The sequence below is a fragment of the Ruditapes philippinarum genome, unplaced genomic scaffold (genome assembly GCF_026571515.1).
Source record: "Ruditapes philippinarum isolate M1 unplaced genomic scaffold, ASM2657151v2 ctg1155_1_1_1_1, whole genome shotgun sequence".
NCBI lineage: Eukaryota > Metazoa > Mollusca > Bivalvia > Venerida > Veneridae > Ruditapes > Ruditapes philippinarum.
In genome coordinates this window covers 135,753-207,841 of record NW_026855202.1, presented here as the reverse complement: position 1 = coordinate 207,841, position 72,089 = coordinate 135,753, and the positions used below count along the sequence as shown (strand labels likewise).

Below are 72,089 nucleotides of genomic sequence, written 5' to 3'. Positions count from 1 at the left end.
ATCAATTTCTCTACTTGTTATAGGGTTTCTAAGCGAACAGCATGGATCCTAATCAGACAGCGCGGATGCGCAGGCTGGTCTGGGTCCATGCTGGTCGCAAACCCATTGTGTTGGTTTTGTCATGGCGCGGCTCATTTTTTATTGTCTTTGCAAAAAGGTCCACCGAAAGGCAGATACAGGCGTTCAGATTAATTCTCGACGTCAATATTAGTCAGACATGTATATATTATATGTATGTACATGTATATGTATTACCAAACTATAACCTGTTAAAGGTCGAAGGAACATTTCATAGTTCCATCTTATATCTTTTGAAAAAGTATTACATGTATACATGTAGGACATTCTATAACTGTAGTTAACTGTGATGCTTGTTTGTTGTCGTGTGCTTAGTTCGTCGAAAGTTTATTATCATTTAAAATGCCCCAAGTGATGACTTGGATATTATTCATTTCAATGGAAATTTTAATTTTAAGTCTTTAATTATCTTCTAAATTAATAATTACTAATCGAAATATGTGCAGATGTTTTATCTGAAAAGAAGTTTTAAAATAATCTGCTGTAAAATGTACTTTTTTGGTGGCTGATTTGTGCCATTCGTGTTTTCGACCCGTGACCCCGCCAAGCGAAAAGTCGAAAATTAACAAGTTGAAATGGCGGGGGCGCGGACAAGACACTAATTATAGCGAGGGCGGGGGCGCGGAGCGAGATTAAAAAAATAAAACGGCGGGGTCGCGTGACGAAAACACGCGCCCCGCTATTTAGCGTGTTTTCGTCCCGTGACTCCGCCAAGCGAAAAGTCGAGGATGAACAAGTTAAAATGGCGGGGGCGCGGAGCGAAAACACGATAATTAGCGTGGGCACTAATTAGCGTGTTTTTGCTCCGCGCCCCGTCGTTATTTTTTAAAACTTCGCCCCGCGCCCTCGCTAATTAATGAGCGTGTTTTCGCTCCGCACCTCCGCCATTTTAACTTCCTAATTCTCGACTTTTCACTTGGCGGGGTCGCGGGCCGAAAACACGAATGGCACAAATCAGCCACCATATACTTTTTGGTACCTGTGTACCGGTATAACACCGCGTGTACAATGCATATTGAACTTAAAAAAAGAAATACACTTTATAGAAGAAACCGAACGATTTTAGGTTCTATATAGTATAATTAAGAACAGTAAATTCTAAAGTTTTGTAGACAAATACATGGACGGACATATATACCCATCTTGTTGAAATCGAAAGGAATTGTCCCTGGCAAATAAGCAAATGAGTTTTAGAAGACTCTACTATGAATAAGCAAATGTGTTTTATAAGACTAGATACTATGGAATACCACTCTCTACAATATTTCTATTTGTTTGTCAATTGTATGTCTTGAAAGGATTCTAATTAATTCTGACTTCTTAAAAAAGAAATAAATCTACCTATATGTCGTTGTATGAACGCATGTTTTCATTGTATGAAATACACTTTATTGTAGGGAAAAAAACGAACTTTAAAGTAGGTTGGAATGTGGTCGCCGTTAAAAAGTTCGGCCTTATTGCAGAGCGAATATAGGCGTAACCTTTCGGTGCCCCTTAAAAGCAAGGGAAGATAAAAAGTCGTACATGCGGACATTTTCGGATAAATGTAAAAGTATTCCGAGTATTAGGGACGATTTGTACTTCCGTGTCCAGGAATTGGGAGTATTTCAATTGATTTTGCTATAATGTGATAAATCGACTTAAAAAGGTAGACATTTTCACATTTATTTAAATCTACACTGTTATACTTTTATACTGCACTTCTTTAAACCTTTAAAACACATGTAAGTTAAAAGGTTAAACTCGAATCAACATTCTTGTTTCGGTTTAGATTTGTTTTAGCTGTGTGGGGTTCTTTGAAGGGAAGAAGCTTAGTGAAAGGGATTCAATGCTTCCATTTGTTTAAGAAAACATAAAGTAAGTGTGTTGTTACTTATTTGGACATATCATGTTTTTCTATGCCTGATGTCGACTTATGTTGGTGTGTATTTACTGAGATATTAAAACTAGTACATATCTGTATTTAAAACATGAATGGGCATGCGCGTAGATAACATTTGTGGGTCGGTAAAAAAGTAGCGGTATTTGCAAGATGTCGCGTTTTAAATGTGTAGTGCATCATAAATGCAACAGAATGCTATTTATATATACTAGCATATTTTCGTAACATGTCTAAAGCTAAGATAATCATAAATTTGAGAAAAGAGCGCGATTGTATACATTTTATGTTCCGTCACTTCGAGATTTGACATAGCCCCCGGCCTGATCCGTTCCTGTTTAAGTGTCAATAAAAAAAAACTACCCGTCATAATTTTAAAGCCTTTTCAGGACGCATAAAAACCCCCACTTAATGGATTTTTTTGTTGATTCGCGTGAAAATTGAATCAAACTAAGTTTATGACTGAGACATATATGCCCCGCTCGTGTAACTCACCTCCAGATGAGCCAAAATATTTGAAGAAATTCAATCTTTAAAAAATGTATAAAATCTTATGAAAAGTATAACGATTCAATACTTGATTATTTATTTACATGTTATGTGTGATCAGTGACTGATTTTGCCGTATAAATCACGATATTTCTACTGCGTTACTAACGCAGTTTACTAAGCGATATTTATGTATATTTTGATCTCTTTTTGGTTATTTACGTGGATTGTAAGTGACGTTTGCAATGTGTAAATTACTAACTTTGTTCACTTCACTATATGTTACATTGAAATAAATGTTCGAAGTTTTCATGAAATTAGGTAAGCTGTGGAATTCTAGTTCGTTTTATTGATGTTAATGAAACGACGAAACGACGATTTCCGGTGTTCCACATTGGCAATTGTTTATATACTAGTAGTAGGCTTTTCACCGTAATTTATCGGTGGTTTTGTTAGTAAGCCTTAGACTGCATGGCTTAGAGTGTTGAATTATTTTTTTAGGGCTGAAGCAAGGGTCCTGGGGTAGACAGGGGTGGGGTGTCCAAATACTGATACTGCCACTTTTTGTCAAGAACAAAAATATCTCAGAATATCGGGTCAGTGATTTCAGACGTTAAAATAATTTGACTTGGTTGCACTTGATCTGACTGAATAAGATATACACTTCCATAACATGAATTGTTCTTTCCTTCAACTTGGCATTTAGTACATATCTGAACGAGTATCCGCTCTCGTTTGTATATATCAATGACTGTATAGTGTAAGTAATAGAAAGAGCATCGAAACACGAGACTATCTGATATATACGAGGGGGCATAGCCCCCCCCCCCCCCCGAGTATAAATCAGATTGCCGAGTGTTTTGATGTTCTTTCTCTTTTGTATCATAGTCAAACATAAAAACACGGTCCCTGTTGTCATAATATGAAACCCCGGAGAAAAGTAACTCATGAAAGAGCATTTAAATATGACATTTCTGTCGCTTTCCCTTTCTCTGCCGTCACAATAAGTAAAGTCCAGCAAAAATGAGCCACTCAATGAGCATGCTCTTGAGTGCGAGTAACTAATACCTGCACTCCAGTTAACGCACGGTGCATGTATATGTATACGTTTTAACTCGGACACATTTTCAACAAAAAGGCCCCCAAACTATGATACAATAAAACGGTATTGCTAGGGTGCAATTCAAAAAATCGAACGTTTGACTTCTACCGTTAATAAATGTTTCTAAGCAGGTGCGTGCCACGTGATCGTTCTTGTCAACTTTCATATTCTTCAAAAAGTTATATAATCAATATGCGGAACAGTGACAATATTAGGTAGTGCATGGGACTCATTTCTGACACATTTAGTTTAGTAGATCACCTTTTTTTTAGGTAGCGTTCATTTAACCATGACTGGCTGTGCATCACGTGATTTCCTATAACCACGTGCTTTAACGCATGCGTTTATGTCAGTCACTTCTTAATCACGTTTTCATGAAGCTGAAACGCCACTATCTAGTGGCAATTCGGAATTATAGACTTCATTTTAAGTTTGTGCTGACACAGACGTTTCGGGATTAGATCCTCTCATCCCCCAACGTAATACGCCCCTGTAAACACTATTAAAAACCAAATGCCTGGCGAATTTCATGACCTTATTGGCAGCTAAGAATGATACCAGAAATTAACCGGTCTAACTATGTTTACATGCATAGACTGAAGATCTTAACTTAAGACAAATAAAGATCTTAACTTAAGTCAGATTGGAAATTAACAATACTTTGTTTCTTTTGTATGAGGCATAATCTTATCGACCACTGTTTTGTATGCAGAATTAATACTGGCAATGCGGTATTTGTTTTTGTTTTGTTTGTTTTAACTTTTCTTTTGTTTAAAGAAAAATATGCTCTTAAAAATATTATTTGGTGATCAATAGTTACATTATAACATATTATAACTTTGTTAACGTACATGTATATACCACTAGCATAATTGGTCTGGGAGTCACTCTGCGGTTGCTTTGTTAACACTTTGCTGGTATAAATGGTGCTTAGTTTAGTTTAATACTATTTTATTGCTTTTTGAATACAATTTAATACGTATCAACTTATAACATAGAGCAATAGGGTTGAACAATAAGATGCTCGGAAATGCCACAAATGTCAATGTCATATTCATTGCAGCATCGCTTAAGTTTGATACGCTTTTTATTAAAAAGATGTGGCTTCCGTAAGGAAGTTATGTAAAAGTATAAAAAAAGAAAGAGGAACGAAAAAAAAGAAACACATAAAATTGAGCCCAGACATGTAAGAGCGGTTTAATATATGAGCCTTTCATTAAAATATTTTTTTTTACTTAAACTTACTTTGAAACTTGATTTCATTTCACAAGTTATCTTTATTCATTTTTGTTCAGTCGTTGTATTATATGCGGGGAAGTTTTGAAGGATCAAAAGCCCCACGCAAAAAGCCCCCCCATCCTTTGTCTCCTAAAATGTCAGTAATAGAACACAGCTAATATGTTTAAATCGACGCTATAATGTTATGTGGCTAAGAGTTTTATGATAAATGTTTGTTGCGATCGCATCAAGAATTGAGTTTAGTTTTAACTCCGTCCGATTCTTTTACCTGATTGCAAAAAGTTCCTATGTCTGTAGGCCATAAATTATTACATACCTTTTGTTTCAAAAATACATGGCAAGAATTTTTGGGCCACCACTCTTCTTGTCATCCGCTTTGTATATAAAGTTTTGCCCTTTTTTACATTTTGAGCCACGTCACGACAAAACCAGCAGAATGGGTTTGCGACCAGCATGGATCCAGACCAGCGCAGTCTGATCAGGATCCATGCCGTTCGCTTACAAACCCTATTACAAGTACAGAAACTGCTGGCGAACAGCATGGATCCTTATCAGACTGCACGGATGCGCAGGGTGGTCTGGATCCATGCTGGTAGCAAACGCACTTGGTTTTGTCGTGACGCGGCTCAAATAGTTTTATTCTTCGAGTTTATAATTGATAAGTTTGATAACACGTCAGAGAAAAATGCCACAATTGGATATAGATTTTCAACATGTGAATGCGGTTTTCATTTTGTACATTGGAAATGCAGTATGACTGTATCTGTAAACGAGTTCCATGGGTTCCGTGCGTGTTGCTGGGTTGTTTTGGGGGCTGCTTTCATTGAATACAGCGCTTCCTTATTGATCTTTGTTATCATACTTTATAGAACAATCGTATACTAGTATAAGTTTACTGGATGTGACTCTTTTTGTATTTGGTGAAAATACATTTGTATTTGATAAATTGTTTTGAAAAACGTACCCATTATAAGTTTTATTAAGGATCATTTAATTGAAATGTCCTGTAGCTATTGCATGATCTTTAATTGCAACACACGTTATCTATTTTTTTTATCACAGATGAGCCAGTATCAGTATCAAGTTTCCGGTGCAACCGGTGGCGGGGGATCGTCGTCAGCCGGAACGGTTCTTGGCAGTGATAAAAAAGACAAGTTATTGGTGGCTGCCATAGATTTTGGAACTACTTTTAGTGGCTATGCGTTTTCATTTAAACATGACTATCAAGCAGACCCGTCAAAGGTGTCGACCAATCAAAACTGGGTTGCAGGATCTATGGCCCTTGTGTCATTGAAAGCTCCGACTGTTGTTTTATTTGACGAGAATAAAAAATTCCACAGCTTTGGTTACGAGGCAGAGAATACATATTCAGAATTAGCTTTAGATGGTGAACATCACAAATGGTATTTCTTCAAACGCTTCAAAATGAGACTTCATGAGAAGAAAGTAAGTTCATATTGATTTGTATATCGTTTGGAATCGCCAGTAAATGCAGTCAGTGAATACACCGTCTTTATCCGTGAAGGTTAATACATGTATATACAATACTGGAAATACTGGAAGAATTATGTAAAAGTAACATGAAATCTGCAATATTCATGTATATGGTTCAATATGCCCGAAACAAGAAACGCTATAAGGTACTATTTTATCTGTTCCTTCGAGTGTTTTATGACATCAGCAGATCGCAAATGTCTCGGATATCCCGAAAAATTAAACAACAATAAACTAAGTTAAATATGAGTTTTTTTTTTAATAAATAACGAGTGTCACAAAAGTCGCATTCAATGCGGTAGTCAAGTTTCGACTATATATTTTGGGCTTGAAGTACATTGAACAAAATTAAGATGCTGACAGAGTCATCGAGTAGTTTAAAACAAGTCATGTAACTGGAAAAAAAACTCTGGAAATTACAATAACAGATATTGTGGATATTGTTAGATTAAGTCATTCATTTGACAGACACTTTAACGTTTTCATAATGTCATAGTTCTCTATAACAATCATTGTGAACTCTAAATGCTCTAACCTGACCCACGTGGGAAACCACCATTTTATTCTTCATAGGGAGAGAAGTTAAGGTCCGGTGACTACTTAGTTTATTCATTTCAAGGACATTTATAGAATATTGAAAGAAAAATTCAAATCAAAGAAATGATTATTTTGCCTGTGTCTCCCTTAATTAAGGATCTTTAAAAGTAAACACTTTCCTGGAAATCTTTACTTACCGCGTTGCTCGTTACGGTTATATATAGCACATGTTTTATGTTGGTCATTTATTGGCAATTGCACAGATTCTATGTTAATATTGCACCATTCATGCGTTATTTTCATATTACTTAGCTTGTGGAAAGCTTCTATTTTCTATCACCTGACTGCTTGAATATAATAAGAAAGTGAACCTTGTATATTTACAAGCGAAAACCAAACAAGCTCAGTGCCTTCAGCTCTTCGATTACCTAGTCAAGACTGGCTGTCTCTATATTAGTTGTTGAGACGTTTTACATTTGAAAACTTATAGAACTATGATTATATATAGATGTTATTGATCTTATATGCTCAATCTGGAAACAGTTAATTAATAATTATCTACTACACAAACTTTTGTGTAGTAGATAATTATTGATCTTATATAGAAATAAAAGTGTATGTGCAACTTAAAATGTTTGCTAAAAGGCATCGCTTGTATCAGGTCTAGGTTTTTCCACTGGATAACTACACTCGTAAAGCATAACTTTTTAGTGATGGTACAATAAATACAATGAAAGCTATAAACAGTATAGATCCTAGTCAGACTGCACGGATGTGCCAGCTGGACTAACTTTATTCGGGTGGCAAAGTTTGGGCTAAAAGTCTTTTACAAGAAGCGACCTCTGTGTGCATGCATTTAATTTTTCTTCTGTCTGTAAACAGATAACACGGGGCATAGAGATTGATGATGACAAAGGTAGGAAGATGAAAGCTATTGATGTGTTTGGTGCTGTCATTAGATATCTGAAAGATCATTTGCTTGACCTGTTGAAAACAAGAGGAACGGAGGTACAGAACAAAGACATACACTGGGTTTTGACCGTACCGGCTATATGGACAGACTCCGCCAAACAATTTATGAGGGAAGCCGCATATAAGGTATTGTCTAAGTTAAAATATAGATTCAGAGTAGGAATAATGATTAAAATACTAAAGATACTCTAGTATTATATATAGTACCTGTAATTTTTACACCTGTAATTTTATAAGTTTTGCGACACTAATGTAACTGTGTCACAAAATGTCTTGGTTATTTTTTTTTTCACTTTACAGGCGGATATAGATGGCTCTCAACTATCAATAGCTTTAGAACCAGAAGCAGCTAGTTTATATTGCCAAATGATTCCTACGGACAAGATACATGGGTCAGAGGGCGCTAAATTCGCTGTAGCTAGTCCAGGAACAAAGTACATGGTTATTGATTTAGGAGGTATTAATCATTTTAATATTGAAATAAAGAAAAGAGATCTAATCAAAATTTGGGCTTAATCAGAATAAAACATCCACATTGTATGTATATTGTGAAATTTAGATTAACGAGTACTTGTACTTACATTCGATAAGTGTAATTATCTTTCAGACTATCACCATTATTGTTTTCTTTTTGCTTTCCAGGCGGTACGGCAGACATTACAGTACACGAGCGGCAAGCAGATGGTGGTCTTAAAGAATTACACAAAGCAAGTGGTGGTGCGTGGGGCGGAACTAAAGTTGACGAGGAGTTCTATGGCACCCTTCTGAGAATTATCGGAGGTCCTGTCTTTCAAAAATTCAAAGACGACTGTAAAGCTGATTATTTAGATTTGCAACGTGAACTTGAAACGAAAAAACGGACAATTAAGCCTGACTCGAGTGGTAAAATAACAATTAAAGTGCCAGTTGCTATTTCGACCACTTACAGTGAAGAGATGGCCGAAAATGTTACAGAAGCTATAGAAGGGTCACCTTATAGAGGTAAAATAACATGGCTTTCAGATAAAATGAGAATAGATGCACAAATATTTCAAAATCTGTTTAAACCGTGTACAGATAAGATAGTGGCTCACATTAAAGATTTACTGAAAGAACCTGATGTTCAAGGTACAAACATATTTCTGATGGTTGGTGGATTTTCAGAATCAGTAATGCTTCAGGATGCAATCACGAAAGCTCTCCCGAAAAGCAAGGTGATCATTCCAGCTGAAGCCGGACTTACAGTTCTAAAAGGCGCTGTTATATTTGGCCATCGACCCGTGGCAATCACCTCCCGCGTGTCTAAATACACATATGGGATCAATATATCACCACCATTTGACCCATCCATCCACCCAGAAGATCACAGGGTGTCTGTGGGCGGTATAGATCGTTGTCGGGATGTCTTCAAGAAGTATATCCATGAAGGCGAGACGGTCAAAGTTGGAGAAGCACGGTCCGGGAAACATGTCACACTGAAATCTAACCAGAAAGAAATGCTGCTAAAAATATTTGCCTCGCCAAAGAGGGACCCCAAGTTTGTTGACGAGGATGACACGGAATACCTAGGTAAAGTTGTAGTGAATCTTCCCGACAGCGAAGACAAAATCAGAGTGGAAGTCAAAATGATGTTCGGGGAAACTGAACTAACTGTTGAAGCTATAGAACTTTCTCAACATACCAAATATAGAGCATATTTCGATTTCCTATAAGTAAACATAAATATGAATTGAAACCTGTTCTGGTTTATGAACTAATTCTTACATATTTATATACACTTTATATAATTTGAAACAATCTAAGGATATGAAATTCTTGGAAGTGTTAACATTGTATTATTAGGCGGAAGTTAAATTATGTATAATTTCAATTTGCTAATTTTGAGGAGATGTTTGATTATATGTGGGGGTCATACAAAAATCTGATGTTATTGTGATACACTTTTATATGATGAATTATACATGTATATGATATATAAAATGAAGCATGTTTGAAAGGTATGAATGCTGATAACAATTAAATTTAACAAACCTATGTTGATAATGTTGTTTTATCTGTTATAAGTTCGATAAACATTATGAATTTATAATTAAATATGTTTTTTTTGGAACAGACGTTGACTTTTTTATTTATACATGTAGTTTATTTTTATACGCCCGTTTGAAAAACGGGACGTATTATGGGAACGCCCCTGGCGGTCGGGCGGGCGGGCGGCGTCCAATTTTGTCCGGAGCATATCTCCTACATGTATGGAGGGATTTTAATGAAACTTCATAGAAATGTTCACCACTATGAGGAGCAGTGTCGCGCACATGAACCAGGTCTCTAGGTTAAAGGTCAAGGTCACACTTAGAGCTCATTGAAAAATGCTTGTCCGGAGCAAAACTTCCACATGTATAGAGGGATTTCAATATTACTTGGCACAAATGTTCACCATTGTGAGGCGGAGTGTCGCGCGCAAGATTCAGGTCCTTGCGGCCAAGGTCAAGGTCACACATAGAGGTCAAAGTTCAGATAAAAATATGAAGATGTGTATATGGACCATATAGTTATCATTTATTGAGGGATTGTAACACAAATGGTCATTATCAAGACTATGGCTGTGATACATATAATTTAGGTCAATATATACAAGGTCAAGGTCACTAAAGATGATGAAATATCCAGATTTTGTCCGGAGCATATCTCCTACACGCATGGAGGGATTTTAATGAAATTTCATAGAAATGTTCACCATTATGAGAAGCCATGTCACGCACATGAACTAGGTCTCTAGGTCAAAGGTCAAGGTCACACTTAGAGCTCATTGAAAAACACTTGTCCGGAGCAAAACTTCCACATGCATAGAGGGATTTCAATATAACTTGGCACAAATGTTCACCATTGTGAGGCGGAGTGTCGCGCACAAAATTCAGGTCCCTGCAGCCAAGGTCAAGGTCACACATAGAGGTCAAAGTTTAGATAAAAATATGAAGATGTGTATAGGGACGATTTAATCATCATTTATTGAGGGATTGTAACACAAATGGTCATTATCATGACTACGGCTGTGACACATGTACTTTAGGTCAATATATGCAAGGTCAAGGTCACTAAAGATGGTGAAATATCCAGATTTTGTCTGGACCATATCTCCTACATGTATGGAAGAATTTTTATAATACTTAATGGAATTGTTCACCACCATGATATGTATTGCTCCATGCATGATCCAGGTCAAAGGTCAAGGTCACACTTAGAGCTCATTGAAAAACGCTTGTCCGAAGCAAAACTTCTACATTCATTGGGGGATTTCAATATAACTTGGCACAAATGTTCACCATTGTGAGGCTGAGTGTCGCACGCAAAATTCAGATCCCTGCGACCAAAGTCAAGGTGACACAGAGGTCAAAGTTCAGATAAAAAATTGAAGATGTGTATAGGGACCATTTAGTCATCATTTATTGATGGATTGTAGCACAAATGGTAACTATCATGACTACAGGTGTGACACATTTAATTTAGGTTAATATTTGCAAGGTCAAGGTCACTGGAGATGATTAAATATCCAGAAGTTGTCCGGAGCATATTTTCTACATGCATGGAGGAATTTTAATGTTACTTTATAGAATTGTTCACCACCATGAGACGTAGTGCCCTGCACATGAACCAAGTCTCTAGGTCAAAGGTGAAGGTCACAGTTAGAGCTCATAGAAAAACGCTTGTCTGGAGCAAAACTTCTACATGCATATAGGAATTTCAATACAATTTGGCACAAATGTTCATCATTGTGAGGCTGAGTGCCGTGCCAAAAATTCAGGTCCCTGCGACCAAGGTCAAGGTCACACATCCTGTGCATATCTTCCCTACTGATTTGTTTTACGGTTCATTTAACAACACAGTGCCAAGAGTAAAAACTTGCTTGCTAGATAACACTTATCCATAATGCCCCCATCTCCATCTAAAGCTTTCGTAAACGGGCGTATTTTGTGACTATGGCACCCTTGTTTAATTTTATAGACTGGACTCTCAACTAGATTTATATTTATTTTAAATTAAAACATCTTATTTAAGCGCACATTTCTTCATAGCAGTCTAGAGATAAGTGGATGTTTCTAAATTCAAAATTTTGCCACTTCATGTTAAAATGTTAAATTCCGCTAAAGCCGGTGCTATGGGGCGTGGACGGTAGTTTGCACTTCTCAGTACCGTCCGTGAACAGGCTCAATCAAACTTTCAATTTTGCCGTGTTGTGCTTTCTTTAGGGTTTCTTTTTTTCTTTATTTTGTTAACATTAATCCACATCTCTGCAACAGAGTGTGATTAGCCGACTTCAAATCAACTTCCTCTTACCGCTGTGTGTACGAATCCCGCCAGGTACTTTGGATACTTTCATGTGAGAAAACTTTCCAGCTAGCTTACAGAAGGTTGGTGATTCTACTTGGGGTTACATGCTTGCGCACGACGGGACACATGCCTTCCTCCACCGGGAAGCTGGAAAGTCGCCATATGACCATGTCGCGTTGGTTCGATTTATAATCAAACGAAAAGAACTTGTTATGCGGTCTGTAAACACGACACGATTGTATGAAACTTCGATAATCTTTTTTAACTCCGTGCATTATACAATAAATTATCAGAAGTGGGATACGAATAAGTGTAAGTGTACGGATTGTTAGAGCGAGAGATGTCATTTATCGGGCTGGGGATCGAAACCACACATACATATTTCTTTGCTTTAAACAATATTTCTAGTACTTACATGCATAATAGATATTCGACTATCACTTGATTTTTCTGTTTTATGTGTATCGCTATGGTCTTCACTTTCCAGACTTAAAATAATTTAGCGTGCCATGATATTCTTTCGGATTTATGGTAATATTTTGTATTTAGATATTAAACTTGGGAATCTGCTGAAATACAAATTCAACATTTGTATTGCTTTTGTAAAATATAATTCAAAATAAGAAGAAAAAAAACCCCAAAAACAACAGAATATTTCCACCGATCTTTCGGGCTGAAATCGAGGACACCATGTTTCAAATTACCTTATACATTTGGATCAATGGGGTTATAGAAAAATAGTGTAATTATTTGAAACAATAAACATATGTTTCTTTTTTTTTTCTTCTCGGTATTACTATATGTCTCATTGAGAAAGAGACCATATACTCAGTTGTGTATACTCTTTGGGGGCAAAAAGTGGCAAATTTGTAGCAAAAGTTGCAGATGTGTATAGACTTAACAATGTATCCCTTTGTATTGAAATTTGATATTTCAGCTATTTACCTAATAATAATTGTTTAAAAACTGCACAGCGCTGATTGGAAAAGCGTGCATCATATCATAAAGAACTATTGGCGTTTCTACAATTACGTCATTTGACCAATAAGTTACAAATATCATGTCACGGCTCATATATATTCTTTAAACTTGGTATGATATTAGAATATGATAAAAGAATTTTTTGAGCGAACACAAATAAAAGGTCACCGATCCAATTTTCTGCACGTGAATTTCATTTTCTTGTTATTTCAGGGGCAGATAATTTATACATACGTCATACATTTCTCCTTTTAATTGTTATGTTTTTCAGTTTATTTATTGCACATTTTCTAAAGAAAATTAAATTCCATAAAATATTTCTGTTACTTTTTTTGAAAAAAAAAACCATAAAGAGATACTTTAAAAAATAAATGCCCTTTAAATCCATTTATTCTTTGATAAATGAAACGAAGAAAAAAGCTAAATCACGGGGCAGGTGTTCACAAAAAGTAATAGATAGAAAATGTTTCGTTAAATAACACTTCCGCTGTAAAGATATATGTGTTCTTAACTTCTTAGTATAACACAGTGACATTCAAAACTGAGATTGTTCTTAGCATATTCAAGAAGCAACGAAGAGCAGCCAGGTTCTGCACAGGTGATTATCGTACACCAGCAGCGTTACTGCAATGATGGAAGCTCTAAGCTGGGACACTCTAGAAGCCCGCCGTCAGCAAACCAAAGCAGTGATGATGTACAGAGTCATTAACAGCCTGGTGGATATCCGAGCCCATCACATACTGATCCCTGCTGGAGTACACACCCGAGGCCATGCCAACAGATACCTACAACCCTTTACCAGTGTCAACTCATACAAGTTTTCGTTCTTTCCTTCTGGGATCCGACTTTGGAACAACCTACCAGAAGTCGTGATGACAGCCCCGTCCCTAGAGGTCTTCAAGACGAGGATGGGTGCGCTGCACGAGTAACTCTGGAGCATGGTGTTCTTAACCTGTTTTAGCTGCACTTGATGTTCCCTTCACTCATGTAAATAGTCACAATTGTGCGACGATGCTCCAGAGGGGCCCAGCACATTACCCGGAAGAAGGAGAAGCATGTTCTGTTAATCTTTATGAGTATTCTGTGATAATACCGGTCAAAGGAATTTTCAATGGAAGGAAATTGGAAGCGGAACTAGGACATCTATTTGTATTTAAACACGAAATAAACCCCTTCTGGGTCACCAACATTAAAAGTTTCCCTTCGCTCATGAACACATCAAGCGTTTCAGATAAGCTCCAATCTATACTTCTCAACTTTTGCTAATCACCATAAGTTAATTGTTATTTTATCACAAGTATAAAACAGATTTCTTTCCAATTTTTTGAAAATTCTGATTCAGCAATGTTTTGAGATAGTCCCTTGACATGACTTCGTGTTGACTTATCCTTTACAACTCGTCTAGGTCACAGGGGTCTAAGTAGTATGGAAAGAATGCACTCCAATATTTTCATGTTTTTGATGGGGTGTACATATACATGTCTTTTGTTAAACGGCGGCATAACCGGCTTATTGTCATTCAGTGGCTTACATCTGTCACTTCAATATAGCGAATGCTTACACAAGACGGCATTTTAGAGAAGCATAGTTATGGAAAGGCGCGCTAGAGTCTGGAAAGGACGAGTTAAACGGTTTCAGCTTGCAAATATTGCTGAGCATGTCCGCTACAGAGGTGGGTCAGTAATGGTGTGTGGAGGCATCAGCTGTTATGGACGAACCGATACATAGACGACATCTTAAAGAACCAGGTTAGGTTGTATGCTGAAGCAGTCGGCGTCAGTTCATTCTAATGGAGATAATGCTCGCCCCCATATGGACAGGGTGGTCCAGGTCTATTGAGTGCATGGACTTGCCAGCTCGCTCACCACACTTAAATCCACTATAGTGGAATGGGCTGCAGGTTAGAATTTAAGCTCGTCAGCTGCAACCCAGAACCATCCAGGAGCTTGGAGCCATGTTGGTCAAAGAATGGGCAGCCATACCCGTTAGAACGATCAGAAACCTAAGAGGGAGTATGAGAAGGCGCTGCCAAGCTGTCACGATAGTTACGGGTCACACACACGGTATTTAGTCGAAAACTGTAAACAAAACAAGAGGGCCACGATGGCCCTGAAATCGCTCACGTGAATATAGAAACTCTCTATGACAAGGAACATAGTACATTGTAATATTGTAAACAATTGTTCATATTTATATCTGAATAGTGCATGTGGTAAAACATTACTGATTGCTATTGATAAAGTTCCAAAAGATATTCATATATACTTATAAGGAAAACCAATGACCCTCTAGGGGACAATTTTAACCCCATGGCTTTAATTTGAACATACTTGTTAGACACTCACTAGAAGATGTTTTATGCTATATATATAAGCTCTAGCTCTTTGGGTTTCTTTAAAGAAGACTTTTAAGTTTTTACAATACATACAAAGGAAAATCACTGAACGCCCGGGACAGGGCCAATTTTGGCCCCAGAGCTTTTAAGAGGGCCCTGGGTCGCTCACCTGATGCATAGGTGTATGCATGTAAGTTTGAGAAGACAAACATTCTAGTTTCATTTGGGATAAATGTGATGTCAGCTTTACAAAGGTTTCCCCGAGATCTGAACGGGTGACTTAGTTTCTTAAACTATATGACTTAGTTTCAAATCTGCACTAGGTCTTGTTGAGATATATACATGTTGACAAATATCTTTTGGAATCGGGTTAAAAGAGTCAATTACATCGCAAAAATGTATGTCACAATAGTTTGTGGCCAATGTGTAAAACTGTAAGAGAATTACAAAGACTGCAAGTAAATGAACATTTTTTTATTTATACGGAAACTTAAATTACACTAGTCTGAGTGACAAAGATATCTGAAAGATGAATCTGTTTAAAAGAAAACAACATGGAGCTATTATGATTGACAAGAGTCATCGCAACGCCACGAAACCAGGTTTTCAATTATCACCATTGTTAGGTTGTCCTTGGAAACTGAATACAAGTAACTTACAATATAACTTTATGCACTGAAACAGTAAAACAGACGACAGGCAACAGACAACACGGTCATAATTTGAACAATCTTTGTAGGGGACCACTAAATGATGTAACATACCAAATATCAAAGCTTTAGACCTTCTGGTTTTTGAGAAGATTATTAATATTCATACCCCCGCACAACAAATTTGTAAGGGGGGTATACTGGAATCAGCTTGTCCGTCCGCCCGTCGGTTTTTTCTTGTCCGCCCAATAACTTAAGATTCCTTTGACCTACAGTCTTCATATTTGGCATGGAGGTTAGTCATGATTAGTTGATGACCCCTATTGATTTTGAAGTCACCAGGTCAAAGGTCAAGGTCACAGGGGCATTGACTTCAAAAAGCTTGTCCGCCCAATAACTTAAGTTCCTTTGACCCACAGTCTTCATATTTGGCATGGAGGTTAGTCATGATTAGTAGATGACCCCTATTGACTTTGAGGTCACCAGGTCAAAGTAACAGGGGCCTTGACTTTAAAAAGCTTGTCCGCCCTATAACTTAAGATTCCTTTGACCCACAGTCTTCATATTTGGCATGGAGGTTAGTCATGATTAGTAAATGACCCCTATTGATTTTGAGGTCACTGGATCAAAGGTCAAGGTCATAGGGACTTTGACTTAAAAAGTTTATCCACCCATTAACTTAAGATTCCTTTGACCGACAGTCTTCTTATTTGGCATGTATGTTGATCATAACTATAAGGTGACCCCTATTGATTTTGAGGTCACTGGGTCAAAGGTCAAGGTCACAGGGACTTTGACAAAAGCTTTTCTTCTCAATTGCTTAAGGATGTCCTGTCCGCAATGTATTGATTTTGACAATTTCACATTTGAAGCATGTAGAATACATAACTTAGCAATGCACTGGCTTAGTAACCTCATATTTGGCAAGGAGGTTTTCCTTGAGCTCTTAATGGCCACTGTTGATTATGACAAAGTGGTATGCGGGGGTATTCACGCCATGATAGTGGCAGTTCTAGTTTTTTCCTCTTTTAAATCGATAAGCATGATTGCATGTTCTGCAATCTTTAAAGTGGGAGTCATCCTCTTGTCTAGCACAAAATGTGTAAAACTCATTTATAGGGTTAAATTTGTCTTTCAGCTGAATTGATAAAAAACAGTAAATTAACATTTAAAACCTTTTGCACGGCGTTATTAAAATAATCCGAAAAAAAAAAAATATTGACACTCAAACATATGGTGCTTAGCAAAAGTTGAGTAGTATATCATACCAATCGAGGTAATATAAAGTCATAATATGTTTAAAAATAAATATTGTTATACATCATGTATTGATCAAATAATTATAGGCTATACACCAGATCAATTGTTGTAGAGCTCTTATATATTTTACTTCCTATTACTGTTAACAAATCAATACAAAATGTTTTACAGTCTGGTTATGTAAAACTTAATTGGTGCGACATACTTTACTTGTTAATACTGAAAAAAATACCGTTATATTTTATATTACAATAGATCGTGACATAGAACAAAGCTTTCATATTACCACAAATTGCAAGAACGCATTTTACTATTTTGTATATTCGTTCAGTGTCCGCCTATTTACAGTCGGAAGCTAAGACTGCAATATATATTCACTCAATAAATTCTAAAGGCTTAAGTCTTCTTCGGAACTGATCGGCTATTCCGTTTTTACCTCCATACAATATTAACGTCATAAAAACACAGTAGCAAAAATAATATCACAATTTATTTATCTTTTCCACAACGATCAAGACCGAAGACCTGAGTCATAAAAACAAAAATGAAAGTAATGGAAAAACAATTTAAAGATTTTACACTAAAACTATTCTCACACAAAATAAATAATTCTCCAGACAATTCGTCATATTAATGGTTCCTATCATACAAACATGTAATCATGTATTTTAATTTTTCCAGCTTGGTTGAATGGCACAACTCTGTTGAAAAATGGAGTCCCAGCCTTGAAGAAACTTCGACATGGCACGTGACAATCAAAATATCAGTATATAGCATGAGATACAATAACAAACAGACTTTGGTATCCGCCATATGATACAAATAAAAAAAAGATTTTCATATTCGATACATGTATCAAAGTCGTCATTTTATTAGAAGCTTAGCAGAAATCAAAATAAGCTGTAAAAACTTCATGATTTAACTGTTCTTCTGCTTCTACCATTAGTTCTGTCTCACCAAACTTCATTCTAACCTCTACTCTTATCTTATCTGGTGTGTCTGGTAACTTAACTATCAGTGGACCAATGTATTCTACTTCACACTCGTCAACGAATTGCGGGTTCGATTTTTCAGAAGCAAATATTTTCAGCAGCATTTCCTTTTGGTGTGCCTTCAGTGTCACGTGCTTGCCTGTTCGAGGTTCATGTACAAGAACTGTTTCACCTTCTTGAATGTATTTTTTAAAGACATCCCTACAGCGATCAACTCCTCCAACTGTCACACGGTGATCTTCTGGGTGGATTGATGGATCAAACGGTGGAGATATATTAATGCCGTACGTATACTTTGCCTTTCGGGCTGTGATTCTATTTGTAATAGGCTTATGTCCAAATATGACTGCGCCTTTTACAATCGTGAGACCAGCATCCTCTGGAACAACTACTGAAACTTTTGGGAAGGCATCAGTAACGGCAGTCTGCATTATATCTGATTCAGAAAATCCACCAACCATTAGGAATATACTGGTTCCTTGCACGTCTGGTTTCTTCATCAAATAATTCAAATGAGCAATCAGCTTCTCTGTACATGGCTTGAAGAAACTTTTGAAAATGCCTGGATCGATCCTCATCTTGTCTGCATTCCATTTGATTTTGCCTTTGTATCTTGATGCATCTAAAGCATCAGTTACTTCTTCCTTCATCATTTTGCGATATATCTCTGAGATACTTACAGGAACTCTCATTGTTATTTTATCGTCAGTTGTAGGTTTTACTAAACGTTTTGCTGTTTCAAGTTCTCTTTGCAGATCTAGAAAGTCTGCAATTTTATCGTCGCAAAATTTTTGATAAACTGGCCCTCCAATTATTCTAATTAACATTTGGGAAAATTCATCATCTACTTTGGTACCACCCCAAGCTCCTCCAGTAGCTTTATGTATCTCTTTGAGACCTCCATCGGATTGTTTCTCATGTACTGTAATGTCAGCTGTTCCACCTATGTATGAGTAAATTGAATTATATAATAACTTATCAAGAACACTCGAGATCACGAGAATCTTTTTTTCAAATAAGTTTAGACAACGGCAAAACCAAACACATCGTTTTTATACAAAAAGGTACGTTTAAAACCTAGCCCCTGTCGAATATCATAATCAATACATGACACAACAGTAATGTACCTAACCCAACAAAAACAATTCACAGGTACAAGAGACTTACAAATGTTCACAGGTAGCTTGTCAACTTTTACATTTGTATATGCTTATCAAAAAGGGTAGCTATGTGTATATTAGCAAATGCATTTAAATGGACATTTTAAGTGCCTTTACAATGTTTTAATAAATGTTAAGATGACTCACGACAAAGCAGTGATGTTTGCTTACTTTGAAGTCAGCTATCAGGTATAAACACTTACCTCCCAAATCTATCACCATATATTTAGTTCCTGGCTGAACAAGAGCAAATTTTGCTCTCTCGGTGACTCCTATAATACTTTGATCCGAGGGCGGTATCTGACAGAAAAGGGACGCAGCCTCTGGTTCTAGCGCTATTGACAGAAGCGCACCATCGATACCGGCCTGTTATGAATTGTTAAACTTTTGGTTATTAAGTTACTTAAATTTATTTCAACATTCAGATTACTGAATATAAAATGTTATACATCATAATACAATAAAGTTGTGGTAAGATCTATAACTTTAATACTAGTAAAAATTCAAAGACGGTTAGCTGATGAGCTATATATTCCATAATTGAAGCTTTAGACTTTTAAAATTGTTTTCGTGATAAAAGCACATAAAATCATGTTATTACCTCATATGCGGACTCTCGCATAAATTGTTTTGCAGAATCTGTCCATATTGCCGGTACAGTTATCACCCAATGAATGACTTTATCATCAACCTGGGTTTTTCTAGTCTTCAACAAATTAAGAAGATGATCTTTCAGATACTTTATAGCAGCTCCAAAAACAATCATTGCCTTCATTTCTCGTCCTTTGTCGTCAGGAATGACAATATCTCGGGTTACCTTTAAATGAGACAAACAAAATGTTACTAATTTGTGCATCAACGCTGTCAAAATCACGAATAAGTTTTAAGCACTTATCTGGTCTTACACTGAAACATTTGTCCTATAGAAACTTTGAACTAGCAACTGTTTACAAGAAGTTTGAGTTTCGGTATCAAACTACTAAAATTGAGCAGTCAGCAGTTAAGAGTCGGCCTGGCCTGAAACAGGACTCTGCAAATCAAAATCGTGTCTCCCATAAACTAAGTCTAGTTTGTTCACGAGAGGTAATAGAAAGTGCATTATCTCCTTCTTCCGCAAGCGCGTTGAATATAAGCATCGGGCATATTTATTAATTACATAATTATACTGTTAAATATACTTTGCATTTATTTGATAAAATAGTTTAGTTTGTAAAAGTGGTTGCGACTTAATTGACAATTGGAGACGGTAAATTATGAAGATGTACATCACGGCTTGGAATTTGAACCAGTATTTTTTGTATACAGTATTAACATGCTCCTTATTTTATGTGTTATCTGTAGTTTGAATGTCAATTTTAAAAACAAGAATTACAGCGAACCGGATACGACGACGTTGTATTTGATTAATTCAGCATTTTTATAAGCACATACCAGACACAAATTTCCATTTAACGTAAACAATTATTTGAAACTATCGCGAAAACACTAGCTTTTTTTAAAAAATGCGACGACGCAGTTTGACAAACATATGGTTAGACGCATGGGAGATAATTCTGGGTGCCAATATGTGTGCTAGGTTTATGCATGAGCCTTATCGCATTTATAATGAAAGTGATAATAGATAGCATACATTTGGAGTACAGAAAAATAATGAAGTATTGTAAAAACGTTTTATACCAGAAAAGAGGTCGGAGTCTGTACATAGGACAATCTTCTATAGACGTTTTTCAGACGAAGTTAAATGACTTTACAAGCTTTGTCGTGATCTATCATCCTATGAAGTTTCAAGTCTATAGTTTTTATAATTTATGAGAAATGGCCTGGACAAAATAAAGTATGAAAATTAACAAAGGGCAATAACTCAAACAAGAGCTGTCACAGGAGACAGCAAAGCTCGACTAATAAAATACTGGACGCAGTAAGGAGGACAAAACTATGAAAGAAAAATCAATTATGTATACTTATGTATTAAGTTATATTAAAAAATAATATTTGTTAACATGAATTCCAAGATCAAGGGGAATAATTCTAGAAATAGTCATGCTAGAGTTATGGACCTTGTCACACAACATTTGTGTAATGATAAGAAATATATATTTGAAGTTTGAAGTAGATACCTTAAAAAGTAAAGAAGTTATCATATTTCTTAAAGAAAATCCTAAGTTCAAAGAGAGATAAATCTGTAAATATTGCTTCAAGAGTTATGAACATTGTCACATAAAATGTAATTGATGATAAGGAATAAGTATTTGAAGTTTGAGGTAGATACCTTTAAAAATAAAAAAAGTTATAATAAAAAATAACATTTTTCTAGTAAAAAAATTAAGTTTATGGGGAAATAATTCTTGCAATATTGGTGCTAGAGTTATGAACCTTGTCACACAAGATGTGGATGATGATAACGTAAATATATTTGAAGTATGAAGTTGATCCCTTTAGAAATAAATAAGTAACAGTAAAAAATATTATTTTTTATGGAAAATTCTAAGTTCAAAGGGAGATAAATCTGAAAATATTGGTGCTAGAGTTATGAACCTTGTCACATAAGATGGGGATGATGATAACGTAAAAATATTTGAAGTATGAGGTTGATCCCTTAATAAATAAAGAAGAAACAGTAAGAAATAGTACTTTTTGAGGAAAATTCTAAGTTCAAGGGGAGATAAATCTGAAAATATTGGTGCTAGAGTTATGAACCTTGTCACATAAGATGGGGATGATGATAAGGTACATATATTTGAATTATGAGGTTGATCCCTTAAGAAATAAAGAAGTAACAGTAAAAAATAGTATTTTTTAAGGAAAATTCTAAGTTCAAGGGAGGATAAATCTGAAAATATTGGCGCTAGAGTTATGAACCTTGTCACATAAGATGTGGTTGATGATAAGGAACATATATTTGAAGTTTGAAGTTGATACCTTAAGAAATGACAAAGTTATAGTGAAAAATATTTTACTGCACCAAAACTTTAATCTAAAATCTGGACGCGGACGCCGACGCCGGGGCGAGTAGGACAGCTCTCCATATACTTCGTATAGTCGAGCTAAAAATAAGAAATGCAGATTACCGGCTCTTGTGCACTGCCCTTGGTCATTATAAGAATCATGCATACCAAGTTTGAAGTCGATCCGACTTATAATGGCTCACTTATGCTTCGGACAAGCTTAAGGGGACGCCGACAACGACGCCGCCGACACCGACGTCAACACCGCCGACAAAAGTAACCCATATATGTCGCCTTTTTCAAGGCGACACAAAAATGAGCCTTTCTTGTTCATAAAAGTACAAGCTCGATGAAAAAAAAATGTCAACACTTGAAAAATTGCATTGGATGTCGTTTTTATGCCCCAACAACTAATGGGTAGGGGGAGTCATGTAGAATACCCTTTGCCCGCAGTCATACTGTTCTGCTGTTCGTCAGTATACCTTGACATTGAAGGTCAAATTATTGTTATTTCAAAGTATTTTGCTATAATTGGCTATAACTTTGTAATTGATAAATACTTGTGCACAACTATCCTAGGGACCCAAGAAGACACCAAAGAAGATACCAAAGAATATACCAAAGAAGATGTTGTTGAACGTGACTTTGACCTTGATTTAACCTTGACATTTACGGTCAAATAACAGAATTTTACTTTAATTTGCCAAAACCTTTTTTATGGAATTGATTAATACTTTCACAACAGAATCCTTATGACAAACCCGTTTAATTATTTCAAATTTGACCTTGACAATTATTTGACCTTGATGATCAATGTCAATATTTTAAATTTGCTTGAAAGGCGTAACTTTGTTATTTTATTTACAGGTTTGTACTTTGTACTTTCATACTTTGGCAAAAGAACTGGTATGACAAAACAGACATGTTAAATTATTTTGATATGACCTTGATCTCTAATTGTCATTGACCGTCAAGGTCAAACTATTGAAATTTGCTTAAATTGCCATAACTTTGATTACGTACTAACGGATTTTTATTTATACTTGCAAAAAAAGAACAATTATGACTAAACCAACATGTTAAATCATTCTGATATGACATTGACCTTTAATTGACATTGAACGTCAAGGTCAAATTCTTGTTATTTGCTTAAATTGTCAACTCTGGTCGAATTTATGCATCCACCTCGAAACAGTTACATAAGTTACTTCAATGTTTTCAGTGAGGAAGATCTCAGGTGCCCTTCCGTACACACGCCCGTTTAACTCACAACGAGTGAAAAATGTCCATCGGTAAAAATGTTGTGAGCAACTTCCGTTCCTCGTTGTGAGCACCCATCTATGACGTGTGACACCATAAACAAGGTAAGTTTTTCATAAGTTTTGAAGATTACAGACATTTATGTAAAAATATCGGAATGCAGTTAGCTAGCGATGTGTTTTCTGAGTATGCACATGTAAAGATATTGCCTGTTGGTGGACAATTTGATGGAAATACCGTGCGACGCAGTCACTCGGGGTAGCTGGAAAACTGGAGACAACTTCTCTTTGGACCTAATTTAACATTGAAAACGTCGATTCTGGTGACGTTTTGTGCATTCTAACCTAAAATAGATGCCCACAAGTCTTCAGCGTAAAGTATTATCTGAAAGTCTTCATAGAAACGAAGTTATACTCTTTTTGCTTTAATTATCGTTGTGAGCACCATGACCTCGTTGTGAGCAAAACAAGCGCAGTGCTTGTCTGGTTTTAATATTGTAATTCAAATGGCAAGAATACAATTTTCAATCTACCAAAAGCAATCAAAACGTTTTTGTACAATAGTTTTTCGTTGCAATAGTTCTTCTTTTTCTTTTTTTTTGAAAATTATTCTTCATATTCATGTGCACAAGTCATCAGATTAACAGAAGAACTAATCAGTGGAGGTAAATCAGGTATTTTATTTCGTATACTCTAGTGTGGCACGAGTGAACATCACGGGGTGTTTATGAATATTTCAACAATTTCACAATCTGTGTGATACACACATACATGTGTTTATCCTGGGCTGAAGACTGACCAAGTTAGGTAAAACAAGAACTATCACGGTAAGTTGACTATGCCCCTGAAGTGGTGCTTTGTCCTTTGATTTATGGACCAGATAGATTATTTGTTTTTGGACAATAAGATCTTCAATGTGAAGGTAATTCAAGCTCAAAGAGAAATAAATATAGGTCAGTTGGAAGGTCTTGTCCAAAGGGGCATTGTGTCCAAATATGAATTAATTCCACTTACTTATAAAGAAGTTATGACCAATGTTAAAGTTTCTTGATGTTCTAGAAGGTCATTCAGGGTACAAGGTAAACAAAATACAGATCAGTTTGAAGGTCTTGCCTAAAGGGGTGTTGTTTCTACATATGAGTAGAATCCGTATACTAATAAGGAAGTTATGACCAATTTTTAAGTTTTTGGACAATTTGACCTTCAAGTTGAAGATCATTCAGGGGTCAAGGTCAAAATAATATAGGATAGTTGAAAGGCCTTGTCCAAAGATGTGTTGTGCCTAAACATTATGCCAGGACATAATGGCCAATCTTAAATGTTTTTGGGCAATTTGACCTTCAAGGTAAAGGCCATTCAGGGGTCAAGGTAAAAATACAGGTCCGTAGGAAGGTCTTGTGCTAAGGGATGACGTGTTCAAATATGAATCAAATCCGTTTACTAATAAGGAAGTTATGGCCAATGTTAAAGTTTTCGGACAGATTGACGGTATGACAGACGGACAGTTCAAAACTAATATATGCCTCCCTTTGGGGTATGCACAACGTCTTGCAAAGAAATGCTGCTGTGCAAAAACGTTTTAATTGCTGTGGTAGATTGAAAATTATATTTTCACCATCTGAATTACATATTAAAACCATACACGCACTGCGCTTGTCTTGCTCACAACGAGGTTATGGTGCTCACAACGAGGATTAAAGCAAAAAAGGGTATATCTTCGTTTCTATGCAGACTTTCAGATAATAATTTACGCTGAAGACTTGTGGGCATCTGTTTTAGGTTAGAATGCACAAAACGTCACCAGAATCGACGTTTTCAATGTTAAATTAGGTCCAAAGAGAAGTTGTCTCCAGTTTTCCAGCTATCCCGAGTGACTGCGTCGCACGGTATTTCCATCAAATTGTCCACAAACAGGCAAAATCTATACATGTGCATACTCGGAAAACACATCGCTAGCTAACTGCATTTCGATATTTTTACATAAATGTCTGTAATCTTCAAAAATTATTAAAAACTCACCTTGTTTTTCGTGTCACACGTCAAAGAAGGGTGCTCACAACGAGGAACGGAAGTTGCTCACAACATTTTTACCGATGGACATTTTTCACTCGTTGTGAGTTAAACGGGCGTGGTACATTATTTCAGGCACGAACGGGAACCTGAATAGAACCACCGACGTTCGGTAAGCTAGCTGGATAGCTTCCTTACATATAATAATCCAAAGTCTCTATCGGGATTCGAACCCACTGCGATGAGGGGCAAGTGGTTTGAAGTCAACGACCTTTATCACTCGGCCACGGACGCCCCATATTATCTTTTGTAGTAAATAAGTGTGAAAAATAGGACCAAAGGTTATAATTGTTGAAGCAGCTTTTTTGTTCTGCTTATACTTTTCTTTGAATGGCCAGCAGCAAAATGTATGTTTACTTGTGATGGATTTGGAAGTTTCTTTGGCACAAAACATGTCGACCTCACATATTAAGGTAAATTTTCAAGTTTAATATTTCATTTATCGTAATTGGAGACAGATGGCTCAATATTTTAATGGATACTGAAAGATGTCTTAACTTTTATGTGCTATGTTTGTACGTGTAGAAAATGTGTCTTATTTTCAAAAATTGAAAGATTAAAATGTTGATCGTTTCAGTAAATACGCTATGGCGAGTTATATACCTTGTATATATTTTACATATGAAACGGGTGTTGGAATTGATGATCCAGGGGAGATTATTTTATAATTTTACATTTATTGGCAAGACAATTGAGCCGAACGCCGGTGCCCAACCACTCATGATCAAAATGGACCATTTATGTTAATTCATTTTATATTGATAGATAAATACAATGGTTTCAAATGTTCGTAATCAAAGGTTGTTAAATGTATTATATAGATAAGAATTGGTAAGGTTACATACCTTCTTTCCGTGAAGTTTCATTTTAAACTTTTTGAAGAAGTACCAGTCACGATGTTCTTCATCTTCTGCTAAATTAGAGTACTTGTTTTCCGCTTCAAACCCAAAACTATGAAACTTTTTGTTCTTGTCAAATAGGACAACTGTCGATGTTTTTAATGAAAGAAGGGATGATGTTCCTGCCACCCATTTTTGGTTTACCTTTACAGCAGTCGGTTCCCTTTCGTAATCATGTTTAAAAGAGAAGGCATAGCCACTATATGTTGTTCCAATATCAATAGACGCCACGAACGTTTTATCCCTTTTACCTGTTGCCATTTCTACGACTTACCTAAAACGAGAGTAGAAGTTTAGAATTATGGATAGATCTATACAAATTATAACGAGATTGCATGGGTGTCAAATCGATGGTTCGGAACTTGGGAGTGGGTTATGTTATAATAAACAATACATAACTCTGATCTTTTAACTGAATCCCTATTTCTTAAATTCCGTCAAAGATGTTGTTTTATAATGCATTTATATGTTTGTGTGCTCGCCGCTTGCTCGTAATAATTAATAAGTTAACATGCACTGTACGTGGTTATTCAAATTTCAAAAATGTCATTCATTAATATTTTACATGTGCAATTATACATTTTATATGCATGTACATGTATGTTAAATCACAGGGACCCAACACAGTGTTGGGATAGTGTAAAAAGTAATTATAAAATTTTTTTATACTGCATATATAATATATAGTCTATATATTAATCAAAAACAGTATATTTTTTTCTATAATTACTTTTTACACTATCCCATGACTGTGCTGGGTCCCTGTGTGTTAAATGGGAAAAAGTTTACACAAATATTAATTAAAGGCACATTATGCCTCAGAAATCCATTTTTTAAAAAAAAAATCTTTACACATGTCAAACACGTGTTTTACAATGTTTTAATTATGATTAAGACCATAATACATGTTTAACAACTGGCGGAAGTAGACTTAAATGTGCAGCAATGTGTCGTAAAGGTAGCAAAATGTAAACAAAGTAGTATTTTGACTTCCATACAAAATACTTATTCATTATAATATTACCAATTATTAACAAAACAAAAGATAGTCCATGTATATAGAAAGAAAAACTGTAACAAGATACCAAAACTAAAAAGTGTTTGATTAGAAATAAAAATGATGCATTTCTAATGCATAGTGGGCCTTAAACCTAACGAGATACTATGTCGTGGCCACGAGTTACAAAGTCGTGGCCACGAGTTACTAAGTCGTGGCCACGAGTTACTAAGTCGTGGCCACGAGATAGCTAAGTCGGGGCCACGAGATAATTAACCAATCAGATTTCACCATTTATATGAATTTCCACATGCGCTATAGTACAAGGTTGCCCCTACTTCACCAGCCTGTAAAAGTGCCATTTATACTACTTATTGACTGGTTAATAATTTTACTTTTAGCGTCACTGGGACCCTTATTTTTGACCCAATGACCTCGACATTATTAAATGTCATCTACTGATCAGGTGCAATGATATTTCTGGGTTATATAAACCATGGCTTATCCATTTTTCATTATTCATCAGACAAGGGCTACCTACTGTCCATGGGCAATGTCCCTACCAAATAAACTTTCCTTCTCATGTTATCGTATAAACAAGGTTAACAGGCCATAGTACGTACAAACTGACAAATTCTGTCACAAAATTGTCCCAACAAAGAGCTATAGTAAAAATAAACGTCTGATGGACCTTGGAAGGTGACTTTCTAATATGATCCTAAAGACAAGTTCAAAGTGAATATCTTCAGTATTTTCAAAGATTAATGTTAGCTATCTCGTAGCCACGACATAGTATCGATATACTATGTCGTGGCCACGAGTTAAGTCGAGGCCACGGGTTACTAAATCGTGGCCACGAGATAGCTAAGTCATGGCCACGAGATACTATGTCGTGGCCACGAGTAACTAAGTCGTGGCCACGAGATAGCTAACTCGTGGCAACGAGATACTATGTCGTGGCCACGAGTTACTAAGTCGTGGCCACGAGATAGGTAAGTCGTGGCCACGAGATAGCTAAGTCGTGGCCACGAGATACTATATCGTGGCCACGAGTTACTAAGTCGTGGCCACGAGTTACTATAACCAATCAGATGACACCATTTATATGAATCTCCCTAATTAACTAGACATGTGCTATAGTTCAAGGATTCCCCTACTTCAGCAGCCTGTAATAGTGCCATTTATCCAACTTATTGACTTGTCAAAGTATTACATCTAGCGTCACTGTGACCCTGAATTTTGACCCAATGACTTCAAAATTATTAGATGATATTTACTGATCAGGTGCAATGATCTTTCTGGGTTATATAAACCATGTAGTACGTACAAACTGACCAATTCGATCACAAAATTGTCCCAACAAAAAGAGCTTTATGCAAAATTAATGTCTGATGGGCCTTGGGAGTTGACTTTCTAATATGATCCAAAAGACAATTTCCAAGTGAATATCTTCATTATTTTAAAAGATTAATGTTGCATGTAAAAGTAAGTTGTTAAGTTTTAAAATTTCATAATATATATAGTGTATTCTGATTGGTTAATTATCTCGTGGCCACGGCTTATCTATCTCTTGGCCACGACTTAGTAACTCGTTGCCACGACTTAGTAACTTTTGGCCACGACATAGTATCTCGTGGCCAAGAGTTAGCTATCTCATGGCTACGACTTAGTTACTCGTGGTCACGACATAGTATCTCGTGGCCACGACATACCCAATTCGTGGCCACGACTTAGTAACTCGTGGCCACGAGATAAATAAATAAAAACACACACACATGTCACCTTTATTTTTTATGCCACCGTATTTGTGCCACCGTAGATATAACTGCATTATCATATGAATTTCTGTTAAGTTTAAAATTTCATAATATATATAGTGTATTCTGAGTGGTTAATTATCTCGTGGCCACAGCTTAGCTATCTCGTGGCCACGACTTAGTAACTCGTGGCCACGACATAGTATTTCGTGGCCACGAGTTATAGCTATCTCGTGGCCACGACTTTAGAAACTCGTGGCAACGACTTAGTAACTCGTGGCCACGACATAGTATCTCGTGGCCACGACTAAGCTTTCTCATGGCCACGACTTAGTAACTCGTGGCCACGTAAAAGCACACACATGTCACCTTTGTGCCACCGTATTTGTGCCACCGTAGATAACTGCATTATCATATGAATTTCTTTTTCTCGTATTGATTAAAGACGATGCACGATTTTAATAATACGCACTACTATATTAGTTGCCATTGTATGATCCGTGTTTCCATATTATATTGTGTTTATATATTGTTTAATAAATATCTTAAATATTTCAGGTTAGTAATCTCTGGAAGTTATTATTTAAATTATTAAATTATTACAAAATGTCATTTTTGGTAAATATATAAAGGTTTTTAATAAATAACAAAAAAATATATTTACAATGCTTACCTGGAATATTTACAATACTTACCTGAAACTGTACATGCAGTTATTATGTACAGACCTGTATAACTCATTCAACCTTATCTTATATAAATAATTGTTAATGGCACTTCATATCTTACCATTACATAGGTGTGTAATATACATTGTGTTTATATATTGTTTAATAAATATCTTGAATATTTCAAATTTGCTTTTGTTGTGTCTGTCTATTACCAAATAACTGCCAACTGGGCTACGTCAACAATAGTAAAATTCTTATTTCAATTAGAAATCTATAACAATATCAATTATAATTAATTTACCGACTAAGCATATCCTTAGCATATCATTACTATTTATTAATTATTATTATTTTATTTTAAATTATAACATTTAATGTCTACATCCCATATTATAGTAATTTAACTTATCTTTTACCATTTGTCTTTCAAAGTTTAATATCTTAATGTGCTTCTTTTATTAGTTTTATGTTTATATCATTATGCATGTATGTCGGTCAAAAGCTATACATAGCTTATGTTTTGTAAAATGTTATATATATACCGACAATAAATAAATTTTGATTTGATTTGATTTGATTTGATCAACCACATAAACAATAAAGTTCAAGAGCTGCAAATACAGTTGAGTTCACACTAAAGGTTACACAAAGTGCACTAGGAGTGCACTAGATGTGCACTACTAGTGCACTACAAAGTGCACTAGTAGTGCACTACTAGTGCACTTCATAAGTGCACTTTGTAGTGCACCAGACCTATTATATGTAAGCAGTTATCTACTATTTCAAAGAATAGCAATTTGACTTTTACAAAAAGATAGAAAAATATAGATATCTGTATAATAGTTTTCCATAATAAATTTGAAGTTGTGAATATTGGATTTTGTAAAATATGGCATAAAATATTAGAACAATAATTGTTCAAAGTCATTAATTTTACTGATTTTGTACTTTATAACTTAATTGTTAGAATAAGTAAATATAAATAATTATAACTTTAATGTTAATAAGTTAGTGCATAAATAAACAAAAGTAATAGATATTTATTTATTAATATTTGATTCTATTTTATTATAATCTGGTAATGAAATAATTATGAAACGTTGAAATGTTAAGAAAAAATTCAGTCATATTTTTTTTTTTTTTTTTTTTTTTTTTGGGGGGGGGGGCAGGGGGGGGGGCAAATTATACAAATTATTTTTTTTTCTTATCTTATAATTGTTGTAGTTAAAGGTTATGATTTTAAGCATTAGTAGCCTTTAATCTAATATGTTTATAATTGGCCTAAATTTTGTCAATTTTATGTAATTTAAAATCTCTCTTACCGTCTCAAACCAAGATTTACCTAGGATTAATATAAATGATATATATTATTCTGAAAATAAAAATATTAACATATAATGGTGGTATGTATGAATTGTGGATTAAGTGGATATGTACCTGTTGGACACTAGTATATTTTAACTGACATGGATATTAACAAAAAGATTAGAAAATCTTTCATTTCCATTTTTTGAGACAGCACCAATCTTTTATCTTTTTTTATGCATTGTAACATAATTATGCAATATGATTACTTTATGAGTTCATTATAAAATGCTAAAATATTTCAGTTTTCTTTTTTCTTCTTGTACTACTTGTAATGAAATTTATTTGCACATACAGAATTTACATTGCCTACTTATATTTATCATCTGCCTTTTGTTTATTTACCCTAAGGGGCTCTCTTATCAGCAGGGTACTATAATAAAATACCAATACACAGCATGACTTTTGACACTTTAATCTTCTGTAACTGTCTTCTGCTCATGTATGATATTTTATTTAAAAAAAAAAACAACAAACAAAAACAAACAAAAAAACAACAGATTTGCATTAAAGATAAAAAGGAGGTTGCAAAGGTTTTATAATCATGTATTTAAATATTTAAATTTTCTTAAAAATATGTTATCTTCTTAATGTGTTAAAACTGACAAGGCAAATTTGTCAAATCTATAATAGAAAAAATTAACATTTCCGAGTTCAGAAACTAAAAGATGCTCAAAATTTTAATGCAGAATTGCAAAAAATGTGGATAAATATTGATATGAGGTCTTTCTAGAATAGTTAACACTGATATTGATTTTAAACCAGTTTTTTTTATGATAAGATTAGAAAATTCCACTTCAAAGACAATAATGACAATAATATCTAACATGCGTTTATGCCATTGTGATTATTTTTTACATTTGATTATACAAACATTATAGTCATTTATCTATGTCTTACATTTATTTTGGGAAAAAAACAGGAAATTTTAAATAAATATTGCATACATCTGCATTTATGTTATTTACCCTGAGGCCCTCTTATCAGCAGAGGAGACCAGTGTAATGAAAAGTCGCTCTCAGAAAAATACCAATACACAGCATGACTTGAGACTTTTCCTCTTGTATAAAAGCATTCCCATTATACATTAAATCCTTAATATAGAAATCTTGAATAAAGTTATCAATTTTATTTATTTCATGGAAATTTTTTAATTATTTATATCTTTAAAAAGAATGCAAGCATATCATGGTTGAAAAACATAATATCGCAGTGTATGGATTGTTTTAAAATTAATGAATTAATATTCTCTTTCAATCTTGAACATCAGGAATGTCCTCTTAAGTTATTTATTATTATGCAGAATGGCAAGAAATGTGGATAAATGGATAAATATAGAAATTTTCGCTTTAGAGACAATAGTATATCTTATACGCATTCTGCCATTTTGATTTTTTTTTGTATATATTTGATCATACAAAAATTATGGTAATTTATCTTTATGACTAACTAGCTTGGGATCCAACGCCTGATGAATCCCAGGCCTGGTGTACGGACATAATCCCCTTCGGACAAAATCCCCTTCATGTATTTTTGTATGTCCGGACATAATCCCCTTCATGGGTGGACATAATCCCCTTCATGTGTGAGATTTTGAAGTGGACAAAATCCCCTTCATAAAATTGCTACCTAGGACAAAATCCCCCTCAGAGGAATTTTCAGTTTTCAAAGTGGGTATGAGAGCGACATACTGCATTATGCTGTGTAGTAAATATCTTAATGTATAAATAAGAAGAAAATATTTCAGCAGAAAAGCACATTCAATTAGCAACATTTAAATCATATTAAAATTGCTTTGTTAAAGCATTCATAATAATCAATCAAGTAGTGCAGTGATCTTGGTTTGATTAAATTATCACTCTTTCATCAATAGAAATTGTAACAATGGATAGTATTTATCAATTAGAATTATCAACTTATACAGTCAATGAAACAATTATTGGCTTATAAAAATGTTTTTCATACTAATCAATTTAAAACTATTAAAGAAATTGCCTAATCAAATATGTGTTATGCAGTTGATAATTTTAATGAAAACTTCTAAACTAAAAATAGGTTAACTATTGATTGAAAAAACAAAAGTTCATTATTCATCAATTTTTAGGGAGTATAATAATACATTATTCATCAATTTTTATGGAGCATAATAATACATTAGAAACCTATGAAAAAAGGGGATTTTGTCTGGGTAGTGAAGGGGATTTTGTCCAGCCTTGCAAAAAAATGAAGGGGATTATGTCCACCCATGAAGGGGATTTTGTCCGGGTAGGTGAAGGGGATTTTGTCCGAAGGGGATTATGTCTGACATTCCCCAGGCCTATGTCTAACATGCATTTTGAGAAAACAAGGGAATTTCAATGCATACTTATAATCTGCTAAATTGACTGTTCTTTGTTATTTACCCTGAGGCTCTCCTATCAGCAGGAGAGTGGTATAATGAAAATAGTCCCTCAATACACAGGATGACTTGAGATTTTCCTCTTCAATAAAAGTAATTCCCCTTATACATTAAATTTTTAATATTGAAATCATGTATTAGTTACCAAATGTATTTATTTTTTGATAATATTTTAATTATTTATATCTTTAAAACATATGCAAGCATTACACAGTTGAATACTAAATAATCACAGTATATTGATTTTTTTTTAAATATTCTCTTTCAATATTCAACATGAGGAATTATCTCTAAGTTATATATTATAGAAATAATATTTTAGCTTAAATATAAACCTTTCCTTGATTTGTTTGAGCTTATAAGAAAAAGTTTATGTTGTTACAAACTAAATTAATTAGGCCAGAATTATCAGTTGAAATGCATGGCCATTAAAAAAGTAAGCTTTAAAAACACTTATTTAAATATCCATTAAGGAGCATATTTATTATTTACAAATAACCTTATTAATTCTATAAATTTGATTTTAAGGGGTATTATTTTACACTTACAATTAAATACGGGCTACGAAAAATATGATTACAATAAATATATTTGTTTTTAATTTAAGCTTTAATTAACATGATATCACTTAAAATGTTAAAACTGCTGATTTTAAAATTTACTTATTAATATTCATGAATAGGCCATATTTATATTCCAAAATTTTGTTTTTCTTACAGAAGCTTAACAATGGATGCCCCTTGTCATTTGATATGCAATTATCCAATAAACCATTTAGGTGTCACCTTCCCTGGTCATATGGTCTAGTGCACTAGAAGTGCACACGGTGTGCACTTCTAGTTCAGCTCTAGTGCACTAGAAGTGCACAAGGGTGGGAAGTTTAGTGTGAACTCAACTGTAATCTCAAATTGTCACATACATGTATGCCTATTAATTGATAGATCCCTACTCTGACCTTTTATTTGAATAGCAATAGATGTAACAAATAGGTGACATGGTGAAACTGCATATATGTTATTGTAATTAACTAATCAAATAGGTCAGGGATCTATGCATTAATAACTCCCTTCCTACCCTCTTTGAAATCGAAACAAGAAATTATAGAAAATATTTATCCTGTTTTAATACAACAATGGCAGATCGGAAACACGATTGAAACATACTCTTGAAAATAAGTAGTATACTGGAAAATAGAGAGAAACAACTTAATATAATGTCACTTACATTCATTGTTTAAAATAAATGTCCTGTATTTTAAACGTCCTGCTCTGCCGGGAACCAGCTGACAAAATACTTCGAAAGCTGGTGCGTACCAAGTTAGTTCAGATAGTTAATCAATAAAACATTTCATTTTGCAGTTAGACTAAAATTGGGTCAATAGCAGCATTTGGTGCAAAATTCTTTACTGTTTTACTAGATAAATATTTAAAGAAGAAAATAAATATTCTAAAGAAAACGCATTATATAAACTTACGGTGCGCGATGACGCTGTTATTCTAGAATACTTTTTGAACGACCCTCAGTTCAGTGTTTCCTACATAGCTGGCGGTAGTCGGAGTCATATAGGTTAGTTTTTACCTTTTCCTTTTTAAATCAGGTATCTATGTTGTGTTCAAATGAATTAAAATTATATCTTTTATTTTCTTTTAATCAATTGTGGATGTCATGCGTCAATGAATACAAATGAAGCATTTTAATTTAATGTACTTTCGTTTTCCATTTGTTTTCCATGTAAGTGAGGTTACTAGTTCCGGATAACTAATGTAGATCTATATTGATATGGTTTTAAAACAAATTATGAAAAGAAAAATTATGGAAATACCTTTTGATTTTTATGGCAAAAAAATGTAACTTTTTATCCGACTTTTCGATCACATGTTAACATCTCTGTTTCAAGTTTGAACATAGATCTATCTAATCGGTGTACTGGGTGAACAGGTACATGTAGTTCTGTATCACATAAATGGCATGTCAAAATAAATCTGAATTATGACAAATGAAATGAGTTTGCAATAATACAATCTCAGTCAAAGATTGTATTATTTCAAACTCACTCCAAACTTTAAATGATAATTGTTAACATTATAAAAATTATATCTGAAGATAATTTACTTTCTAATTTATGTTTGTTTGTTCACAGGAACTTGAAATTTAATCAATAGATCACAAAATATGCGTGTATTAGTGATATAGCCCTTATCTCTATAGATACCAACACATAAATTATAGGTCATATTATGGCATACATTCCAGCTTTACTGGTGGAGGAAGACCTTACTAGCCAGGTGCTCTACCGTGCATTACTTTATTATAAGTACCTTATAAACTTGAAATTTACACAAAATTACATAACATTTTATCAGACAGGGAAAATGTTAAAAGTTCAAAAACATTTACAATTATTGCAATATATCCTGTGTGACTTATATGTACCCTGGTTTTGAGACATTTTCTCATCTGCTAATCAAGAACTGACATGAACACAATTTCATATTCATGGGATAATCTACAACTAAAAAAAAAAATTGAACGTTTTTAAAACATTATTAGTAAGCAAATACCAACAATTTAGAAGAATCTTTCTGAAAATGCCCGTCAACTTAAATCATTTGAATTTGAAGAAGCACCGTCTGTAAAATCATCAAAATGTCTCACCCATACAACTGCAATTTTTTGTGAGGAAAAGATCATTGATATATAAAACCTATTTCCTGCCAGTGCCTCCTTACCAGTTAAGATTGAAGATTGATCAGTAAGTGATCTCAATATTGGCCCAACATAAAACCATGATAGTCCAATAAGGTTAGATTTACTGCATTGGTCTCCAGCACTCCAATTTAAAGGTCAAGGTCACATTCATATGTCCGAAGTTGTGATACAAATTTTTCCTAATGATGATGATGATGTGTCACACATAAGTCAGATGGTCAGATCACAATTTCATGTCAAAGGTCATGATATGAATTTAAGTTTTCCGTCTTGACCTAGTACGTCAAAAATGAAGAAACGTATAGGAAATATCTTGAAAAATCTAGTTTTCCTTTTGTACCTTAGTATGTCAACAATGGAGAAACATATATCTAGGAAATATCTTTAAAAATCTACTAATCTATAATGATTTACAAAGATTTAAAAAGCATTATGCTAATTAGAAAAGTTCTTATTTTCATGTGAAATACCATATCTTACAGTTAATTAAGGTTAAACACAAGTCATGTTCTTTTATAGTAATTTTCATGTATCTAAATATTGGGCTTGATAGCATTGAACTTCTGTTGAATTGTAAACTGTAAATAAATTGTTTCTAATATTCTGAAGGCATTAAGTCAGTAAAACTAAAATTTTGTCTCTCTTTGTAAAAAAAAATGTGGATTGATCTACAATGGGCACATTTTCAACAAGTATTTCAAATATTAATAAAAGCAATAGAAATGTTTCATTGAGATATTCTTAAATAGTGCTTGAAAAAAACAAACTGTTGATGAAGTCAGAGAGATTTAAAAGTTTGAGCATTTATACGATGAATATTTTGTCCTAGAACAATTTACTATCTGCCTTACAAATATATGTAATATGGGATTATGTATCTCAAACTTGTCAGAGCAACATGTTAATGATTTTTTTATTATAATCATTTTGTGGTTCAAGTTGTTATGTCTGATACTAGATACTATCAACTTAATTATTTATTATATATTACAAACCTACCAATTCACTTTAATTTACAATTGAATTGTATTAAAAACTGTAGATGAACATCATTTTTTTTATCATTTTCATCCTTATAGGTAATCTGCAAGCATGGCAACACAAGAAAAAGAGAAAATCAAGGTCAAACATCTTGAAAAAGCCCTTGTGAAGTTACTTGATGAAGTGAAACAGAAGAAAACAGATAACCTTTCTAAGACTATTCGAAAAGACAACATGTCTAAGACATTATCTGACCTACATGAGCGTTTGAAAAAGGTTTGATGTAGCTCAAAATATTACTCAAAAAAGTTTCCATTACACTTCATAAAAGAATGAATATCCAATATTTAGCTTGACTTTCCGAAGAAATAAAGCTATTGCAACAGCCATTTGTCGTTGCCTTTGCTGTTGCCATATTCATTTTGTCATCCACTTTTATGCAGAATACAAAAATGGGCTCCATCTGTCGGTCCCTCAGTTCATTTGTCTCTTATTCCACAACACTTATGCACGGTCCTTTCATCAGTTTTTCACCATGGAATTTTTAAAAAACTTGGTTAAAATGTTTGTATTAATAAGACAAGGTGGAAGCCACACTTAGAGATCAAAGGTCATTGTTGTTTGATGAAAAGTATGTTTTTGTCAGCTTTATAACTTTTTCTTATAACTTTTTCATCCAATTAGAGATTTTAATATAATTCAAGACAAATGCTCATTATTATAAGACCATGTGTCATGCACAGTGACACACCCAGACCATACCTCTAAAGTCAAGGTCACACTTGGAGGTCAAAGCTTAATATGGTTTGTTATACAGGATTTTGTGTTGATTCCACAACTGTTCTATTCATGTCTGGATTTTGAAATATGTTTGTACAGATATTCACCATTTAAAGATAGTGAGTCATGCACAGTGTATAACTCCATCTTGTATAATATTTGAACTATCTTCCTTTATGAACTTAATATTTTCAGTGATAAAAAAGCTGCTAATATGTATTTCAAATGCAATATACACAAGAGTAATATTTCATTATATTTCTATGATAATTCGTAGAATTTTTCTATAGAAAATAAAAGAAAAGTATTTGAAGGTCACGGTGAAATTTTCATGTGCAAATGTGTCCAGGAATATTTCAGTCTGATAAAAATGGATGAGGATTGTTTGTTTAATGCAGTTATTGAACAAACCACATAATGTTTACCTACTTTTCAACACTTCTATAGCTGGTGTTTAATTTTGAACAAAACATCATTCTGTTTTTGTTAGTGAATGTAAACTATGATTGATAAATAAAGTCTGCATGTAAGATCGAAGTCACTTATATACTAATGCACTAAGTACCATTACTTGACATTTCAGGAAAATTCTGATAGTGAATTTCTAGAAGGTGATAAAGGAAAATCATTGGTATTAAACATAAGAGAGTGGGAATATTTTGAAAATCTGCCAGTGGACTTCAAACAGTCTATATCAGCATTTAAATTTGAGGAAAAGAAACTTGCTGATAAGGTATTTTATTTTGTAAAATTTTAAGCTTTAGTATTCAGCAAAATTATGAATTGGACTGTCCCACGTTGCATATTCAACAATTGTTCTTTTACAATGAAATATCTATTTTATCATCAAAATTTTTAATCATAAAAATAATTAACCATATAAATATTTAATTCAAGATTTAACATAATTATGCTATGTTATGTTTAATCTACTTTGCTGAAAATTGATAACATTAATAACACAGTAGTGACACTTTTTACAAAAACTACAGAACAAATTCATAAATTAGGTAACTACCTTTATTTAAGATACCGTAGGAGTCATTATCTTTGGCTATAAATCAATATTTGAAATAAAATCTAAAAAAAAAATTCAAACTCATTTAAGTATGGAAATTGGGAAATAGAATATACTATATTGTACATACTTTCTTTGGTTCTGTTTTTTCACTATTATTTTGTGTTGAGTGCTGTTTTGAGAAGATATATAAATGAAAAAATTCTTTTTTAGAAACATGGAGATGTAAAAAATCCTCCAACGCCGTCGTAAGTGAAATTTTCTTATATCAAATTATTAATTTTATTTTTATATCTCATAGATTACTAAAGTAGATATTAGTGGACAATATGGCATGTATATGCATTGTGTAATATTGTGTTAGCTGGTAAGCAATAGCATTGCACATAATAATGTAAGTTATGCTTCTTTAGAATAGTTGAATTAAATTAGAAATGTTGAAGACGGTTGCAGCTTACAGGTACACAACTTTAAAGTATGATTGCCTGATTTTCTAATGAAATAAAATGCTTATTATAAGCATAAAATCTTTGATAGTAAAACCAACAATAAAAAAATGAACAGCATAGCCTTTCTTATAAGACTTAACACTTACAAAGAGGGATAAGTCCGCACCACATTTTTATGTTAATGTATTGTAGATTTATCTCCCTTGCTTATATACCAAATGTACATGTCTTTGTATATTAATAATTTTCTTATAGGCATTTACGCATAAAAAATGTATTTATGTCAAACATTGCAAAATTTTTGTTCTATTTCCAATATTCACACTATATTCATATTATTTCAGTTGTATATAATATGATTAATATATTCAAGTTTCATATTATATATTGCGTAGTTAATAAATTATAATATTCTTTTGATATATTTGTTGCATCTGAAGAAAATATGTATTCAATAACATTAATGTTATTTATGATTGTTGTCTAAAATATTGTGTTTTATTGATTGAGATTATTATACACTTTATACACTGTGAGTGCAATACAGAATTCTATAAAACAAGTACATTGATGGTTGATAAACTTGGAACACAGGTTTTTCAGTTGTTTACATGTCCTAAAGAATCAGTATGGTACATATAATGTTTATTTCACACATTCAATTTTTAAGAAAAACACATCAAATTTAAGAAAACTCTCAGTACTTTATTTAAAGATACAGTTACTTCAAGTACAATATGGATTTGATATAGAACTTTTGGACTTGGGAATTGAAAGGAAGGCTAAATAGAGTACCTTATGGGATTGATATTGTATTTTTAACTCGGAAAATGAAAACAAGGATAGATGGAGTACAAGTTGCATATGATACAATTTTTTTTGGACTTAATTGAAATGAAAACAAGGCATTAAAATTGATAAGATTGGATCCAATAATATTTATATTGAAACATCATGTGTAGCATATACAAGAAGTTCATTGGTCACATTTTATACAGTGTGAAATAATTGAAAATGACTTTGGTATTATGAAAAACATTTATTTTATATGTGTACTTTAATACTGAGATAGAACAATAACTCATAACACACATGATTTATCTGGCTGTCTCAAATCAAAGTCAAAACCCTGATTGTAAAAGATTTTCAGTAAAGGGCGCCTTTACCTGGATGCTGCCATTTCCAATATGAGTGAGCCTATATTCTATTTACAAGTTGTCATCCTATTTCAAAAGTCAAATTATCCAATAGATATTTTTCATTGTACCTCGAATATTTTCATGCAAACCATTTTTGGCCGGGTTGCACTGGTGCAAACTCAGGTTATAGTATGGTGAATGTCGGGCGGCAGGCGGGCGGGTGGCGGGCGGGCGGTGGGTGGCGGGCGGGCGGTTAAAAACTTTCGTAACAGTTTTCTCGGCAACTACTTATCACAGCCTCTTGATATTTGGTATACAGCATCAACACATGGTCCCATACCGTGGGATTTGATTTCAGGTCTGTCGCTCACCCACTTCCTGTTAAATTTTCAACATTAATGGTCAATGGCAGGAAATTTTCGTAACAGGTTTCTCAGCAACTACTCATCACAGCTTCTTGATATTTGGCATACAGCATTGACACATGGTCCCATACTGTGGGATTTGGTCAATCGCAACTACTCCGCCCTTTCCGTCGGTCTTCGGATAAGGACCTCGAACACAATAGTATGAATACACAGAACGGATGCGGTATTTTGGTCTAACCTACGTTAAGAAACTAAACATGTCAACAAATAGTAATTTAATGCTTGGAGTTGTTTACAAGTTTATTTCCAATATATGTAGTAAAGGTTCACCTAAAATAAGTGATATCATAGGTACAAAAGCAAACAATTCATTATTTATATATTTATTATCATGGTTGTAGAAACCGAAAGTACAAAAAACCAACCTGTTGACATTTCGTCGGATTTGTTTGAAAATTGAACATCAGTGGTCATATTTAAATAACAAATTGTTGTCAGACATATTTTCAAGCAAAAGAGTACCGGAACAGGCATTAGATGTCAAATATATACATTTGTTTTACATTATCTCTGTTTCTGTTTACATCTGAAACCACGTGGTAGAACTACTTTCAATCCGTATTGTTTCCGAGGCTAATATTATAGATAATAGCCGAGGCAGTTCCGAATGGGATTTGGTTTCAGGTCTGTCGCTCATCCACTTCCTGTTTACCGACTTAGTTAAATTTTCGACATTAATGGTCAATGGTAGGAAATTTTCGTAACAGTTTTCTCAGCAACTACTTATCACAGCCTCTTGATATTTGGCATACAGCATTGACACATGGTCCCATACTGTGGGATTTGATTTCAGGTCTGTTGCTCATCCACTTCCTGTTTACCGACTTAGTTAAATTTTCGACATTAATGGTCAATGGTAGGAAATTTTTGTAACAGTTTTCTCAGCAACTACTTATCACAGCCTCTTGATATTTGGCATACAGCATTGACACGTGGTCCCATACTGTGGGATTTGATTTCAGGTCTGTTGCTCATCCACTTCCTGTTTACTGACTTAGTTAAATTTTCGACATTAATGGTCAATGGTAGGAAATTTTCGTAACAGTTTTCTCAGCAACTACTTATCACAGCCTCTTGATATTTGGCATACAGCATTGACACAGGGTTGCATACTGTGGGATTAGATTTCAAATCTGTCGCTCATCCTTTTCCTGTTTATCTATTTAGTTAAATTTCCAACATTAATGGACAATGGTAGTAGGAAATTTTTGTAACAGTTTTTGCAGCAACTACTTATCACAGCTTCTTGATATTTAGCATACAGCATTGCCTCATGGTCCCATACTGTGGGATTCGATTTCAGGTCTGTCGCTCATCCACTTCCTGTTTACCGACTTAGTTAAATTTTTGACATAAATGGTCAATGGTAAACATTTTTTGTAACATCACAGCCTCATGATATTTGGTATACAAATGCAACCCGGCCTTTTCTGTCTTTGACCCATTTTTTAGCTCACCTGTCACAAAGTGACAGGGTGAGCTTTTGTGATCGCTTTTCGTCCGGCGTCCGTCTGTCTTCCTTCCGTCATCCGTCCGCCCGTAAACTTTTACTTTAAATGACATCTCCTCATAAACCGCTGAGCCAATTTCATCCAAACTTCACAGGAATGTTCCTTTGGTGGTCACCTTTAAAAATTGTTTAAAGAATTTAATTCCATGCAGAACTCTGGTTGCCATGGCAACCAAAAGAAAAAACTTTAAATATCTTCTTTTAAAAAACCCAAAGAGCTAAAGCTTGGATATATGGCATATAACATTTTCTAAAAAGTGTTTACCAAGTTTGTTCAAATAAATGCCCTGGGGTCAAAATTGGCCCCGCCCCAGGGGGTCACTGATTTTCCCTATATGCATATAGTAAAAACTTAAAAAATCTTCTTTTAAAGAACTCAAAGAGCTAGAGCTAAGATATTTAGCATGAAACATCTTCTCATGAGTGTCTACCAAGTTTGTTCAAATAAAAGCCCTGGGGTCAAAATTGGCCCCGCCCCAGGGGGGTCATTGATTTTTCCTATATGCATATAGTAAAAACTTAAAAAATCTTCTTTTAAAGAACCCAAAGAGCTAGAGCTAAAATATTTAGCATGAAACATCTTCTCATGATTGTCTACCAAATGTGTTCAGAATAAAAGCCCTGGGGTCAAAATTGGCCCCACCCGAGGGGGTCATTGATTTTCCCTATATGCATATACAGTGGAGCCTTGCTAATCCGAACCCTTCTAATCCGGAATCCTTTCTTATCCGAACAAAGTGTCCAATCCCGATTTTATTCATTCTATTTTCAATAGTAAAAAACCTTTCGGATCTGGAACCTGTCTACTCCGAATTCCGGACGATTTTTTCAATTTTTGTTCTTGTTTTACTCTAAAATTTACCTCTCGGATCCGAACAGATTTTGCCAAATGTCACACCTTCATTCAAAATAACAAATAATCACACAATTTACAGGACAAACATACACCAAACTGATAGGTGTTATTTTGCTTGATTAATGGGTGAAACTTATGATCTGTTAAGGTATGAAAATTACACTTAGCTTGCCTTGATATTTTCTATAATTGCTTAATTGATTGTTTTTCGTCAGCTTCTATAAATATTTTGATATAATGCAATAGAAATATCTTTTAATCCTTTGTATAGGATTCAGTGATACGTGATTAAGTAATGGAAATTAATGAAAGCTGTCAGTGAATTCGGATAGTCGCTGAATCGGATACGAGTAAACAACAATTAACAAATGCTGGTACGAATATCAAATCATGTCTCGGCCTCCTGTTTAACATCGTAGGTTAACTTACCCTTGAGGACATAATATTTTTGCTTATTGATTTATTTTTTATTTCTTTATTTTTGTATTCACATGTACATGTATTAAAATGAACGATAAGAGACTGCAAAAATAAAATATCTAAACTGCAATTCCATATGCATTCCCATTTTTTTTCCTTCAACTTTTTTGCAAATAACATGAAAAAAACATGTTAAAAACTTCCTAATTCGGAAACCTTTCTAATCCGGAAACCTTTCTAATCCGAACTTTTCTTCTGGTCCGGACGAGTTCGGATTAGACAGGTTCCACTGAAGTAAAAACTTTAAAAAATCTTCTTTTAAAGAACTCAAAGAGCTAGAGCTAAGATATTAATTAGCATGAAACATGTTCTAATGGGTGTCTACCAAGGTTGTTCAAATAAAAGCCCTGAGGTCAATATTGGCCCCGCCCCAGGGGTCATTGATTTTCCTTATATGTGTATAACAAAAACTTAAAAATCTTCTTTGAAAAAACCAAAATAGCTAGAGTTTAGATATTAAGCATGAAACATCTTCTACTAAGTGTCTATATTAAAGTTTGTTCAAATAAAAGCCCTGGGGTCAAAACTGGTCAACCCCAGGGGTGTCATTGTTTTTAACTATATGTGTATAGTAAAAACTTAAAAAATCTTCTTTTAAAAAACCCAATGAGTTAGAGCTTAGATGTTAAGCATGAAACATGTTCTAATAGGTATCTACCAAGTTTGGTCAAATAAAAGCCCTTGGGTTAATGTAAGCCCTACCGGGGGGGGGGGGGGGGAGAGGGGTGGAGAGGTCCTTGTTTTTCATTATATATGTATAGTAAAAACTTAACATCATGAAACATCTTCTAATGGATGTCTTCCAAGTTTGTTCAAATAAAAGCCCTTGGGTTTAAACTGGCCTCGCTCCGGGGGCCTATATATAGGTGAGCGACCTCAGGGCCATCATGGCCCTCTTGTTTATTTATATAACCTAGATATTATTTATACAAAAATTAATGAAACATTAATTGAATACATATTTTCTTATGATGCAATTAATATTTTACTGAATAGAATTGATAAAGAATTATAGAACATATTATAAAATTACATTGTGTACAATTAAAACATTTGATATCAGAACAAAAAAGGAGAAAATTTGCAATACAGAATATGTTAGTGTACCATAACTTAGTTTTAATTAGATAAAGTTAGAGTTGGAGTAAACTAATGCATTGAAAGTTAATAGCTTCTATTTAATATTGCTCCCATTTATTTCTTAACTTGTTATAATAATGTGCTTGCTAGTTATTCATAAAGCATATCTATATGAAATTGCTTGACTATATTTAATTAGAATGTATGAAAATAATGATCAGTAATTATTTCAGGTCTCCAAAATGCAGTCGCACTGAAAACCAAAGCGTAGATGTAGGATCTGCACCAGTGTATGTTAAAATTCAATGATTAAATTAGCTTAAAGGCACATTATGCCTCAGAAATCAATTTTTAGCTCGACTTTTCTATGAAAAGGGGAGCTATCCTACTCGCCCCGGCGTCGGCGTCGGCGTTAGCGTCGGCGTTGGCGTCACACCTTGGTTAAGTTTTTCGTACCACCCCACTTTATTTCAGAAGTATTACAAGTATGGCTTTGAAACTTACCATACTTGTTCACCATCATAACCTCCATCTACAGACAAGAGTACATAACTCTGTCAAGGTTTTTGACAGAATTATGGCCCTTTTTTGACTTAGAAAGTGTATTGAGCTTGGTTAAGTTTTTTGTACCACCTCACTTTATTCAAAACCATTGGAGGTATTGCTTTGAAACTGACCATACTTGTTTACCATCACAACCTTCATCAACAGACAAGAGGACATAACTCTGTCAAGGTTTTTTGACAGAATTATGCCCCTTTTTGACTTAGAAAATACATTGAATATGGGTAAAATCCACTTATTGCCTTAACCCTTTGAGATATTGCTTTGAAACTTTTAATGCTATTTCACATCATTACCCCCATCTGTACGCAAGAGAAGGTAACTCTGTCAAGGATTTGTTTTAAAAATTAAGGCCTTTTATCGACTTAGAATCTTGGTTAAGTTTTTAGTACCAGTCCACTTTTTGACTGAACTGTTTGAGATATTAATTTGAAAGTTGGAATACTTGTTTACAATCATGATTCCCAAACATGTCCAGGAGAAGGTAATTCTGTCAAAGATTTTATTTGAATTATGGCCCTTAACTGTCAATGTTTTGTATTATAGGCAAGCACTAAAAAACTTAAAAAATCTAAAAAAATTCATTCCTATCCACTTGTTCACTTTACCATAAATTATGTCATATAAACATTGCTGTAATATTCAAGGGTATCAAACAACTAGTTCACTTTAAAAATACAGAGATTCTTGTATTGCCTTTTACTGCAAAAACTTTTTTTATTGGCAAGCAATAAAAAAGTCGAGCGCGCTGTCTTACGGACAGCTCTTGTTTATGCTCCCCTAAGGGTGAGCGTATAGTCGCCGTTTTGTCTGTCCGTCCGTCCACTTTTCTTGTCCGGGACATAACTTTGAAACAACAAGTGGTATCAACATGAAACTTTGTAGGTAGATAGATCTCATTGAGTAGGTGTGCATTGCACAAGAACCGTAACTCTGCCTTGCCTAATTTTTGAATTATTGCCCTTTGCTTATTTTTACATTTTGAACTTTGTCTGGGACATAACTCTAAAACTATAAGAGGTATCAACATGAAACTTTGTAGGTAGATAGATCTCATTTAGTAGGTGTCCAATACACAAGAACTGTAACTCTGCCTTGCCTAAATTTTGGCTCACTAGAGCCGAAGGCTCAGGGTGAGCTATTAGTATCAAAGGGGGATACTCCGGTGTCTGTCGTCCGTCATCATGCATCAACAATCGTCTTCTTCTCTGCAACTGCTGGGGCCGATTTACTTCAAATTTGGTCTGTAGCATCCTTGAGATAGTCACACTTGAGTTTGCTCATGTCATTTCAATTGGCCCCTTTTAGGGGTCAACAGAGCTAAAAATAGAAAAAATTCTTCAACTACAGAACTAATTGATGGATGATCACCAAACTTTGTCTGTAGCATTCTTGGGTAGTCTTTTATCAAAGCTGCTCATATTAATTTGATTGGCCCCTTTTAGGGGTCTCTAGGGCTAAAAATAGAAAAACCTTTAAACATCTATATCTAGAGACCTATACTGTGCTCCTCTTAGTTCACGGTACTTAACACTTTAAAACAGTAAAGAACACAAACAATAAACTAATGCACTACAAAAACTGTCATAAACTGTATTATTTAGTCATTTTTCTGCTATATGACACAAGGAAACAACAATATTTTCAATCAAAATTAGTTTTAATTTGTCAGATGTAAACCGTGTGTCGGCCATTTTGAAAACAGTATGTCATCATTTATCTCGCGGTAATGGTGTTTTATTTCAGTTTTTCATGTTTCAGTTAAAATTTCTTTAAGTTATTTTGCATAATTTTAAATATTAAAAATATTTTTACATTGTAACTCAAAATTTATTTTTTCAACGAACAAGAACATTTAGAAAATGATGATTGTTTCAGACGTATGCACAAATTTAATGGACTATTGTTGTTTTTTGCAGAAGTTTGTAAAATGTTGTTCAGTTTTACGTAAAAATCTGTAGATTTAAAACATTTTACACAAAAACTTTGTTGTTAAGGTGTTTGAATAAAATATATCAATTCTGACCAATTATAACAATGGTCACATGAAAATATGCCATTACCGTGAGATAAGTGATGACGCGGAATTAGTGATGTTGAGTATAATTGATGGATGATCACCAAACTTTGTCTGTAGCATTCTTGGGTAGTCTTGTATCAAATTTGCTCATATTAATTTGATTGGCCCCTTTTAGGGGTCTCTAGGACTAGAAATAGAAAAACCTTTAGACATCTTTTACAGAACTAATGGATGGATGATCACCAAACTTTGTCTGTATTATTCTTGGGTAGTCTTTTATCAAGTTTGCTCATATTAATTTGATTGGCACCTTTTAGGGGCAGCTTAAGCTAAAAATAGAAATACCTTTAAACATCTATATCTAGGATGATCTCCAAACTTTGTCTGTATCATTCTTCGGTAGTCTTATATCACGTTTGCTCATATAAATGTGATTAGCCCCTTTTAGGGGCAGCTAAAGCAAAATATAGAAATACCCTTAAACGTCTATTTCTACAGAACTAATTGATGGATGATCACCAAACTTTGTCTGTAGCATTCTTGGGAAGTCTTATATCAAGTTTGCTCATATTAATGTGATTGGCATCTTTTAGGGGCAGCTTAAGCTAAAAATAGAAATAAAAATAGAAATAAATACCTTTAACCATTTTTTTCTACAGAACTTATTGATTGATGATCACCAAACTTTGTCTGTAGCATTCTTGGTGTAGTCTTTTATCAAGTTTGCTAATATTAATTTGATTGGCTCCTTTTAGGGGTCTCTAGAGCTAGAAATAGAAAAAGCTTTAAACGTCTTCTTCTATAGAACTAATTGATGAATGATCACCAACTTTTGTCTGTAGCATTTGTAGGTAGTCTTTTATCAAGTTTGATAATATTAATTTGATTGGCCCCTTTTAGCTAAAGCTAAAAATAGAAATACCTTTAAATGTCTTTTTCTACAGAACTAATTGATGGATGATCACTAAACTTTGTCTGTAGCAGTCTTAGGTACGCTTTTGCAAATTTGCTCATATTAATTTGATTGGCTCAAATTTAATATCAGAAAATATTGACAATGGATAATTTCAAACACTGGAAAGCAGTTGTTTCTGGTGAGCAACTCAGGGCCATCATAGCCCTCTTGCCCTCTTGTTGAATTATTGCACTTTGTTTATTTTTACACTTTGAACTTTGTCCGGGACATAATTGAGTTATCAACATGAAACTTTGTAGGTAGATAGATCTCATTGAGTAGTGTGCAGTGCACAAGAACTGTAACTCTGCCTTGCCTAATACTTGAATTATTGCCCTTTGTTTATTTTTACACTTTGAACTTTGTCCGGGACATAACTCTTAATCTATAACAGTTATAAATTTGAAACTTTGCAGATAGGTAGATCTCATTGAGTAAGTTCACAGTGCACAAGAACAGCAACTCTGCTGTGCCTAATTTTTGAATTATTGCCCTTGTTTAGCTCACCTGTCACAAAGTGACAGGGTGAGCTTTTGTGATCGCTTTTCGTCCGGCGTCCATCCATCCGTCCGTTAACTTTTACTTTAAATGACATCTCCTCATAAACCACTATGCCAAATTCATCCAAACTTCACAGGAATGTTCCTTTGGTGGTCACCTTTAAAAATTGTTCGAAGAATTTAATTCCATGCAGAACTCTGGTTGCCATGGCAACAGAAAGAAAAACTTTAAAAATCTTCTTTTAAAAAAAACGTAAGAGCTAGAGCTTAGATATTTGGCATGAAACATGTTCTAGTGAGTGTCTACCAAGTGTGTTCAAATAAAAGCCCTGGGGTCAAAATTGGCCCCGCCCCAGGGGGGGTCATTGATTTTTCCTATATGCATATAGTAAAAACTTAAAAAATCTTCTTTTAAAGAACCAAAAGAGCTAGAGCTAAGATATTTAGCATGAAACATGTTCTAATGGGTGTCTACCAAGTTTGTTCAAATAAAAGCCCTGGGGTCAAAATTTGCCCCGCCCTGGGGTCATTGATTTTCCTTATATGTGTATAGCAAAAACTTAAAAAATCTTCTTTGAAAAAACCAAAATAGCTAGAGTTTAGATATTAAGCATGAAACATCTTCTAGTGCGTGTTTACAAAGTTTGTTCAAATAAAAGCCCTGGGATCAAAATTGGCCCCGCCCCGGGGGTCATTGATTTTCCTTATATGTGTATAGCAAAAACTTAAAAATCTTCTTTCAAAAAACCCAAATAGCTAGAGTTTAGATATTAAGCATGAAACATCTTCTAGTAAGTGTCTACAAAGTTTGTTCAAATAAAAGCCCTGGGGTCAAAACTGGCCCTGTCCCAGGGGTGTCATTGTTTATAACTATATGTGGATAGTAAAAACTTAAAAAAATCTTCTTTTAAAAAACCCAATGAGCTAGAGCTTATATGTTTAGCATGAAACATCTTCTTATGGGTGTCTACAAAGTTTGTTCAAATAAAAGCCCTTGGGTTAAAATTGGCCCTGCCGATTGTGGGGGGAGGTCATTGTTTTTCATTATATGTGTAGTAAAAACTTAACATCATGAAACATCTTCTAATGGATGTCTTCCAAGTTTGTTCAAATAAAAGCCCTGGGTTTAAACTGGCCATGCTCCGGGGGCTTATATACAGGTGAGCGACCTCAGGGCCATCATGGCCTTCTTGTTTATTTTTACACTTTGAACGGGATGTAACTCTAAAATTATAAGAGATATCAACATGAAACTTTGTAGGTAGATAGGTCTCATTGGGTAGAAGTGCAGTGCTAAAGAACCATAACTCTGCCTTGCCTTATTTTTAAGTTTATAACTTTTGTCCGGGACATAACTCTAAAACTATTAGATATATCAACATGAAACTTTGCAGGTAGATGGATCTCATTGGATAAAACTGTAATTCTAAAGAACCTAAACACAGCCTTGTCTGGTTTTGGAGTTATTGCCCTTTGTTCATTTTTACACTTTGAATTTTACCTGGGACATATAGTCTGATTTTATTGACCTGTCAATTATGAATACATTACAGGACTCATTTAAATATTCGATCCCACTTCGGTTTTGTCCGTGTAGTTTACGAGAATTAATGTGGAGTATATTAGTCATGGATTGTAAGTCACGCCAGCTTAATGTGAAAGTTTTCGTTAATTCACAATAGGACAGTCGGTAAAGAGAATGCCTGATAATTGAGAGGTCCGTGGTTCGACCCTTATTGTTGCCATTTTTTTAGTACTCTTTCTTTATTTTTGCAGTATATTTTAATGGAACAGATTTGTAGTGTGTTTTACGGCATTGAAAAGACATTTATTGATTTTAATAATCCGTTTCAATTTTAAACATGAATTCTTAAAAACATGTTATTTGAAAAGAGTATATACGTAACAAAATTAAGTAAAACATAATAAAAACGAACAACATAAAATAATCATATATAGATCCAATTATGTTGAAAGTATTAATAAGAAAAAAAAAACATGGACCAACGCGGCCTCGAACTAAAAATACATGTGGCACTTAGATAATAAACTCGTGATTTACCCTATTGCGCTATAACGCTGAATACACTTAGTTTAGAGATACAAATTAAATTAAATTCCATCGTACAGCGTACATCTCACGGAACTTACCGAAAATCAACCGAAGATTAATATACTGTGTGCATCGACCGTGTAATCAGTATGTAATTGACAGGTTAATAAAACCAAACAATAACTCTATAAGAGATATCATCACAAAACTTTATAGATAGATAGATCTCATTGAATAGAAGTGCAGTGCAAAAAAACCATAACCCTGTCTTGCCTAATTTTGGAGTTTTTGCCCTTTGTTCATTTTTTAGGTCATTTGAGCTCGCTCAGGGTGAGCTTTTAGGATCAATGAATGTTCGTTGTCCGTCCACACTTGTTCGTTAACACTCTAGCGGTCACATTTTTGCCTAAATCATCATCAAACTTTGTCAGGATGCTAATCTAGTTGATAGCTCGGATGAGTTCGAACATGGTACATCTTGGATGAAAAACCAGGTCACCGGAGCTAAAAATAGACAAACCTTGTTAACACTCTAGTGGTCACATTTTTGCCTCAATCATCATCAAACTTGGTCAGGATGCTTATCTAGATGATAGCTCGGATGAGTTTGAAAAGGGGTCAACTCGGATGAAAAACTAGGTCACTGGAGCTAAAAATAGAAAAACCTTGTTAACACTCTAGCGGTCACTTTTTTGCCTCACTTACATCAAACTTTGTCAGAATGCTTGTCTAGGTGATAGCTCAGAGGAGTTTGAACATGGGTTATGTCGGATGAAAAACTAGGTCACAGGAGCCAAAAAAAGAAAAACCTTGTTAATACTCTAGCGGACACATTTTTGACTCAATTAGTGTCATCAAACTTGGTCAGGATGCTTGTCTAGGTAATCGCATGATGACTTTGAACATGGGTCATCTCGGATGAAAAACTAGGTCACCTGAGCTAAATATAGAAAAATCTAATTAACACCATAGTGGCTACTGTTTTGATCCAAATATCCTGTAAATTGGTCTGAAAGTTTGTTTTGATGATTTCTAGGTCAAGTTTGAACATGGGTCATCTTGGATGAAAAACTAGGTCACACCGCCCAAATACGGAAAAACCTTGTTAACACTCTAGTGGTTACATTTTTGACTCAATTATCATCAAACTAATGGTCAGGGTGCTTGTCTAGGTCATTGCTCGGATGAGTTTGAAAATGGGTCATCTCGGATGAAAAACTAGGTCACTGGAGCTAAAAGTGGAAAAATCTTGTTAGCACTAGTGGCTACTGTTTTGATCCAAGTATCCTGGAAATTGGTTTGAAAGTTTGTTTTGATGATTTCTAGGTCAAGTTCGAATATGGGTCACCTGGGTAAAAAACTCAGTCACACAGCTCATATATGGATAATCCTAATGTTAACGCTCTAGTGGTCACATTTTTGACTCACCTGTCATGAAACTTGGTCAGAATGCTTGTCTAGTTAATTGTTCAGATGAGTTTGATGGGACAGGTGAGCGATCTAGGGCCATCATGGACCTTCTTGTTTATACTTCCTGTGTCCAAAACCTTCTCGGGGAGCATCACCCTGTTCAACCGGTTCTTGTTTTAATTCTTTTGAAATGTCGAAACAACTGAAGAGAGTAGTGCTGAATGTGTGGTTATGTGTCATAAAGGTAGCAAATAAATAAAGATCCTGTTATGGTTTTGTTTCATAAATATGATGCTCAAATTAAGATGTGTCAATATTGTAAGTTCCAATAAGCATTATTTAAAAAGATATTACAGAATTTAAGATTTCATGTAAATAAAAGCACAGACACTTGGGGTGTGGAGCTCAAAACGCCCTTAAAATCCAAATAAAATGCATATTAATAAATGTCAGTCCCAGCATATGTATTGATCATATATATCAAAAAAACTTAATATAAACCGTTTTGAAAAATATTCATATTTCAATGTCTATAATGTATGAAATGGCTTATATTAAGTTTTTTTGATAAATATGATTTATTTGGATTTTAAAGGCATTTTGAGCTCCACACCCCAAGTGTCTGTGAATAAAAGGAGGTAATTAGAAATTTATTTTCTATAAATTCTAGGTCAAATTTTCCAATAAAAAATGAATGCATGTAATTTACTGATTAAATATAATGTGCACAAATATTTGCAGTACAAATTTTACATATTCTTGGATGTTTGAAAATTGTTTATTTGCATAATTATATACATATATAATTTCTTGTAAGTGTGGTACACAAACAGTAACAATATCAATCACAAAACGTACAGGATCTTTAATGAAAGTAGTATTTTGACTTTCTTATAAAATACTTATTCAGTACAATAAAACCAGTTGCCAACAGAGCTATAGTTGCAAAAAATAAGTATTACTTTGAAAACTGTAACAAGATGCCAAAAATGAAAAGTTTTTGAGAAATTAAATTGGTAGCATTTCTGAGGCATGATGGGCCTTCTAATTAAGCTTGCCTGTATGCTTGCTGATAGATTTAACGTCACAAACATTTCCTAAAGTAACTCCTATAAATGTCTAATTATACTATGATGAGTAAAAGAAAATACACATAAAGTAAATTGGCTTGAATGATTGTGGCCTTACATTAAGAGTGGAGGAATAATCCAGAAGCAAGAATAAGTTACATTGTCACTTTTATTCACACCTCATGAACTTTCAGCCTAAATGTAGCCTCATTTCAGTCCAAAAAATCCATATCAAATAAATATTGTATTCTATCTAGCCTGATTTTTATTTTCTGCGTCCAAAAAAGGCTATATCAAATTCACATTGTATGCTATCTGGCCTCAGTTCTAAAATACATATCAAGTTTGTATTATACATGAAGTGATATTTTTTTCAAAATGAAAAAAAGAAATATATTGGTAGTGTGAAATAAAAAAGTCATATACATTGTTGTGTACAATACTGAGTCTGTTAGACTCTGACACACACCAAGAATCTTGTATTTTTTCTATGAAAGAAATTACAGATTTCATTTCTAAATAGAAATATGTTTCAAACCTATTTATTACATGACTGATTGTGGTATTGTTTTATTTAAAATATTTTTTTAGTCCAACACCAAGCAGCCATAAACAAAGACCTGGTAAAGGAGCTGAAACTGAAAATCATCAAGAAAAAATGTAAGTTACAGATTATAGAAGAGCATATTGTAAAAGTTAGTTTGATTTGTATGTTACTTTGGGTTCTCTTACATATCCAGCATTTTAATTTGCCAAACTGTTTGATAAACTTGTAAGCAAATAAGGACATGAAATTAGATTTCTATCCAAGACCTTAAACCCTTTCCCTGCCAGAGGGTTATTTATTTATTGATCACCTATTTGCCAGAAGGTTTTCAAAAAAAATACTATATTATTAATTAATATAATTATTATCCCCCGGCGAAAAGGCGGCGGGGATATAATAAGTAATAGTCTCCATCCGTCCGTCCGACCTTCCGTACGTCCTTCCGTCCAACATTTTTGTCAGGAGCATATCTCAAAAAGTATTTGAGTTATCAACTTGAAACTTCATGGTGGATAGACCTCATTGAAGAGGAGTGCAGTGCACAAGAATGATAACTCTACACAGCATAATTTTTGAGTTATTGCCCTTTGTTATTTTTCAAAATTAATTTTTGTCCAGAGCATAACTCAAAAAGCCTTTGAGATATCAACATCAAACTTCATAGGTGCATAGATCTCACTCAGGAGGTATGCAGTGCACAAGAATGATAACTCTACCTTTCATAATTTTTTTTAGTTAATTGGCCCTTTGTTATTTTTTCATACCTAATTTTTCACCTGAGTGGAGCATAGCTCAAAAAGTGTTTGGAGTATGTCAACATGAAATGTCATAAGTGAATAGATCTTATTCAGGAGGAATGCTGTGCACAAGAATGATAACTCTTCCCTATACAATTTTTGAGTTATTGCCCTTTGTTCTTTTTCATACTATTTTGTCTGGAGCTTATCTCATAAAGTATTTGAGGTATCAACTTGAAACTTCATAGGTGGATAGATTTAACTGAAGAGGGGTGCAGCACACAAGAATGATAGCCTGCCCTGCATTATTTTTCAGTTATTGCCCTTTGTTATTTTCAGCCATCAGTATTCACATAGGTTTCAAATCTGTAATCACTATAGCCATCAGTTTTCATTACCAAAAGACCTCTTAAAATGGAATTATTCTGCTCTACTACATATACATTCTACCAATGGGCAAACACATTCAGCGGGGGATTGCCATGTTGACATGGCTCTTGTTATTATTTGTAATAAGTATTATAATAAATATATATGTTTCCAAATCTGCTAGTATATAATAATTATTGTTGATGGTATAATTATCTATATATTTATTATTATTATTATTATTATTATAACAATTATTATTATTATTATTTTAGTAACGGCAAAAGCTGTTCATATGGCAAATACGCCGAAAATAATAGGGATGGCATATGCCATCCCTATGGCAGTGAAAGAGTTAATTTGTTAAGTCTGCTGAACAAATTGTCTGCCAGATTTAACAAATAGAAATAAACTGTATAGTCTACTTCCTGCCTACTTTTCTGTATTATCATAGTAACATATTTAAAGATATACTATGCTCAAATTTTATATTAGAAAAAATTGTATATTGCTTCACAGTCTCTTTCTAAATATAAAATAAACATGTTTTGATTTTACACAAAGTAGATATGTTACGTTTCAAACTCTACACACTATAGGTGGTCAAAATATGAATATACTTTGTAACTGGCAGTTTTTTTAATACAATACCAATTTTACTTGATCTTTTATAGCGAACACAGCTTTTCATACATAGTTTATTCATTCTTTTATATAGAAAAATCAGACATTATCAGTAAGAATTAAGAAGATTTCAATAAATTTATGTGATTAAAATATTTTACTCAAGGATGAGCATAGTATATCTTTAAACAGTATCTTTCGATAACTGTGAGGCAAATTTTGAATAAATTCAATAGGAATTAACTGTAAATGCTACTTAACACTAGAAATGTGTCCATAGGACACGGGTGCCCCCACTCTCCACCGATTTGTCAATCTTATGTCTCTAGGTCAAATTTTTTTCATGCCCCTGGGCATATAGTAATTGAACCGTCTGTCCGTCCGTCTGTCCGTACGAGGTTAACCTAGAAAGGCAAGGTGGATTTTTCTTAAGTACTCCTTGTACCAATGGCTTCTTAGTTTACACACTTACTAATCAATACAAAGTACATGATTTGGTCAAGATACATAACTATGGTTTCCATATTTACCAAGTTATTGCCCTTTTCAGCATTTAGAAAATGAATAATGGTTAACCTAAAACAGCAAGTTGGAAATATCTTAAGTTCTATCTATACTAATGGCTTCATAATTTCCACACTTACTTATCAATACAAAGTACATGATATTTGCCAAGTTATATAACTGTGTCATCCATATTTCCCAGTTATTTCCCTTTTTTCACTTTGAAAATAGGCCCTTGTCTGGTTAACCTATTCCGGCAAGTTGGATTTATCGTAAATTTCTCTTAATTGCTTAATTTATTTAATGATATCTTGCATATTTGGTAGGTGGATACCTTTAATGGTCCTCTATATTTTTTGTGGAGTAAGTGGTTCTAGGGTCAAGGTAAGGTCACTGGTTTAGGAAATAAATTTAAACATTTTGCTCATACAGCCTTTTATTTTTGGTTGATGTCTTTCATGTTTAATACAAACATGCCAAGGGAGGTCCTCCTTCTTTGGTATAGTAAGGGTGTCATTTGGGTCAAAGTCATGTCACCAATGTCAGAGGTCACAATGTTAAAATAGATTTTTTACATTTTTAGCTCGACTTTTTCTATGAAAAGGGGAGCTATCCTACTCGCCCGGCGTCGGCGTCGTGCGTCGGCGTCACACCTTGGTTAAGTTTTTCGTACCACCCCACTTTATTTCAGAAGTATTACAAGTATGGCTTTGAAACTTACCATACTTGTTCACCATCATAACCTCCATCTACAGACAAGAGTACATAACTCTGTCAAGGTTTTTGACAGAATTATGGCCCTTTTTTGACTTAGAAAGTGTATTGAGCTTGGTTAAGTTTTTGTACCACCTCACTTTATTTCAAAACCATTGGAGGTATTGCTTTGAAACTGACCATACTTGTTTACCATCAGCGACTTCATCAACAGACAAGAGGACATAACTCTGTCAAGGTTTTGACAGAATTATGCCCCTTTTTGACTTAGAAAATACATTGAATAATTATGGGTAAAATCCACTTATTGCCTTAACCCTTTGAGATATTGCTTTGAAACTTTTAATGCTATTTCACATCATTACCCCCATCTGTACGCAAGAGAAGGTAACTCTGTCAAGGATTTGTTTTAAAAATTAAGGCCTTTTATCGACTTAGAATCTTGGTTAAGTTTTTAGTACCAGTCCACTTTTTGACTGAACTGTTTGAGATATTAATTTGAAAGTTGGAATACTTGTTTACAATCATGATTCCCAAACATGTCCAAAAATACAGAGATTCTTGTATTGCCTTTTACTGCAAAAACTTTTTTTATTGGCAAGCAATAAAAAAGTCGAGCGCGCTGTCTTACGGACAGCTCTTGTTATAGGTGTATTAACCATATTCTATAGACAGATGTCATTTATAATTGATAGGAAGATAAAATTTGATGGAGTTAGGGGTCAGTTGGATCAAAGTCACCAGTGCTAAAAATAGATTTTTACACTTTTGCTCATACAGCCTTTATTTATTGACATATATATTTCATATTTGGTAGGAAGATAACTTGCATGGTATTCATCCTTTTGATTAGGTAGGGATCAGTGGGTCAATGTCACTTGTGCTAAAAATAGATTTTTACACTTTTGCCCACACAGGCTTTATTTATTGACAGGTGTTTTTATATTTGGTAGGAAGATAACTTGCATGGTATTCTTCCTTTTGATTGAGTTAGGGATCAGTGTGTCAAGGTTACTAGTGCTAAAAATAGATTTTTACACTTTTGCCCATATAGCCTTTATTTATTGACAGATATATTTCATATATGGTAGGAAGATAACTTGCATGTTATTCTTACTTTTGATGGAGTTAGGGTCAGTTGGGTGAAGATCACAAGTGCTAAAATTAGATTTTTACACTTTTGCCCATACAGCCTTTATTTATTTGACAGATTTATTTCATATTTGGTTGGAAGATAACTTGCATGGTATTCATCCTTTTGATTGCTGTAGTGATCAGTGGGTCAAGGTCACTTGTGCTAAAAAATAGATTTTTACACTTTTGCCCATACAGCCTTTATTTATTGACAGATTTATTTCATATTTGTTTGGAAGATAACTTGCATGGTATCCTTCCTTTGGATGGAGTTAGGGGTCAGTTTGGTCAAGGTCATCAATGCTCAAAATAGATTTTAACATTTTTGCCCATACAGCCTTTATTTATTGACAGGTGTATTTCATATTTGGTAGGAAGATAACTTGCATGATATTCTATAGGTGTCACTTGGTCAAGGTCAAGGGTGCCAAGTGCAGATTTCTTACATTTATATATATTTGATAAAGTTGAATATTTATCACTTCACAAGTCATAGCAATGACTTGGCAACATATATTTCACAATTACAAAATGCCATGACTCTGTCAAGCTATATAACTTGTTTTACAATTTTTTGGCAATGTTTCTGTCCATAACTGAGTAAATGGGTAAACATTTTTTGAAATATTTCTACTGACAAGAATCGGAGCCGGGGGCATTTGTGTTTAACAAACACGTTCTTGTTTTGGCTACATGTGCCCAAGTTGAAAACTAAAAATCTAATATTAAGTAAAGGGCAAATACTACAAATACTGAATAAATCCACAAGAAAACCCCAAAGGTGCATAAGTACACATGCTGACCAACATTTTTGTAACTTTCCAGGCCTACAGGTCAAATACTTTTTGAGTTACTTGAAACACAAGTTAAATATTGTGAATTTTTACTAAGTCAAGGGCAATTACTCTAAAAATACTCAATATATCCACATGAAAATACCCAGGTGCGCATCTTCACATGCTGATCAACATTTCTGTAAGGTTTCATGACTCTAGGTCAATTACTTTTTGAGCTACGTGCAACAAAAAAGAGAATGGACAAACGGAAAGATGGACGGACATACAAGGGTAAATCTAAATGCCCCCCTACAGTGGGGGCACAAAAAACTCCTCAACCCCTTAGCTGATTGTAATAAAACTTAATAAAAAGAAATGTCCTGATAATTAAATCTTGTCCATTTAAACCATAATCTTCAGGGAGTGATTAAGGGCCACATTGGCCCTTTTATATTAAATATGTTAGAAGATAGTCATTTTATGTTATTAAACAGAGAACTACTGTTAGTTTTCATAAAAAATGCACATACCCTTGGTTTAAATTATTACATATATTTAATTATAAGCCAGTTTTAACTCACCTTTTTCGTTTCTGTTGCTGTTGCCATCCAGACTTTGGTGTTGGCCCCACTCTAGGGGGGCTATTTAGATTTGCTGGTGTCTGTGTGTCCCTTCTGATGTTGTGTCACATGAAAATGCCTAAATGACGGCTATACTGTTGACTCTGAACTACACTTCCAACTCATGGAATTCTAGTTTTAACTTATTGTGCGTAGCCCAAAAAGTATTTGACCTTAAGTCATGAAACTTTACAGGACTGTTGGTCAGCATGTATAGTTGTGCATCTGCTGTTGGGAAAAATAAAGATGCCAACATTGGAAAAATTGGATGCTATTTTTATGCACCAACTACTTAGGGTAGAAGAGTCATGTAGAATTTCCCCTCTCTTTTCCTCTGTCATGCTGTCCTGCTGTACATCAGTAGACAAATGAATTTTGCTTGTTATTTTTTCAAGTATGTTGAATAATTCAAATATACCTTGACCTTTGACTGACTGACCATCAAGGTCAAAATATGGAAATAAAATTAATTGTCATTGTTATTTACTGAAAGATGTAATTCATGCTTGGACAAAACACATGATAAAACCAACATTTTGAATTATTCTGATATGACTTTGAGCTTTATTTACCTTTACTGTCAAGGTCAAATAATTGAAATATTTTTAAATTGTCATAACATTGTTATTTATTTATGGATTTGATTCACACTTGGACAAGAAAACAGAAAACATATGACAAAACTGACATATGTTGAATTATTATGATATGACCTTGATCTTTGACTGAAGGATGAATATTAAATTTGAATTTCAGTTGTTACAAAGAATCTATGTTTTGTAGGAGTACTCACTTGTATACTTTTTTTTCCTCTGATGTTAAAATTTGACTTTAGAAATAAGAAAGAGTGGAGTGTGAATAGGCAATTACTCTTGTATATAACTGTATTTGAGAAGATAGTGACATTTCAATTTTCTATTTTAGACAAACATTGGAGAAAGAACTTGCAAAAGAGAGAAACGAATCAGAGAAAATGTTGCACAAATTTAATGACAGAGAGAAACAAATTAAGGAACTTGAAAAAGAATTGAAAGAAAGAGATGAAAGAAACAACTTTTTAGAGGAAGAATCAAAAAGTCTAGCACAAAGGTAGAATACTGTTCATGAATATTCTGATAAAAATGCCTATGGTATTTGTTTTGTAGATGATCAGGTATTATTTGGTTATAAAAATCTACTTAGATTTTAAGCATGCATTTCAAGAAAATAGTTGTTTTCCACAAATTTAGTTTCTTCTGTATTGTGATATAAAAGCATTTGTAGTATGAATTTATTTTAAATTAAAATGTGCATGTACAATAACATAAATCTTAAAAATGCATTTAATAATTAATGGGGATCAAGTTTTTGTTTTATTATCTCACCTGTCACAAAGTGAGCTTTGTGATCGCTTTTCATCCAGCATTCGTCTGACATACACTTGTTTGTCTGGTGGCCATAAACCTTTACTTTAAACAACATCTCCTAATAAACTGCCTGACCAATTTCATCCAAACGTCACAGGAATATTCCTTTGGTGGTCACCTTTAAAAATTGTTTAAGGAATTTAATTCCAAGCAAAACTCTGGTTGCAATGGCAATTGAAAGAAAAAACTTAAAACATTTGCTTTTAGAAAACCCAAACAGCTAGAGCTTAGATATTAAGCATGAAACATCTTCTAGTGAGTGTCTACTACCATTAGCTTGTTCATTTAAATTCCTCTGGGGTCAAACTTGGCCCCAACCTGTGTGTGTGTGGGGGGGGGGGGGGGCGGTAATTGATTTTTCTATTAGGTATATTATAGTAAAAAGCTTAAGAAATCTTCTTTTAAAACCCAAAAGACCTAGAGCTTAGATATCAATCATGAAACTTCTTCTAATGGGTGGTCTACCAAAGTTTTTTTTTCTCAAATATAAGCCCTGGGGTCATAATTGGCCCTGCCCCAGTTGGTCATTGATTTTCCTAATATGTACACATCTTTTGGAACTGTTGTTTTCCCTTAGCAATAGCAACCAGTAATGTTTCTTACACATTCGCTTTTTTTAAATAAAAATATGAACTTTGTGATATCAGTTTATGAGTTGGATTTTTAGCTCACCTGAGGACAATGTCCTCAAGGTGAACTTTTGTGATGGCCCATTGTTAGTCGTCCATCATCCGTGCGTCCGTCCTTGCTTCAACAATTTCATTAAACAACTTCTTTGTTGAAACATGATTATAAGAGAAATCGGTTGGCTAATAATTAAATAAGTTAACTCATTGACTGTGTGTATATGTGGCATCCGTAAAAAGTTGCCCCAAACTTCACTTCAGTGTTGTTATATTTTCTGGTCCTTGGGGATCATTGATGTGAACAATATAGTGTTGTGAATTGAGTACCTCTCAAGCTGGTGCTAGGTGAATGAGGGATGTTGCACATATTCATTATCCCTCATGTACAGACGCAATCAAACCGAGTCTGCAATTCTTATGTTATTTTGTTGTGATTGATGCTTCCGAGGGATCACTTTGTTTCCAGAATTTTTTTTCAGAGATCACCATTAGATTGAATATGTATGTTATATTAAGTTTATCATATTCATATTGATGTATTTATGAGCATTTTCATTTTTTAGGGGGGAGGGGGTGGCGAAAAAATATTGAGCAAGTGGAAAGAAATGTAGTGATTTAATGTTACATCTGTTAATATAATATAAAGTCTGTTTCAATACATGTTACCAATCAAATACACTTGGTTTTTTGTGTCAATCATTAGACTTTGGCTACATCAGTGCCAGTATGGCATCTTGGATTAGTTCAACTGTTGATAATTGCCCTGTAGACCCAGGCCTTATTAAGCTTGCTGCCACAAAATGACATCTGGTTTCTTGTGCTTAAGACAAATCATATGCCTTGAAGATTAATGAGAATATTCCACCTGCAATGGTCAGTACATAAATTGCTATTTTCAACATAAACACTGCTTGGTAATTTGTTATCTTTCTGTTTTCCCATATAATAAAGTTGAAGAAGATCTTAAATGCATCCTAACTTCTAGAGATTTTGTAGAATTTTCTTCAGACCAACTTGAACAACTTCCCCTTTCTTCATTGTTCTTGTCAAAATGTCCACAGAAAGTTACGGAATGCATTATAAATATTCGAAAATTTTCAGAATAGTATTTGAGACTTCAAAACTTCAAAAGTGGATAATATACAGATCATATTGAGTGTAGTGCACAAGAATGAACTCTTGACTTTATTATTTCTAAGTTATGATCTTTCCAAACCTCAAAATTACTCCCTTAGTGTTTTTAAAACCTCCACTGCATAATGGGGTGTGGGGTTGGGGGTCTTTATTGGAATCATTAAATCCTGTAAGTCTGCCAGTCCTTCCATCAGTCAGTCATTCTGTCTCCAGTTTTAGTGTCAGCTCTTATTACAATGTTCCCTCTTGAGGGATTTTGTTAAAACTCCTGCAACAAGATGATGTGGTGCTGTGCAAGCTTAAGGTCATGGTGGTATTAACCTATGCTAAGTGAGAGCATTAACAAAAAGCTATTTGTTGTTATTTTATGAAGGCAAGCCTAAATTAACAATAAGAATTTTTCTATTTTATACCTATAGTCTTGGACAGGAAAAGAAGATAAGAACAGCTGTTGAAAATGAACTAAAGTCTGCTAAGGACATGGTTCAGAGGCTTGAGAAACATGTCAATGATGATTCTGTTAAGTGTCAGGAACATCAAAAAAGAATAGCAGAATTAGAAGCTGCAAATAAAAAACTTGAAGCTGCATATAAAAATCTTGATAAACAGAAATATCATATGGAACAACAGGCAAACAAGAATATGGAACACATGCAAAATATTCTTCTAGAAGAGAAAAGGAAAGCTGATGACCAGTACAAAAAACTCTTAGCAGATCGAGATGATTTACGAGACAGGTAAGTTATTAGTATTCAGACTATTCTAAGAATTTTTTAAAGTTTTTGACTCTTTCAGATCTAGTATCAATAAAAGCATTTGGGTCTTAAAGATCCTGTAACACATCTTTTCATGGTTTTATTTCATAGATATAATGCTCAAATTAAAATTTGTCAAATTAGTAAGTTCCAATAAGCATTATTTATAAAGATATTACCGAATTTAACATTTCATGTAATTAAGGGAGGTAATTAGATATTTATTTTCAATAAATTATAAGCCAAATTTTCCAATAAGAAATGGATGCATATAATTTATTGATTAAATATAATGTGCTCAAATATTTGCAGTACACATTTTACATATTCTTCGATGTTTGAAAATGTTTTATTAGCATAATTATATACATATATAATTTTTTGCAAGTGTGGTATACACACAGTAACAATATCAATCACAAAACATATAGGATCTTTAACAAAATCATTACAGCTGTCTCTGTATTAATAATATCATCACCAGTGCAGTTATGGAAAAACTTGAGACTGTCAGATTTAAGAGGTGATTAGCAGTTTCTGCATTAAGGGGAAAATGTATCAACCTAGAATTCAGTAAAATCTATTTTCAAAAGGAACAACTTCATTATGCATTTAGAGAAAACATATACTAGTAATATACAGAGGATATTGAATTAGTGTAGGTTTAGTAGGTTTAGTACAGAATTTATTGAACAAGTTAAAGAAATTATATATCATGTGAGCTTCTGGGTGATACTCTACATTAACTGTACAAATGATTTACCTCTGTCACAAGGATTACATATAAATGGAATTGAATATGAAACCATTAAAAACATTTCCCCAGAAACTTAATTTACATTCCTTGCCAAGTTTTTTTTTGAGTTTTGCTAAAATTTGCCACAACTTTGTTATTGTATTTAAGGTTTGATTCATACCTAGGCAAATGATTAATTCAAATATGACCTTGACCTTGAATAACACATTGACTGTCAAGGTCAAATCATTATATATTTTGCTTAAATTGTAATAACTATGTTACTTATTAATAAATTACATTCATCCACTGATGACAAAATTGACATATTGGATGATTTCAATATACCATTGACTTTTAAATGGCATGGCCCATATTTAGTGTTGCTTTGTTTATTATACTTGAATTTGATTTCAAAGCTACACTTGAGATAGAACTGACTTTAAATAGTACAAATATGACCTTGACAGCAAAAGTGACTGTCAAGGTAAAAATATTAAATTTTGCGTATATTTTGATAACTTTAATAGTTATTCACAGATTTGATTTATACTTGGACTAGATTACAACAATAAAATAGATACATCTGTATGTTAATGACTAAAAATAACATTGACCTTTAAATGACATTGACAACCAAGGTCAAATTATTGGTTTTGCAAAGATTGTAATAGCTTTGTTATTTATACTTGAACAAAACAATACTTATGACAAAAATGAAATACAAGATAATGTAAATATGACCTTGACCTTAAAGTGACCTTGGCCTTCAAGGTCATATTATTTATGTTTTCTAAAATTGTCATAGCTTTGTTATTTAATAAAGGATTTTATCCATTTCATGTCAATAGAACACTTAAGACTAAACCAACATATGGTATAGTTAAAGTATGACCCTAATTTTTGAATGACCTTGATTCTCAAGGTAAGTTTATTGAATTTTGCTTAAATTGTGACAACTTTGTTATATATTTACAGATATAATTTAAACTTGGAGAATACATTTATGACAAAACTAATTCATTGAATAATTTAAATAGGACCATGACCTGAAAAAGGCATTGACAGTCAAGGTCAGCCATTGATTTTGCCTGACCTGGTGGAAGGTTTCATTTGTACTCGGACAAAGCAACAGTAATGGCATCATCTACATGTTGAATAAATTATGTATGCCATTGAATCATAAATGTCACCTTGACAGTCAATGACAATTACCAAATATTATGTAAATTCTGTCTAAGAAAATGATGTTTTCTTAGTTAAATCTTCACTAGTATTATGTGATGTACTTGCCTTTAGAAAAAGAACAAATAGGCTTTGGCTCTGCTTTTGGTGGATCTGGATATTTTGTTATATCACTCGTCTGTTCCTGAGCATGCCTGAAATTTTTCAATGTGGTTACTTCAATGAGATGTGGCTATGGGTTAAATTGGTTACATTTCCAGGAAGTTGCAAGAAAAGAATAAAAAATACTTTTATACATGTCATGTAGACTAGTGAATACTGACCATGGATGTATTTTTGAAACATTAATGTTCTTTTCTATTTGTACTCAGATTTAGTAAGCTAGCTGGTAAGAAATTACAGGAGCAGAATGCTGATATAGCAGACCTCAGTGATCCTAACAGAGCAATGAAGGTGTCGGAGAAGTTTGGCCAGTTATACGATGATGATTGGACTAATGCCTTTGAAAGTTTGACTGATAAGAAGCTAGGCGTACCATTAAAAAGATGCCATAAATGTTCTACTACGCCTTCTTCAAGTAATGTATATACTATTTGTATCAAACATTGTTTCAATTAAAATGCTGTTCTCATTAATCATCCAAACAAGAATTGTTTGAAAAAACACTAATTGGTATACATTGAAATTGTTTTGCATAATCTGTAAACTGACTGTTTAGCCTGTCTGTTTTGAAGAAAAATGTGTGCTATTATGATCGCTTCAACATTATTGTTGTTGTCTTTAATATTGAAATGCTTCTCATGACAAGGTGCAGATTTTAGACAAGCAGCGTAAGTCTTAAAGCAATGAATTTGCAGAAAGGCCTCTTTTAACTTAGAATTTTTAACAGACAAGTGTTTACACCACATGCATTGCTCTTGTAACTGTAAAAGACTGATTTTTTTGGGTCACAAATCACAATGATAGAGTCAAAAGTTGAGCTGACATACTTTTTTTTGTTTAAAAAAAAATATCGAAACATCATATACCGTATAAGTTGTATTTACTGCGGTGACTTTATTTCTGCGTTTTCTGCGGTCAATTTCAGCACCGCAGAAATAAAAACCGCAGAATATTTTTCCATGTGTTTTTTTTTAACGATATGTCTCCCACATGATGACCTGTTTCCTCTAAAGTAATAACGACTATAGGATTATAACGGTTAGCGGGTAATCGAGTTATTTAAAATTGCTTTCGGCTAAGCATGTAATATGTGCTTGTAAGGATGTACCTATTGTTAATTATGCCAATTTATGAATAAAGATATTTAAACATCATAGTGTTTGCCTGTACGCTAAAAGGTTTGTTTACCACTAAATCATTAAAACCATTTTAACCCTTAAACTGCTAAATAATCGTCGTTTACATTAATTGTTGACTGATTTGTAAACGATTAACTTCTAGTCAATTTTATGAAATTAAAGATACTACAGGGTATATTTTTCACGCGTCATTTCACGCTGATCAAAAGATGCATACTGTCTATTGTTGAGCATTATATTTGTTTGCAAGTAAACAATATCATTATTTGCAATTTACTATATAATTTTGATGGTAACGATGATGAACAAAATTTTAATGCGAATGTGTACATGCAAATAAAATAGGAAGAGTAATGTGACTTAGACTTTGATAAGATGAGCCGCAGAATTTAAATCATGTTTTTTTCCAAAAGAATGTGCCGCAGAAATTAAGTCCGCCAGAAATAAAAGCATTGCCAAAAATTTTGGAAAAAACGCAAAATTTGGAGCCAGCAGAAAAAAACACTTATACGATAATATTCATATTATATATATGTATCTTTGCATTGTTAAGACAGATGTCTGACATGTATGCCAACTGACCCTAAATTTAGACAATGATTGATTTGTTTTCAGGAATGTTGGACGTTTTGCAATAAACTGGTGGGCAGCACAAATGGAAAGTTTTTACAAAAGTATTTCTACATCCCTGCTCAGATCTTTGGCTACTTTTGACCAAAAAAAACTGGTAGGTGTTTTAAAAAAAATACTTTTTGAAAAATTGTTACATTATAACTGAAAATAAATAGGCATTTCCATTTTGAGTGTAAGTAAGTAAGTAAGGTAAGGTAAGGTAAGGTAAGGTAAGGTCAGGTAAGGTAAGGTAAGGTAAGGTAAGGTAAAGTAAAGTAAAGTAAATGTTTCCCAATCTTCCATATGTGCCTCTAAGAAAAACATAATTTACAATATATACAACTACAATAATATGGAAACAACAATGTGGTACAATTTACATTGAAATTGTTAGAACAAGAAATACATGATAATATTTACAATCCATTCATAGCATAACACTTGTCAAAGAAGTACATATTAGATTAAACAAAGTAGGTGTTACATCAAATATTAATATTCAAGTCTTTTTTAAAGTGATTAATTGAATGATGAGAAATACCAGGATAGATATGAAGCTTGAAATTCCTAACTGTTTCAGATAATCTTATGTTAAGAGGGATATTATTCCATAAGTTAGGGCCAGAATATACTAGGGATTTTCTGAAAAATTCTTTCTTAGGTTGTGGAACAGCTAGGTCTGAACTTTTCGTAGATCTTAAATTGCTCTCATGTTTTTGTTGTACAAATTTGGAACTTACTTTGCATGTATTGTGGATATGGTTAACAAGTTCAAAACATAGAAATATGGATTTGAAATGCCTATAGTAACCCAAAACCGCTAAATTCTGTATGATTAATATTAATTGAGCTAATTCTTGGATGACAATTTTTAATGCACTTCAATAATAGCTTAGGCAAAAACTAAATTTTAAATATGGAAATAATAAGTTCATATCATGATGTGCCAAGTTATTTCAAACTCTTACAACAGTTTAAAAATTATGGAGTGGACTCGAAATGTCAACTTTTTAACTCTTGAAGTTTGAGTGTGACCTAATTATTGAGCTCTGAACAATGATGACACCATGTGCAGAGCGCAATCATTGGGTTGCTATTCCCAAGGTCAAGTTCACACTTTAAAGTCAAGTGTTAAAAAGTCTACATATTGTGTCAGCTCCATAACTTTTAAATTGCTGATTTTTAGCTCATCTGTCACAAAGTGACAGGGTGAGCTTTTTTGATCGCTTTTCGTCCGGCGTCCGGCCGTCCGGCGTCCGTCCGGCGTCCGTCCGTCCGTAAACTTTTACTTTAAATGACATCTCCTCATAAACCACTAAGCCAATTTCATCCAAACTTCACAGGAATGTTCCTTTGGTGGTCACCTTTAAAAATTGTAAAAAAGAATTTAATTCCATGCAGAACTCTGGTTGCCATGGCAACCAAAAGAAAAAACTTTAAATATTTTCTTTTAAAAAACCGTAAGAGCTAGAGCTTAGATATTTGGCATGAAGCATCTTCTAGTGAGTGTCTACCAAGTTTGTTCAAATAAAAGCCCTGGGGTCAAAATTGGCCCCGCCCCGGGGGGTCATTGATTTTCCCTATATGCATATAGTAAAAACTTAAAAAATCTTCTTTTAAAGAACCCATAGAGCTAGAGCTAAGATATTTAGCATGAAACATGTTCTAATGCGTGTTTACCAAGTTTGTTCAAATAAAAGCCCTGGGGTCAAAATTGGCCCCGCCCCAGGGGGTCATTGATTTTCCCTATATGCATATAGTAAAAACTTAAAAAATCTTCTTTTAAAGAACTCAAAGAGCTATGGCTAAGATATTGAGCATCAAACATGTTCTAATAGGTGTCTACCAAGTTTGTTCAAATAAAAGCCCTGGGGTCAAAATTGGCCCCGCCCCAGGGGGTCATTGTTTTTCCCTATATGCATATAGTAAAAACTTAAAAAAAATCTTCTTTTAAAAAACCAATAGAGTTAGAGCTAAGATATTTAGCATGAAACATGTTCTAATAAGTGTCTACGAAGTTTGTGCAAATAAAAGCCCTGGGGTCAAAATTGGCCCCGCCCCGGGGGGTCATTGATTTTCCCTATATGCATATAGTAAAAGCTTAAAAAATCTTCTTTTAAAGAACTCAAAGAGCTATGGCTAAGATATTTAGCATCAAACATGTTCTAATAGGTGTCTACCAAGTTTGTTCAAATAAAAGCCCTGGGGTCAAAATTGGCACCGCCCCAGGGGTCATTGATTTTCCTTATATGTGCATAGCAAAAACTTAAAAAATCTTCTTTGAAAAAACCCAAATAGCTAGAGTTAAGATATTAAGCATGAAACATCTTTTAGTAAGTGTCTACAAAGTTTGTTCAAATAAAAGACCTGGGGTCAAAATTGGCCCCGCCCCGGGGGTCATTGATTTTCTTTATTTGTGTATAGCACAAACTTAAAATCTTCTTTGAAAAAACCCAAATAGCTGGAGTTTAGATATTAAGCATGAAACATCTTCTAGTAAGTGTCTACAAAGTTTGTTCAAATAAAAGCCCTGGGGTCAAAACTGGCCCGGCCCCAGGGGTGTCATTGTTTTTAACTATATGTGTATAGTACATGTAAAAACTTTAAAAAAATCTTCTTTTAAAAAGCTCAATGAGCTAGAGCTTAAATGTTTAGCATGAAACATCTTCTTATGGGTGTCTACCAAGTTTGTGCAAATAAAAGCCCTTGGGTTAAATTGGCCCTGCAACGTTGGGAGGGGGGGGGGTTGGGGGGCCTATTTACAGGTGAGAGACCTCAGGGCCATCATGGTCCTCTTGTTTAAATTAACTTAGCTCAACTGATCACCATAATGAGACAACATGCAAAGCACAATAATTGAGTTGCTGCCCCAAAGGTCAAGGTCATACTTAAAGGTCAAGTGTTAAAAGTCTATATTTCTATCGTCTACATAACCTTTAAACCGCTGAAAAGTTTTTTTAAACAAGTTTGCACAGGTGACGACCATAATGAGATGAAGTACAGAGTGCAATAACTAAATTGCTTCCCACATAGTCAGGTAAATGTTAGAAAGTCTACATTTCGTGTCAGTCCATAACATTTAAACAGCTGCAATGTTTTTAAGATAACTTGGCAGAAATGATCACCATTATGACACCATTGGCAGAGCACAATGATCAAGTCATAAAACTAAAGGTCAGGGTCATACTTTAAGGTCCAGTTTATAAATAGTTCATGTCAGCTCTACAACTTACTGACAATTCAAAGGTTTTAAAATAACTTGGCACAAAAGATACCACACAATCTGCAGAACTCAACATCCAGGTTGCTACCTTCAAGGTCAAGGTTATATGTTCTCCATAACCTTTTGACTTTTTGGGAGATTTTAAATAACTTGGCACAAATAATCACCATTGTGAGACTATGTGCTTATGATATGCAAGGCACAACATCAAGGTCATGGTTGGTAAAAGGTCAATAAGTACACATTCATGACTGCTGAAGGGGATTTAGACAAAGTTTTGTAAACGCTTGGGGTCACTTAGTTTATAAAGTCTTGTACAAGAAATAACATTTAAGTTTTCTTTTGTGAAACAAATGCCAAGAGCTCAGACATTTGTAATGTAACAAGCATTGCTTCTATAAAAGTAACAAGTCATGCCCAAGAGGTAAAAAATGGCAACACCCTAGGGATCATTTACTTCACATAGACTTGTTTAATTAAATGTCTTAAAAATTTCTTCTCTGCATGAACAATGCACATTAGAAAATTTGCATCACCTCTATAAAAGTTATTATGCTTCCCAAAAAATTTCGGCGGAGCATATAGTCATCAGGTAGTCTGTCCGTCAGTCCATCCGTACGTACGTAATCTGGAATTCGTGTCTGGTCCATATCTTTGTTATTTGAAGTCAGATTTTTAAAACCTTTTCACAGAAATGATCACCATATGGAGACGATGTGTCGTGCGCAACATTTGGGTTGTTACCTTGAAGGTCAAGGTCACAGCATGACCTTGCAGCATTTCGTGTCCGGTCCCTAACTTCATTATTTGAAGTCGATTTTAAAACTATTTCACAGAAATGATCACCTTATTGAAACGACGTGTCGCACGCAACTTTTGGGTCACTACCTTGAAGGTCAAGGTCACAGCATGACCTTGCAGCAAAATCGTGTCCAACCCATAACTTTGTTATTTGAAGTCGGATTTTAAAACTATTTCACAAAAAATGATCACCATATTGAGACGATGTGTTGTGAGCAAATTTGGGTCGGTACCTTGAAGGTCAAGGTAACAGTATGACCTTGCAGCAAAATGGTGTCCAGTCCATAACTTCATTATTTGAAGTTGGATTTTACAACTATTTCACAGAAATGATCACCATATTGAGACGACGCATTGCCGGCAACATTTGGGTCGCTACCTTGAAGGTCAAGGTCACAGCATGACCTTGCAGTAAAATCTTGTCCAGCCCATAACTTCGTGATTTGAAG

General features: G+C 34.0%; 3 protein-coding genes across 4 annotated transcripts; 2 read left to right on the top strand and 1 right to left on the bottom strand.

Annotated features, from left to right (window-relative positions):
• Nucleotides 1–1,570: 1,570 nt before the first annotated feature.
• Nucleotides 1,571–9,879, top strand: LOC132742471 (heat shock 70 kDa protein 12B-like). Its single transcript, XM_060730902.1, has 5 exons — nucleotides 1,571–1,726; nucleotides 5,850–6,233; nucleotides 7,701–7,916; nucleotides 8,091–8,247; nucleotides 8,433–9,879. The coding sequence occupies exons 2-5, from the start codon at nucleotides 5,850–5,852 to the stop codon at nucleotides 9,479–9,481; spliced, it is 1,806 nt and encodes a 601-aa protein (XP_060586885.1). The 5' UTR covers nucleotides 1,571–1,726; the 3' UTR covers nucleotides 9,482–9,879.
• A 7,912-nt stretch (nucleotides 9,880–17,791) lies between these two features.
• On the bottom strand, nucleotides 17,792–35,675 carry LOC132742469 (heat shock 70 kDa protein 12A-like). 2 transcript variants are annotated; one of them, XM_060730899.1, is made up of 5 exons: nucleotides 35,657–35,675; nucleotides 26,593–26,920; nucleotides 20,075–20,290; nucleotides 19,677–19,839; nucleotides 17,792–19,256 (listed from the first exon to the last, which is right to left on the bottom strand). In XM_060730899.1, exons 2-5 carry the CDS (start codon nucleotides 26,905–26,907, stop codon nucleotides 18,202–18,204), a joined length of 1,749 nt encoding a protein of 582 aa, XP_060586882.1. In that variant the 5' UTR covers nucleotides 26,908–26,920; nucleotides 35,657–35,675; the 3' UTR covers nucleotides 17,792–18,201. The 2 variants fall into 2 exon arrangements, with proteins under 2 accessions (XP_060586882.1, XP_060586881.1); XM_060730898.1 differs by lacking the exon at nucleotides 35,657–35,675 and adding an exon at nucleotides 35,059–35,172.
• LOC132742470 (DNA ligase 1-like) lies at nucleotides 35,254–67,693 on the top strand. Its single transcript, XM_060730901.1, has 10 exons — nucleotides 35,254–35,400; nucleotides 37,623–37,800; nucleotides 38,888–39,037; nucleotides 39,536–39,570; nucleotides 45,498–45,554; nucleotides 54,428–54,496; nucleotides 60,786–60,950; nucleotides 63,447–63,764; nucleotides 66,075–66,280; nucleotides 67,620–67,693. The coding sequence occupies exons 2-10, from the start codon at nucleotides 37,636–37,638 to the stop codon at nucleotides 67,640–67,642; spliced, it is 1,188 nt and encodes a 395-aa protein (XP_060586884.1). The 5' UTR covers nucleotides 35,254–35,400; nucleotides 37,623–37,635; the 3' UTR covers nucleotides 67,643–67,693.
• Nucleotides 67,694–72,089: the final 4,396 nt, after the last annotated feature.

Coding starts and splice junctions, on each gene's coding strand:
- LOC132742471 (XM_060730902.1), top strand. CDS start 5,850: ATGAGCCAGTATCAGTATCAAGTTTCCGGTGCAACCGGTGGCGGGGGA. Junction 7,917..8,090: donor TGAGGGAAGCCGCATATAAG/GTATTGTCTAAG, acceptor TTCACTTTACAG/GCGGATATAGATGGCTCTCA. Junction 8,248..8,432: donor CATGGTTATTGATTTAGGAG/GTATTAATCATT, acceptor TTTGCTTTCCAG/GCGGTACGGCAGACATTACA.
- LOC132742470 (XM_060730901.1), top strand. CDS start 37,636: ATGGCAACACAAGAAAAAGAGAAAATCAAGGTCAAACATCTTGAAAAA. Junction 37,801..38,887: donor TACATGAGCGTTTGAAAAAG/GTTTGATGTAGC, acceptor TTGACATTTCAG/GAAAATTCTGATAGTGAATT. Junction 39,571..45,497: donor AAAAATCCTCCAACGCCGTC/GTAAGTGAAATT, acceptor TAATTATTTCAG/GTCTCCAAAATGCAGTCGCA.
- LOC132742469 (XM_060730899.1), bottom strand. CDS start 26,907: ATGGCAACAGGTAAAAGGGATAAAACGTTCGTGGCGTCTATTGATATT. Junction 19,840..20,074: donor TGCGAGAGTCCGCATATGAG/GTAATAACATGA, acceptor AATTCATAACAG/GCCGGTATCGATGGTGCGCT. Junction 19,257..19,676: donor TATGGTGATAGATTTGGGAG/GTAAGTGTTTAT, acceptor ACTCATACATAG/GTGGAACAGCTGACATTACA.